We start from the raw sequence: 70,295 nt of genomic DNA, 5'->3' as shown, positions 1-70,295 counted from the left end.
TCCCGGCCTTGCTATCTGATCTCATGCAAGCGGTGGATGTGATATATCTTGACTTTAGCAAAGCTTTTGATACGGTCTCCCACAGGATTCTTGCCAGCAAGTTAAAGAAGTATGGATTGGATGAATGGACTATAAGGTGGATAGAAAGCTGGCTAGATCATCGGGCTCAACAGGTAGTGATTAACAGCTCGATGTCTAGTTGACAGCCAGTATCAAGCGGAGTGCCCCAGGGGTTGGTCCTGGGGCCAGTTTTGTTCCAACATCTTTATCAATGTTCTGGATGATGGGATTAATTGCACCCTCAGCAAGTTTGCAGATGACACTAAACTGGGGGAGAGGTAGATACGCTGTAGGGTAGGGATAGGGTCCAGAGTGACCTAGACAAATTGGAAGATTGGACCAAAATAAATCTGGTGAGGTTCAACAAGGACAAGTGCAGAGTCCTGCACTTAGGAAGGAAGAATCCCATGCACCGCTACAGACTGGGAACCAACTGGCTACGGAGCAGTTCTGCAGAAAAGGACCTGGGGATTACAGTGGACGAGAAGCTGGATATGAGTCAGCAGTTAGCACTCGTTTCCAAGAAGGCCAACAGCATATTGGGCTGTATTAGTAGAATCATTGCCAGCAGATGGAGGGAAGTGATTTTTCCCTTCTATTCGGCACTGGTGACGCCAAATCTGGAGTAATGTGTCCAGTTTTGGTCCCACAACTACAGAAGAGATGTGGACAAATTGGAGAAAGTCCAGCAGAGAGCAGTGAAATGATTAGGGGACTGGAGCACATGACTTACAAGGTGAGGCTGAGGGAACTGGGGTTATTTAGTCTGCAGAAGAGAAGAGTGAGGGGGGATTTGACAGCACCCTTCAACTACCTGAGGGGGGTTCCAAAGAGGATGGAGCTCAGCTGTTCTCAGCGGTGGCAGATGACAGAACAAGAAGCAATGGTCTCAAGTTGCAGTGGGGGAGGTTTAGGTTGGATATTAGGAAACACTTTTTCACTAGGCGGGTGGCGAAGCACTGGAATGGGTTCCCTAGGGAGGTGGTGGAATCTCCATCCTTAGAGGTTTTTAAGGCCCGGCTTGACAAAGCCCTGGCTGGGATGATTTAGTTGGGGATTGGTCCTGCTTTGAGCAGGGGGTTGGACTAGATAATCTCCTGAGGTCCCTTCCAACCCTGAGATTCAATTATTCTAAGCCACGCAGCATCTGCTACCCAGAGCAGGGTGGAATGGGCGGAGCTGCTGAACAGCACACAGCCAGGAACCATGATGCTTTAGGACAGGAAGTGAAGAATACTAGATCTAGTTGAAATGACGGGGCGGTTTAGAAGGGAGAACACAGAGACCGCATCGAATGATTGTACCCCACAGTAAGGCGGGCGCAGAATGAACATTTTCCCTTTGGATTCTTTCCAATTGATTTCTCCCCAACCTCTGGTTTAGAAGAGCAGCTACTAAGGCAAGTGTGCTCGAGGATGGGCTTGGAATTCATGTGTAAATCCCTGACAGCCAGCGCTTTATTCACAGGAAGAAAGCAGGAAAATGCAGCTATTGAATCATAAGTGACAATGGAAACAGTAATAAATCCTAATACTGGGACACGGGATACACGGGCTCCATCCCCTCCTCTGCCACAAACTTCCTGTGGGACCTTGGGCCAGTCACTTAGCCGGTCTGGGCGCCAGTATTCTCATCTGTACGATGGGGATAGCAGCCCTGCCCTGCCCCACAGTGTGTTGTGAGAATAGGTACATTAAAGATCAGGAGGGACGTTGAGATTTATTGATGGAAAGCAAACTACAAAAGCCAGGGGTAGTTGTTAGTACTTGGAGATATAAGGCCTTCCATAAGAGGGCCTCCAGGAGGGCACTTCGCCTGCTGAGCGGATTTAGCCTCAGCTCCCTCCCGTGTGAGGCAGGTTGTTGGTGTTACCCTATTTTACAGCTAGGGAAACCGAGGCACAGAGAATTTAAAGCCAAAAGTCAATGGGAGCTGGGAGCTCAATCCAACTGGACTCCAAACCATGGAGGCCCCCGAAGTCAGTGCCTGCATGTGACTTCCCCAAGACCACCCAGGGAGTCTGCAATGCAGCTGGGAAAAGAACCCAGGAGTCCTAAATCCCAGGTTTCTCCTCTGTAAACCCCCATCACTCCCCAGGACCTCAATCTTTTTGTCTTGTAAAAAACTCCTAGAGTAGCCGCCTTCCCTCTGGAAGGTGTCTTACAGCCACCGAGGTGCAAATATTTATCCATACTTGGAATTGCAAACTGAAGGCTCACTAAGTGTTCCCAGACACTTGAAGGCAGTTGTTTCAAAGACCTGCTCTGTGGACACCTGGCTGGAATTAATCAGCAGATGCAAATGCTGAGGGTGACTGAAGCCCTTATTAGCCCTTCGCCCGTGAATGTCAAGGTCACTGCAATATTTCACTGAGGCACCTTTTTAAAAGGTTTCTGTTATCAGTGGCTGGGAATCCCTGAGTGAGGAATATTTCCCATGGATAAGGACATCAGCTGGTGGGAGAGAGGCTCCTCTGACATACTGAAGACTTGCTGTGCCCTGATTACTCATCATGATACATCGTAGTAACGAGCATAATATAAAACACTATGGCCCCGTGACACGGAGTGTGGGGAAGTCAGGGCCCTGCACCCCTCTTCCTGAGATTCACTGTGACTCTCAGCTGGCCAGTAAAACAGGTTTATTAGATGACAGGAACACGGTCCCAAGCGGAGCATGTAGATACAACCAGAACCCCTCAATCAAGTCCTTCTGGGGGGGTTCAGGGAGCTTAGAGCCCAGCTTGGGGTTCCCTGCGTTGCACCACCCAGCCCAAGACTGAAAACAAAACCTCCTCCAGCAACTCTCTCCCCCGGCCCCACAACTCCTCCTCTCCTTTGTTCACTCTTCCCAGGCAGAAAGTGTCACTTCTCCCAACCCCCCTTCTGGCTCAGGATACAGCTCAGGTAGCTTCCTTCAAGGGAAGTCCCCCATCCCCAATATATCTCTCCTGTAATATTCCCAGGTCAAATCCGCCCTGCTTCCTGCTCCGGCACTCCCCAGTGCAGGAAAGCCCTTGTGCACGTGCGCAGAGCTACGCGTTACAAGAGACCGCGAGGCTTTCCCACGAGATGAAGCCCTGACACAGCCGTTTTCCTGGCTTGACGTCCAGAGGCAATAATCACACACTCAAAGCACAAATTTTCCTGTGCGACTCATTCAATCCCTAACTAGTCGGGGATAAAAGGGATTAAAACAATGACCTTAGCAGCCGTGTGGCTCAGCAGAGCGCTGTAACGGGCCGTTAAGAATTATACTCTGGACATTTGTGGCAGCAGCATGGAGGCCTAGATCCTCAAAGGTATTAGGCGCCTGCAGCAGCTCAATGAACAAACGTCTCCTGCAGCCTTCTAGGTGCAGTGGGGGAGGTCTAGGTTGGATATTAGGAAAAACTTTTTCACAAGGAGGGTGGTGACGCACTGGAATGGGTTCCCTAGGGAGGTGGTGGAATTGCCTTCCTCAGAGATTTTTAAGGCCTGGCTTGACAAAGCCCTGGCTGGGATGATTTAGTTGGGGTTGGTCCTGCTTTGAGCAGGGGGTTGGACTAGATACCTCCTGAGGTCCCTTCCAACCCTGAGATTCTATGATTCTATGATCCTAGCTCAGAGGTGGGCAAACTACGGCCCGCAGGCCACATTCGGCCCGCGGGACTGTCCTGCCTGGCCCTTAAGCTCCCAGCTGGGGAGGCTCACCTCCAGCTCCTCCCCTCCTGTCCCCGCTTCCCCGCAGCCTCAGCTCACCGTGCTGCCAGCGCTCTGGGCTGTGGGGCTGCGAGCTCCTGCTGGGCAGCGCAGCGGCCTGTCTGGCTCCAGCCGGGTGGCGGGGCTGCCAGTCCTGGTGCTCTGAGCAGCATGGTAAGGAGGCAGGGAGCAGGGGGGTTGGATAAGGGGCAGAGGGTTCCAAGGGGGCAGTCAGGGGACAGGGAGCAGGGGGCGATTGGATGGGGCAGAGGTTCAGGGGTGTGCGATCAGGGGATGGGGAACGGGGGGGTTGGATAGGTGTGGGAGTTCTGGGGGCCGGTCAGGGGGTGTGGATAGGGGTCGGCACAGTCCGGGGACAGGACGCAGAGGGGGTTGTATAGGCATGGGAGGCCCGGGGGGCTTGTCAGGAGGCGGGGGTGTGGGTAGGGGTTGGGGCAGTCAGAGGATGGGGGTTGGATAGGGGTGGGGTCCTGGGGTGGGGTGGTTAGGGGTGGGGAGTCCCGGGAGGGTGGTCAGGGGACCAGGAGCGGGGGGGGGGAGGGTTGGATGGGTCGGGCGTTCTGAGAGGGGCAGTCAGGGGGCGGGAAGAGGGAGGGGGCGGAAAGGGGGCGAGGGCCAGGCTGTTTAGGGAGGCACAGCTTTCCCTGCCCAGCCTTCCATACAGTTTTGGAACCCTGATGTGGCCCTCAGGCCAAAAGGTTTGCCCACCCCTGTCCTAGAGAGAAGGGATGGCCTGGAAGCCGAGAGAACCTACTGTAGGAAATCTGGAGGCTGATCAAGCAGTGTGGCACGATGGGCTTGCAGGAAGCAGGAGTTCTGCCCAGCCAGGGCAGAAGGTGGTGACGTAGCCTTCCAGGACCAGTAAAAGGTTAGTAAAATGGCAGTGAGGTCTGGAGCCTTCTTAGAAGACATGTCCAGAGACAGGAGGGGGCTGGATAGACCTCAGCCTCAGCAAACGTTCTGGGTGAATCTTTGGAAGGAGTGGAGTAAGACTCCTCAAAGGGTGCCTGGGGGTTGAGAAGCACCACTGGAGGGGAGAATGGTGCCACCCCTGGAGGGAGGAAAACTGTCCCCCCATTTAACCCTTTGGAAAGAAGACTAACAGCTGGAGAGGCAGCCATTGCTGGGGAAGTTCCCAGGGTCTGTTACAAGCCAAGCCAGGGAAACACAGACACGTAGGAATTCCTGAACTTCTAACTAGTGAATAATGGTGTCGTGCGATGGCTGCAGTGCCCCAAAGAAGCTGATTTTTGTGTCAACTTTGATAAGATCAATGCTGCCCCCTTGTTCAGATTCCCATCCGCTGCCCAGAATCGATTACATTACCTTCTCAGATTTGACTTACGTAAAGAGTGTTGGCAGGTGCCATTCGCACAGCCCTCGATAGCAGACACGGCATTTAAAACGCCAGTGGGACTGTCGCTTCCTAGTCGTGCCATTGGGCCTTGAGGGGCACCGGCTCCATCCCAACACATGGGCATCGTTCAGAGTAGTGGAGGAGATGCAGCTGCATATTTCAATGATATCCTTGGACAACTCCTTTGGAGCAGCTGATAGACTTCTAGTGAAAAATCCACGCAGCAGGGCTTACCGGCACCGCTCGGAAGCGGGTCTGGGCAAAGCGGGAGATAGAAGACATTGGATTCTCATTGGAAAGAGGAACAATTAGATCACAAAATGGTAATAGGGACCAAGACTTAAGACCATGCCACGGAGAGGGGCAGCACTATTGGGTCTAAGAGGCTGCTTCTTCCACATTTTTCTTCAATTGCAGCATCTCTGACCAATCTGTCTAGAAAGACCAGGTAGACTTATACTTTGGATGTCTCCCCCCAGATCTGAATTCACTCCCCCAGCCTGCACTTCAGAGCCCAGGGTCTTATGGAAAGTGTTAAGCAACATTAAGTATAGTCACTGCTAGCAATTATGTCTGGTATTTATTTATTGTTAATTATTATTAATTCATCACATAGGAACCATTATTGATTAGGAATAAAAGCTGCCACTAAACCTTCCAAAACCCCTTCCCTTTAACACTCTAACCGGTATCCTTGTGCAAGGATGTCACCTAAACATACGGCTCATCGTTTCAGGGCTATCAGAGACTGGATTATGAATTATGCTTCTACTGGGTTTCTCTCAGGGGTTGGGAGAAAAATAAGTGACCTCTACAGGAACATAAGAACGGCCATACTGAGTCAGACCAAAGGTCCATCCAGCCCAGTATCTGTCTACCGACAGTGGTCAATGCCAGGTGTCCCAGAGGGAGTGAACCTAACAAGCAATGATCAAGTGATCTCTCTCCTGCCGTCCACCACCACACTCTGACAAACAGAGACTAGGGACACCATTCCTTACCTAACCTGGCTAATAGCCATTAATGGACTTAACCTCCATGAATGTATCCAGTTCTCTTTTAAACCCTGTTATAGTCCTGGCCTTCACAACCTCCTCAGGCAAGGAGTTCCACAGGTTGAGTGTGCACTGTGTGAAGATCCAGCTGAGCATGTGTAGACAGCCACGGAGTATAATCATGCCCTGTGTTCTCCCTTGGAAACCCCGTCTTGCAGCCCTCAGCTGTTTGGCTGAGAAGAAGCAGGCAGGACATCTTTTCAGAATCCGCTGTTCCTTATATGGCTAGAGAGATCATTTGAGAGTTACTAATTCTATGTTATGTACTTATCTGGTCCCTGTTACCATAGGACCTAAGCACCTCATAACCTTTAATGTACTTACCCTTACACCACCCTGGTGAGGTATTACTATTCCCATTTTACAGATTGGTCACTGAGGATCTCACAGAAAGTCTACAGTGGAGCATCGAACTGAACCGAGGTCTCCTAACTCTGAAGCTAACGCCCTAACCATGGAATCCTCTTTCCCCCTCAGATCACTCCTCTTCCCTCTTTTCCTCCCCCAGGGCTATGCCTGCTCCCTGCACAGTAATACCTGGGCCAGGGACTGGAGACCAAGGCAAGAGAAGGGGTAGAAGGCAGCATATGGAGAAAGGAGGGGACGAGAGTAGAGGAAGTGGAAAGGGATGGAGAACTGGAAGGGGCCTCGGTGAAGGGCTGGGGTGACATGCACTGTTTGGGGTCTGATCTCCTGTGCCCCTTGGTTGTTACTGCCCGTCCCTGAGGTGGTGGCAGGTTGCTATGGAGACCTCTGCCCTCTGTCACCTTTCTCCCAGGGTCCGGCATGGTCACACCTACCATCCCCCTCAGCTAGGGAGACCTGCCAGGAGCTGTCTTGCTAGCTAAACCTCTGGGTCTCTCCCTCCAGCTCCACTCCTCAGCCGGATGCAGGGAGACTAAGTCAAAGGCAAAGACAGAGGAAACCCCACTAGATCTGGGGAGGGTAAAATCCTAGGAATCTCCCATTACTGCAACAGGAACCAGATCTCATGATGGCCAGATCCCATGATGCTTTGCAGCACACAGCCACTTCTGCCCAAAACCTACCATCCCCACTCAGCCAAGGCCAGAGGAGAAATCCACAACGTCTGCGCTTTGGAAAGACATGGCCAATGCAGCCCCATCCCTCTTGCTGCATATTTTCTTACTCAGGGAAAAACAAACAGGCAGCAATCAGGGGACGGACAGGGGCTGCTGCTAATCACCCGACCGGAGGGAGCGGCTGGGGCTAGCCCGGTTGTTTATGAGAAATAACCAGCCATGTGACACAGGTTGGGCCATGCAGGGTCATGAGCGATTTAGCTTGGTATAAACAACAGAGCCCAGGCCAGGGCTGTAATCTCTCCCAGATGCCTTTGCTCCTTTGCCATGTGCCGATCGGAAGGATCCGAAGCTTATCAGGGGAAAAGCCGTCTCCGCCCAGCCTCCTCCCCTGGAATTTCTGAACCCACCAGGGCTTACTCACCTAACGGCTCAGATCGGGAGGGACACAGAGCCCCTTCGATGGGGGCACCTGGCTCCTTAGTGCCCTGTCTCATCATTTACACCAGTGCACAATAAGTGAAAAAGAGGCACAAGTCATGGCCGTTGGGCTCTAGTAGCACTTTAAACCCTGTTTGCACTGGTGCAATTGACAACACAAAGCGCAGGGCAACAGGGAACTGGGACTCAGAAGGCAGGACAGTGGGTAAATAGGGCCTGGGGGGGGTTCATCCTGTTCCCTGCTTACCCCACCCTGTCAGGCAGGTTCCTCCCCCCAGCTCTGGGCATTCTAGACTGACACACTGGTCTGCGGACGGCAGATGCTGCGCCGGGAGTGTTTACACTGGATTCATCAGCATCTCAGTCCTGGAGACCGGGGGTATCCCTCAGGATGCCTCGTATGAGTCGGAGCAGGGAGAGGAATTAGATCTAAAGCCGGACACAGCCTCCTGGTTTCTGCTGAGCTAGTCTTGGCACAGGCCTGTCCCTGCACGCGGTGTGGGAGCTATGCCGTGGGCTTCCACGGGGGCAGGATTGGCTCACGAACCAGTTGGAACCAGTTTTCTTCAGCGATCAACCCAGCCTGGCCCACCCGCTCCATGCAGAGCTCCAGCTTCCCTGCTTTTTCCAGTCTAAATGGTTTTCCTGGGCCAGACCCTCCCCCCAGAGGCACTCACCCAGCTCCAGTAGGTTGGGGGGCGGGGGTCTCACACTGAGATTTCGCCACCTGCAGCAATTGTTAAGACAAAACTCTTGGCCCATCACCTGGGTATCAAACTGGAGCGATGCCTCCATCAAAAATCCTCAGCCATGGTCCATGTGGCAACAGGCAGAGCGCAAGGTCTTTGGGGAATCGTTTCGGGGGCCCAGCTGCACCCCAGCACCAGGAGGAATTCAGGATCAGCACATTTTGGGTGTGTCTACACTAGAGATTCACCTCAGATGCCAAGGCCCAAAGGGACCTAGTGGGACCGGCTGCATAGCACAGCTCCACAATCAAGGCCGGCTCCAGGCACCAGCCAACCAAGCACATGCTTGGGGCGGCACCTTGGGGCGGGGCAGCACTCAGGGGTTTTGTTTGTTTTAGGTTCAGCCGGGCGGCACTCGGAGGGAGGTGGTGTTCGGTGGCGCAGCACTCGGGGTGGGGGGAGGTCAGCAGCGCAGCGCTCGCGGGGGGGGGTGTTATGGTGGGGCAGCACTCTTTTTTTTTTTTTTTGCTTGGGGCTGCAAAAAAGTTAAAGCCGGCCCTGGCCACAATAATTCTCTCTCGCCTCGGCCCAGGACAAGACCGTGCGGCCGCTCTGCAAACGTGCCATTGCGGGCCATGGGCTGCCTTCCTCCAGCACCCCCCCATGGGGAAGCCCATTCAAGTTCCCCTGGGGAGGCGCGTGACTGAGACCCCTTGGGAAGGTCCCTGCACATCAACCCCCCAGGGCTGTCTCCAGTCAGAGCATTGAGCAAGCTTTGGGATTCGTTTCCAGTTTGAACCTCAGTTTTACAATGGAGGGGAGTCCCCGTACTGGGCAAAGGCCCCATTGGCTAGGCTCGTCGGCCTTTAAAAGAACCATCAGGATTTCAGGAGAAAAACACCGGCCTCTCCCTCGGGCCTCTGTTTATGCCACAGTATAAATAGCTCCTGCGACTCTCTCCAACTTTCCACTTCTCGGCCTTCCCAAGAAGCTGTTGAGTGGGAGGCTTCTGCGAATGGCCCGGGATCACGCGGGCCGGGTTGTGGGGGGCACGGTGCGGGTGTTGAGAAATCACAGGCTTTTCACGAGGGAGAGAGAGAGAGAGTCAGGGCTGTGGTGTCCCCCGGCTCCCTCATCCCACACGCATTCCGCATGGTTCCGCTGCATTTCTCTCCCTAAGCCTCTGTGGAGTGGTTTTTAATATCCATGAGAGGTGAGGGGGCCCATCAGAACGCTACTGGGTCTAGGCCATGCATTCCTCGGAAGAAGCTCCTGCCTACCCGACAACTCCCTCCAGCTCTTTCCCTGGTGCCTCACAGTGTGCCATTGATTAGACTCGGAGCTACTTCGGCCCAGCCTGATTGCTTGTTGTTTCTAATCAGGGAACCAGAGGCTACAGGAAATGCTCTGGAAAGAACCCCACACACGCACACACCACCCCTTCTTTGTTCTCAGCGCCCCACCCAGCTGGCTGATGTGGGTATTGGCGTAACCCAGGCGGTGCAGCTCCCGCTCTGGGCTGATGCGCGGAGGGGAAGATTTGCTCATTAGCTCATGCATTTGGCACTGGAGTTCCCCAGCTCAGTCCCTGGGAGGGCGGCCGTCCCGTGGGGGTGTAAGGAGGATAGGGGTGAAGGGGGAAAGGCAGAAATAGGGAGGGGAAGGAAGAGGATGGGGCTCGCAGACGCCTGCTCCTGGGCTGGCTGCGGGTGAGTGGAAGGATGTCAAGTGGAACCGGTGCTACAGAACAAAGGATCAGAGTGTAAAGACAGTGACTGGCTCCATTCCCACACCCACAGTCAGCACCTACCCCAGCTGCCTCGGGTGCCTTTGAAGATCCCAGCCTCTATGAACAAACGATCACCCCTGTGCCATGGCAGCTGTGAGAGCCCGAGGCTCCCAGAAATAGGGAACTAGGCCTGAGACCCCACCACCACGTTTCATACCAGTGCCCAAGCAGGCTGCAGCTGGTAATGGCTTTCAGTTCCCACCCTCCCCGGGCTGGAAACAGCAGCGCTGTCCACTTAAAAACCTCACCCAGCCCCTCAGGAAAGAAACCTCCCAAGACGAAGGGGAAGAGACTGCCTCGAGACGGGTACAGGGCTTCCCACATGTTTATTCTGTGGTTTCAAGAGCTGCCAAGGGCAAGCGGGGATGTGTGGAGGCAGGCATATATTAATTACATGCCCAGCGGCACCACTCCTGTTTGTTTACTGGCATCTATCATCATAACACATCCCGGACGTTACTTTGCCAGCACCGATCTCCTACCAGCCCCTTATTAGTCAGCGCCAGCAACTGTTTGTGTCTAGTTACATTGCGTTACCGACACTGAGCCACACTGTTTGACCCTCTCGGGTTTGTCTGGCCCTCGCTGCACATTGCTGGGGATCTGTGAACAAACATTCCCCATCCACACACGCTCTTGGGTAAAACATGCTCCACTCACTTTTTTACTGGGGTATTTCACCCTGCTCCTTATTATCATAGAATCATAGAAGATTAGGGTTGGAAGGGACCTCAGGAGGTATCTAGTCCAACCCCCTGCTCAAAGCAGGACCAATCCCCAACTAAACCATCCCAGCCAGGGCTTTCTCAAGTCGGGCCTTAGAAACCTCTAAGGAAGGAGATTCCACCACCTCCCTAGGGAACCCATTCCAGTGCTTCACCACCCTCCTAGTGAAATAGTATTTCCTAATATCCAACCTAGACCTCCTCCACTGCAACTTGAGACCATTGCTCCTTGTTCTGTCACCTGCATCAAATGCAATCTCGGTACGGAAAACAATATCCCCAAGCCAGCTTCCTAAACAAGAGTGTGTTGGAAGAGGAGAGGGGGGAAAAAAATGGCTAAACACGGGCCAAATCTTCCCAGATTCAACCCCACACAACAGTCACAATTTACATACATGTAGCTTCATGAGGGGAATTCAGAGCCACAACAAATCCATCTTCTACCAGCAGCATTCGGTTTGGGCCCATCCCTTCCGAAAAGGCTGCCATGTTCGGGAGATCCGCTCCAGCCCCTGGTGTGAGAAATTGGAGGGAAGCGGTTTCCCCAGCCCACGAAAATTTGAGATCGAGATTTGTCTTCGTCCAAAAATCAAGCCCCAAAAATGAAATCTTGAAAATGTTCACGAAGCGGGAATGGCGGGGGAAAATCGAAAAAAAAGATTTCTGTTGAGGTCAATTGAAACATTCCGTTTGGATAATTCCAAAGTGTTTCATTTTGATCTTTATCTTTTTTTTAAAACTGTCAGTTGCTTTTTATACTTTTTTTTAAACTATAATTATCTTAAATTACAAGGCAAAAAAAAAAAAGCCATCGCGAACCAGAAAACTGGAATTTTGTGTTTGAAAAATGTCAAAAGATGGGCTAGTTCGAACATTTGTTTTCATATCAAATAACTTGTCAAAACCCGCTCTCCTCCTCCAGCCCCCACGCAGGTTTGGTTTCAATATGTCTGCAGTTTCCGACAAAGAAAAACTCTTGTATTGAAAAGTTCCCAGCTTGCTCTACTCAGGGTAATTCTCCCATCTCCCCTTTTCTAGCAGCTGCCACACTCAGTGCAGCAATGCAGGGAGACAACGGGGGAGCTGTTTCTTCTGCAGCCGTTTCCATCAAGCCGTCCGTCAGGCGACAGGGGTTAAGTGCAGTGTTGCTAACTCGTAAGACTTGTGATAATATCCCGAAGGGGCAGAGGGCTCGATTAGGTTCTTGTTATGTTTTTTGCCTACCAGGTGAAAAACGTAACATCTCCTATTTTGGAATGCATGGACCTGGTAGGGTTCACAGCGTTGCCAATCACTGTGATGTTTGCCACGAGTCTCATGATAGCTGGTGTTTTTAACACCCCAGGGCCGCCCGGCGGGGGGGGGGGGGGGGCAAGAGGGGCAATTTGCCCCGGGCCCCACAGGGGTCCCCACGAGAGTTTTTCAGGGCCCCTGGAGCAGGGTCCTTCACTTGCTCTGGCCAACTCTCGCGGGGCCCAGGCCCCCGGAGCTTCTTCCGCTCTGGGTCGTCGTCGGCAATTCGGCGGCGGAGGGTCCTTCTGCTCCGGGACCCCCCGCTGAAGTGACCCAAAGACCTGCGGCAGGGGGGTCCTTCTGCCCCAGGACCCGCCACCGAAGTGCCAGGTCTTTGGCGGCAATTCGGTGGCGGGGGCCCCCTGCCACCGAAGACCCCAGGCCCCCTGAATCCTCTGGGCGGCCCTGTAACACCCCAGCTCCTGGAGTCACGTTAATACGCAAGAATCTCAGCTTGCACGTTGAATGAAGTATCTATCCCTTGTAGTCACAGAGAAGGGCTTGAAAACATGGCCAGAGTGCACCTTCAGACACCACAACCGAGCCTAGCTCATGATTTTGGGGCACGCTTGTCTTCCTCTCCTCCTTGCTTACTCCGGGCTAATCAGACCAAAGGCCCCTGTTGAACTGGTTGGAAAAAAAATGCCCTTTGTTTTTTGGGGGGGAAATTTTGAAAAATGTTTGAGGCTTTTTGTGGGGTGGGAGGGAGGTTCCCCAAATTTTCCTGTGAACGTTTGATTTGGAGGGCGTCCAGTTGCTGGGCCACCTTCCCCGCAAAGGCCACGAAGAAGGGGAGCTGTTTGGGCCCGGAGGACAGACGTGCACCCCTTACATTCAGAACTATCCCCTCCCCGAACTTTAGGGTGCTGTTCCAAACCCCATTCATTTGGGGGGGCCCCCAGTTGTTAGAAGAGCCATTTAAAATAACCTGAAAATCACCAGGACCCACCACCCACTGAAGGGTGTGTCCACACTACAGCCAAACACCTGCGGCTGGCCCACGTCAGCTGAATGAGGGTCACGGGGCTAGCGCAGATATTTGGGCTCAGGCTGGAGGCCAGGCTCTGGGATCGTCCCCCATTGCCGGGACTCAGAGCCTCGGCTCCAGACATCTACACTGCAATAGTATAGCCCGCACCTCAAGCCTGAGTCAGCTGATGGGTGTTTTCTTGCAGTGTAGACATACCTTTAGAGAATCAGCCGAGGGATGGTTCATAGATTCTAGGACTGGAAGGGACCAGAGATGGAGAGTCCACAACCTCCCTAGGCAATTTATTCCAGTGTTTAACCACCCTGACAATTAGGAACTTTTTCTAATGATGTTTGCAGCGTTGGCAGCTGTGATCTCCTGGTGCAGCATGACCCCTTCAGGCAGATTCATGGATAAGCAATTTTGGCCAAGAGGAAATTTTTTTTTTTTTTTTAAAAAGGGTCCTTTTCCAAAATGGTTTTGAATTAGGGCACACTGACCTCTGTTGGCTCAGTGCAAAACCTTGCGAGACTCTGTGGATTCGTCAGCATTTCCAAATCCTATTGTGAGTCCACCATTGACAAATGGAATTGCTTTAGAACATGCAAAAAGTCAATAAAAGCTATGAGTTATATCTCCACCATAAGGACTAAATGTGGCATCTCTGTCCAGGACAGAACAGAGGCAACGTCTTTAAGAGAGTCATTGAGAATACTGAGTATTCAGTATTGCTCCTCAGAATATCCAACTGCTCGTACAGAACAGAATTCTGACCTCTCTCAAAAGCAATTGAAGGAGACTAAATAAACTAGCCCTTAATCGGACATGGAGAGAACTCGTTAGAGAGATCGGTTTTAGTAATCTGTGCAAAAAAAAAATCTATACACTCCATTACCAGCGTATCTGAGCACCTCACAATCTTTAAGGCTGTTACCTTCACAAACTCCCTGGGAGATGGGCAGTGCCACAGAGGGGAAACTGAGGCACAGAGACTAGGGACCAGATTTTTTTTTTAAAGGTTTTGCTTCTTCCAGTAACAAGTCCAATGCAGAGGTTGCTGATCACCATCTTCCACGGCCATGACAGAGTAGTAAAACTTCCACGCTCCTTTAGAGACCAGTCCCTCTGACCATATTTCCAATATAACTGCCTCTCTCTCTTCCTCTGCCTGGTTCACCTGCGATCTTGCCTGATAGTAGGAGCACTGGGAGCAAGTTGCTCTGCGATCAGTGAGCTTTGTGTCCCCAAAAAGATGCTATTTAGGCTCCTAAATAATATTAATTCCTATAAGTAGTGTTATCCTATATAGTGGTTTTTACCAGCATTTCGCAAGATGCTCCACAACACGCCTTGGAAGCAAGGATGCACTAATAGCTCCATTTGACTAAGGCACAGGCAGGCTGAGTGACTTGCCCAGGATCATACAGGAAGTCTGTGGCAGAGCAGGAAATGGTACCTAGGGAATGGTCTTCCAAGTCCCAGGCTAGCACCTGAACCGGGCTTTTTGCTTGGTGACCAAAATGGGGTGTGTGTAGAGCTCTCTGAAATGCAGGATTTCCTCTGTGTGTGTGTGTGTGTGTGTGTGTGTGTTTCCATTTTGTGGGAAATTTTACTCTTTCAAAGTTTCCTGCAAAGCGGAAAATCCCCCCCAAAATTTGCTTCCGAACCAGCGATGTGTCCAAAACAAGCTATGCTGAGTGAATGGTGGGGGGGCTTGGAAGCCAGGAGAGCCCCACTTTGAGCCAATGTTCGAGGCTCCCTTCTGCCTCAGTTAATAGCCAGCACCGCCAGGTTTTTCAGGCTCCAGGCTGAGTGCCGGAGAGCCTGGAAGCTCTGGCATAACTGTGTGACCTTGGGCACGTCATGTAGGCCTGTCTACACACATGAGTTATACTGCTTTAACTCTACTAGTATAGCTAAAGCAGTACAATCCCTCAGTGTGGACGCAGTTACACTGGTATAAAGGTGCTTACGCCAGTTGTGAACTGGTGGATTCTCACCAGCCCCAGGGAGTTCAGCAGATGGTCGCTAATTAGGTATCTTGGCCCTGTGGCTAAGCCCTAGATCCCACCACACCGAGTGCCACCATGCTGAGCTGACCACCTCAGAAGAAATTCGGAAGCCGGTGAGAATGTGGGAGTACTTACAAGAGGGATGCATCAGTGTCACAGGGTGAGACTGGCCCTTTTAATGGGGCGAGGCCAGAGTGCCTGCGACTCACCAGCTCACTCCAACTGGGCTTAAAAGCAGACACCTGGGCTGTAGAGGGGACAGAGGGAGAATTCAGATGGGGAGACAGTCGAGTCCCAAGAGCAGAGAGAGCTCAGAAGAGCTGGGCTGAGCACGTCAGGGCGGGGACGCCCTCGGAGAAGGACACGGTCAGAGTAGTGGAGCCACATCGGGCTGGTGAAAGCGGCAGGCAGTCGGGGACGGGGTCACCTGCAGACTGCCCCAGGCCAGAGAGGGCTGAAGGCTGGCAGCTGCAGAGGCAGATGCCTGCTGGCTCTCTGGGCCAGAGAGCTGATGCCAGAGAGGGCTGAAGGCTGAGGAATGATGGAGGGGTGAGTGCTAGAGCCATACCTGGGAAGGAGAGAGGGTAGAGAAGTACCTCAGCTGCAAGAGCAGGAGGAAGACACCAGAGCCATATATGAGAGCCAGAGGCGTAGGGAGAGATGCTGGAGCCTTCCTTGGTGTTAGGCTTTGAAAGAGTGACTGTACTGGTTGGACTGTGCTGGGGAAATCTGGACTACAGTTGGGGGGACTTATAGGATAACCCCACAAAGAGCTAGTTATGCTTGGAAACTTGCTGGAGGTACTGGGGACTCCAGAACAAGAGGGGAAACTGAGGCAGGCGCATGGTAGAGAAGGCATCCAGGTGATCAGCCCTGGCAAGTGTTGTCCAAAATTGGGCCAGCTAGTAAGTTTAGGGAGGACTAATGACCCACCAGAGTTTGGCAGAAAGCAGCACGTTTATTATACTGAGCACTAAGCTAAGCTAAGGGAGGCAGGGGGTGTCACACTCACTTGCATACTCATGCTCCCAGGACAGGCACGGCACCGGAGATGTCAGGATCCTTGAAGGTAAGTGTCCCCCGACCCCCAGCACAGCAATGGACGGTGCGATGAAGGTAAGTCATCCCGAGGCACAACGGACTGCAACGCGGCAGTTCAGGCGAAGGGCCTTCACGGGAGGTACAAGCTTGTGAGTGCACTGCCGAGCACAGGGCCCCTTCCCCTTTTAGAGACCTGCTCCTGGTGGCCTGCGACTAGAGATGACTTGGCCACATCTGGTTGGTCACACTCCACCTCAGGTGGTGTCCATGCAGTGCCCATGCATTGGGCGTGTGAGTGCTGCCTAATTAGAGTCCCAGACACCTTGTCTACCTGGAAGCTCTTCTGATCTTCCAGCTGTTCAAGCAGCCCATTCATCCCACAAGCATTCCAGGAGGGAGGGGTGGGGGAAAGCACCTTCACACGTATTCAGAGAGGGAGAGGAGACAAAGCGAGGTGGGGGGGAGCGTAACAGACCTTTTGAGCATACAGGTTATACATAGAGTTATACAGAGCATACAGATCACTGCTGCTCCTACAACAGCAAGTGACCAAGAGAGGGAAATCAAGGCAGGGCCACCCTGGGGCCTTACAATCAATCAGCATCTACACCCAAAGCCTTTAGTCCCATTTCCACATAAGTTTTCTTACTTCTCAGGCAAGTCCAAAACTTCCCAGAGAGCCTGTGCCCAACTTTTCCCAGACCCAGTACCTTTCCCCCCCAGGTGATCACCTGGCCTCCTGCCCCTCTCTGGTGCTGTTGTCCTCCAGCCTTCTTGATTATTAATATCACTACCTCCTCCCTAGCTGGAATGATCAGGGTCTGGCTTATATAGAGCCCAGACTCCTCCCACTCCCAGCAGCCTCTGAGAAGATTGGTTAATGGGAGTCAGCTGCTTCGGGGGGAGGGGAGGGGTCTCTCCCATGTGACAGTTCACGCTGTCATACCAGTATAACTTATTCCTCTAAAGAAAGCAGAACAAGCTATACCAGTATAAGGCGCTCTTATACCAGTATAACTGCATCCACATTAGTGGTTGTAGTGGTATATCAGGAAAAAAATCACAGCCTTCATTGACATCATTGTATCAATATAAAATCAGTGCTTCTGTACAATGAGAATAGCACTGCCCTACCTCCCAGGGTGTTGTGAGACTAAAGATTGTGAGATGCTCAGGTACTACGGTGATGGAGGCCAGATAAGTACCTGAGACAGAGAGACAGAAATTAACAAAACCTGGGTCACCAATTCTCAGCTATATTAAAGCCCTGATCCTGCAAACACAGGTGCGTGTATGGAACATTACTCACAGGAGGAGTCTCATCAAGGTCAATGGGGCTAGTCATGTGAGTAAAAGTAAGCACTTGCATAAGTATTTGCAGAATCAGGGCCTGAAATAATGACCAGGTGAAATGAAAAGGCTTAAAAGAAAATTGTAGAAAAAAGCAGATTGTGAAGAACTTCAAAAAGATCTCACAAAACTAAGGGATTGGGCAACAAAATGGCAAATGCAATTTAATGTGGATAAATGTAAAGTAATGCACACTGGAAAAAATAACCCCAACTATACATACAATATGATGGGGGCTAATTTAGCTACAACGAGTCAGGAAAAAGATCTTGGAGTCATTGTGGATAGTTCTCTGAAGATGTCCACGCAGTGTGCAGAGGCGGTCAAAAAAGCAAACAGGATGTTAGGAATCATTAAAAAGGGGATAGAGAATAAGACGGAGAATATATTATTGCACTTGTATAAATCCAAGGTACGCCCACATCTCGAATACTGTGTACAGATGTGGTCTCCTCACCTCAAAAAAGATATACTGGCACTAGAAAAGGTTCAGAAAAGGGCAACTAAAATGATTAGGGGTTTGGAGAGGGTCCCATATGAGGAGAGATTAAAGAGGCTAGGACTCTTCAGCTTGGAAAAGAGGAGACTAAGGGGGGATATGATAGAGGTATATAAAATCATGAGTGATGTGGAGAAAGTGGATAAGGAAAAGTTATTTACTTATTCCCATAATACAAGAACTAGGGGTCACCAAATGAAATTAATAGGCAGCAGGTTTAAAACAAATAAAAGGAAGTTCTTCTTCACACAGCGCATAGTCAACCTGTGGAACTCCTTGCCTGAGGAGGTTGTGAAGGCTAGGACTATAACAGCGTTTAAAAGAGAACTGGATAAATTCATGGTGGTTAAGTCCATAAATGGCTATTAGCCAGGCTGGGTAAGGAATGGTGTCCCTAGCCTCTGTTTGTCAGAGGATGGAGATGGATGGCAGGAGAGAGATCACTTGACCATTGCCTGTTAGGTTCACTCCCTCTGGGGCACCTGGCATTGGCCACTGTCGGTAGACAGATACTGGGCTAGATGGACCTTTGGTCTGACCCGGTACGGCTGTTCTTATGTTCTTAAAATTGCTCAGTTTTTTTTCACACACGACAACATGAAAAGAGAATGAATCCATCGTCTCACCAAAGAAGGGATTTAAAATATTTTGGCACAGCAAACAAGGTGGGAGTGATTACATCCAGGATCGCATATTTTTAGCAAATGACCAGAGTGATAAGAAGCCTGAGCAAGAAGCACCCAGAGACAATAGTTATGGGAGCAAGAGCCAGTAGGTGGCATTCATAAGCTTTGCATGAGGCTTCGATTGCCACAAAACTGCAAAAGAGGAAAATGTTTCTTGTGCAAAAACAAAACAGAGGAAAACACCGAAATGTTCCTCTCCGCTGGATATTCCCACATCCACTTTGATCAGCAATATCTGAGCTGTCATGTTCTAAAGTGACCCTTCGCTCATTGTCCCAGCTTGGTCTTGGGAAAGTGTAGCGACTAGGAACTGGGTAGTATGCCTTTAAATAGTGTGGGAGCTTCCTTGTCTTCTCCTGCAGAAGCCACCAAAACCTAACAGGGGCAAGGGTGCGTATGTGTAACGGGGGCGTGTATGTTTGTATATACTGCAGTTCGTGTTCGTAGTGGGAACCCAGCTCGGCCGTAGTTAAGATTTATGCTTAATGTTGTGTAAAGAGCAAAGACACATCAGATGAACTCCTGCTTCTCAAGGGACCAACCAGCCCCTCCTGCTCCTTCCTCACTTCGCTCTTCAAGACATGCTCCTCCTGCAAAGCCATTCAATCGTGATCGCTGGCAGGATTCCTGCCCCAAAGCCTCCGCCTCATCCTGGCAACTCTCCATCAGCAGAAGGGCAGCTGGAAGCCCGCAATCCAGCAGAACCGACGTGGACTCCAGGGCTGTGCATGACGGGGTTGGCACCAAACCAGTGCAAAGAAAAGGAGGGGAATGGGTGTGACTAAGTAATGTGGAGCCCTGCCCAACCCGTCTTTGGCATGTCACCCCAACAACCCTTCCAAATGTGCAAGGATGGGGCTGGGGGACCGGATTTGCTCAGTAGGTCCATCAGAGTATTATATCATCTAGCTAGAGCATTGAGTAAGGAACGAGGGGCAGAATGGATGATCTCAAAGACTACAAAGCTTTACTTGATGTGCTGGATGCAAGTAGCTGGGAGCCAGTCCATTAGCTGCGGGGAAGGGACCATCTTCTTGTCCTGTGCCTTTGCAGCCCCTGGCACAAGGGGACCTGGTCCGTGACCGGGACTCCTAGGCCCTACGGTGAGACAAATCATCAATAATAATAATAATTCATCAGCGGACGCGTGCGCCTCAGCAGTAACACCTGGCATTCAAAACAGCATTTTCCTGGAAGCCTGAGGAAAGTTTCCAAAAACCTGGCTGAAGCAGAAGCAGGGATTTTCATAGGCGCCCAAGGGAATCGGGCACTTGCTTCCCATTGCCAGTGGGGTTTGGACAGCCTAGACCCACCCCTTTGTAACCCCCCCAGCCTAAATCTTCAGCTGGTGCCGTTTCCACTTGCCATCTGCTCTGGGCTGCATCTGCACAGACCTGCCTTCCATCCTCCCCCTTCCACAGAGCCGATTCTTTTCAGCTCCCCCAAAGCCCTCTGGGGGTCTGCACTTCCCCCGTGGCCCTCCTAGCCACCCCCACTCCAGCTCCCCGCAGCAGGGCGAGCCCCCCTGTTCCAGGTGCAGAGAGATGCTGGGGGGAAGAGGGCGCATTGTTAGGCTGGGGACAGAGAACCTGGCTTGGACCACTCCGCCTATGCCTTTCCTTAGCCAATGATGCTCTATATTAAACAGCTCTTCCCCCTCCCTTCTCTTCCTGGGCCGCATCCTGCCAGGGGCTGAGGATGCTCAGGATGCCAGGGGAGACATTTGCTGTCCTCTATCCAATCAGAGGCGACGCAGCACTGAAAAGGGGGTGCTTTATGCTGCTAGCTCTCCACCCCCCCCCCACACTCCCGTCCCTCCCTTCCCAGCACACAAAAGCACTGCAATTAGCTGTCTTAAGGGAGCAGGGGCTTAGCCAGCTGTGAGCTGCAAATAATCGACTACCTCCGAGGCAGGCAGCGGTGGCCCCGGCCGTGTTAAGAGAATACAAATAACTGCCATCCATTTCCAAAGCAAATTGCCAGCTCCCGCACTGAAGGCCGGCGCTGATGCAGCTCCTCGTTCCCCGGCTGCCACAGCCTTGCCCAGCGGTATTTTTATTCCAATCCTGGACGTCCTAAGGAGCCCCCTGCTACAGAAGGAGGAATGCCCAACTGGAATACAGGAGAGAGCTTCTTTGTTCGTCAGTAGCAAGAAGAGACCCTCAGAGGGTAAGTACAAGACGCCATCCGTTCTGCTGGGGAAAAGGTTGATGATGGAGACACTGGGTCCAGCTTCTGGGGTGTTTTTTCCTCCGTCATGCTTTGAAGGGATTGTGGAAGGGGGATTAGTGCTCTGGGATCTGCATCAGCGCTGGGGCATGGCTGGTTCCTACATGCTAGGAAATCATCCCTCAGCACCAATATGCTCCTTTCCCAGGCAGCGCATCCGGCAATGCACCAGGATAAAGACAAATATGTAATGCAGGAAGCGCGGCACAGAGGGAGGGAGGGTGGGGAGAACGCAGTAACCCTTCGCCACACAGCTCTCTGACAGCCTCCCCCGGGGCTGGCTCCTACCTCCGACAATGTCCACAGTAAATCCGAACACCGGATTTCCTCGGTGATCCATCGAGTTTTACCACCTTAAAGCAGCAGGCAGACAGAACCGCGTCTCCTGCTTATCCATCATCATGGAGGCCCTCTTTAGAAAGGCCCTCAGAACCGCACTGGCTCTCACAAACAGCATCGAGTGGGCCGGAGGAGCAACACTGGCTTTAGTGGGGTCACTCAGGCTTGACGCTGATGTAACTGAGGCTGGGAGCTGGCCTGTTGTATTAAGAATGCGTTACGATTTGGCCAACCCCTAAATCCACAGACATCTCATGCACATTGGATCCATTGGATTCAGCCTGAACATGCATGTGCCTTCCATGCTGACCGCGCTTATGTACAGGTGTGTCATGTCGGTCTCAGGGCTGCCCAGTGGATTGAGGGGGCCTGGGGCAAAGCAATTTTGGGGGCCCCTTTCATAAAAAAGAGTTGCAATACTATAGAATACTGTATTCTTGTGGGGGCCCCTGTGGGACCCGGGGCAAATTGCCCCACTTGCCCCCACCCCTCCCCGGGCAGCCCTGGTCGGTTATTCAGCTCTGACAGTGGGCCTGCTCCTGCTCCCTTTAAATTCAGCTGCTATTGAGATCATTGGGAACAGAGGAGTATATGGGGCCTTGCTAAAGGATCTGACAACATGCAGTCCTGATCCTGAATCCTTGCACGCCCTAAATTCCTGCTGACTTCATTTCGAGCTTTAGGTGTGCAAGGAATATAGGGTCAGGCCCTAGATCCGATGGGCATGATTCTCCTTGACCGGCAGCGTAAAGAGGTCACCAAGCGAGAGTCAGCCACAGTCACGGTCACTCTGAGACCCCTTAGCACTGCCAGAGGCCTGAATGTAAATGAGAACCTGGCCCTGTTGGTCCTGATTCGGCCTTCCCTTGCACTAGTGACTGCACTGAAGTGAATGGAGTTACATCATGGAAGCGGGCGCAGAGCCAAGCCCCATACGCAGACATGTCCCTATATGGTGTTTTTATAAAAATGGGACCCCAGACAAGTGATGAATGGCACAAGGCTAACACGTGTATCTCCTGAGCGAAGGAGAGCCAGAGTCTTCCTCACAGAAGTCCCTCCTCATAGACCCCTCTCTTCCTCTCTCAGTGCGGGGGGGCATTTAGCGGGGTGGCAATACAGAACATCGCCCAGAAATTCCTCTGTGCAACAGAAGAGATTAACATCCACAGGAGACAGAAACGCAGAAACAGGTGTCACTGCCACATAACCTGAAAGTGATCTTGTATTGTTATCCTTTAAACCCGTATTGAATGTCCATTGGCCAGCGTGTTGGTTAACGTCAATATTAGTAGTACGGCAGAATCAAAATCTGAAAGGTGAGCCTGCACGCCACAGAACGGAGCGTGTTGGGTCCCTGCGGATCGCTGCAATGGCTCTGCTCAGAACTAGCATCTCAAAGGGTGAGCAATAGGCCGTTTGCTGCGGTCGCATTTTATACGGAGCCTATGCTCCGGGACCAGCTGATTTGTTTTTATCCAGGGGTGTCAGTAGCCCCAAAACACCATGCCCAGGGGCTCACTAGCTCATGCTTTTATAAAGCCACTGGGTTTTATGTAGAAAGTCTAGAGAGTCACGTCAGATCTGAAGACTCACCCTCACCCCCGACCCACATCTGGAGCTAAATTTTCCAAATAGCTTCTGATGTTGGAACAGACCAGAATCAAAACCCTGGACTCCCACGCTCCTGAGAGTGGGCTGCAGATCCTGAAGGCTGTAGCTTGACGCTCGGCATTCAGCTTGTTACCCAGCTGTGTCTCCTGTTCCAGACCGAGCCCCTCGGCAGGTGAAACCCAGTGCGGCCAGAGTCTCCCCCCGAGCGCGATGGGCACCACCGAAGCCACGCTGCGGATGGAGAACGTGGAGGTGAAGGAGGAGTGGCAGGACGAGGACTTCCCCAGGTCTGTTCTGGTAACGCTGCAGCTAAAGGCCAGGGAAAATGGTACTGGGGAGCAATAGGACACCAGGGTCTGACAAAGCTCAGGCAAGCCCTCATTCAGAGAGCAGGGATTTTGCAAGGATGGCTCACGGCCCTTTTTAAAATGTTTGCATGGCAATAACCTCGCACCACACTCACACCTCCTTGGGCACTCAGATACCAGAGTGAGAGGCCTGGTGATCATGTGATACTTAGCCAGGTGGACATGCCTCCTTCTCTCGTCTAAGATGCAGGGAGTAGCTCCTGAAAGAAAGCAATTCTGCAAGTACTTACTCAAGCGAGCAGCCCAGTAGTCAATGGAACTACTTTAGTGAGTAACTGCTACACAACGCCGTTATGAGTTGCATAATCAGGTCCTAACTGCTTCCCCACCGGGCTGTCAGCCAGCCACGCAGAGAAAGACAGAGTTGCATCCACTCCGAGTCGCGCCCGATCTGAATTTTTGCCCCCGGCCCCTAGCACAGACCCCATCTCTCCCAGCTCCAGGCTTCAGCCTGTACCCAGCACCTGGCTACACCCGTGCGTATCCCTCGGGACACGGCGTGCAGCTGGCGCCGATGAATGGGGGGGAGCGGCGCTGCCTGAATGCTGTGAGGACGCCTTTCAAGCAGCGAGCCGCTCTTCCCAGCTGCAGCGGAATTGCCACTGCCGGGGCTACAGCCACCCTGTGTTCGTAGGACAGTGGGCCCGCTGTGTAATTCGGCCTGTTAAGTCTGGTGCCTTGGCAAGGCCAACCACTGTAGTCAGAGGTCTCCTGTCCTCCTTGTTGTTGGATGATTCGCTTGGCTCTGTTCATGCAAGTCCCAGCTGCAGGGCTCATCCAAGCACCTCTGTCTGCAGCCCACGGTACCCCGCTAGGTTTTGTTCACTCGGCGTCCCCCTCAAGCACAAGTACGAGACTCAGACAGGCCTTTGTGTTGCTAGAAGATGGGAACGGCCCTCGCTTATTCCAGGGAGGAGCAAAATGGCAACGCTGGCCCTGAGCCGGGGATCTGCCGCAAGACTGGACAGCAGTCGTGACTCCCCCAGAAGCATCTAGAGGAACTAAGATCACAACTGAGCTCACACCCCAGGCCCCCCATTGTGCTTGGTGCTGTACAAACACAGTGGCCAACAGGCCCGCGTCTCCTGAGTCCCGGTCCAGTGCACTAGCCACTAGGTCACACTGCTATGTCTATGCAGGAGCCGCAAAGCCCCATTTTCTTCAGTTGCAGCAAATTCGCTATCTTATCATAATAACGTAGCATTTCTCGTGGGTTCCCCCCCTCCGTCTCAAGGAGGGTCGATAGCCTTTATTCCCATTTTGCAGAATAGGAAACGGAAGCACAAGGAGTTGAGGTGACGTACCCAAGGCCACGCAGCAAATCAGTGGCGGCGTTGTGAACTGAGCCCAGGTGTCTTGAATACCAGGCCCCCCTGGCCTAGCGCTAGACCACACTCCAGCCTACTGCATAGGGATTAAACAGGGAAAGAGGTTAACCTTTAATGTAAATCAAACCTAACCAAGAACTGTCACTTGACCCAGGAGCCCCTGCTGGACTGGCAGAATTTAGCTGGCGTTGGAGAATTTATTTAAAGGTATTTTCCCACTCAGATCACAAAGACTGTCCCTTCCGGCTTGCCTCTGAGCCCATATCTCTCTGCTGGATGATGTGCTGAGCAACTGTATTTGCTTAGCTGCCATCAGCCCCTCTGGCTCCGAAGGTGCAGGCTGGCCCTACAAAGATCCCCGCTGGGTGAAGTGAATTCAGCGCCTGGCCAAGGGCAGAATGTGAACGTTCCCCAGAGCCAGCCGGGTCCTGGGGTGACTTTCCTGTTCCCTGGTAGCAAAGGGGTGGTACCCACCGCTGCACAACTGGGCTGAGCTCTGTCACCCAGGCTGAGAATGCCCTAAGTGGCACCAGCAAGGAGAGACTCCTCCCCCTCGTCCCTAGAGCTCCCTGAAGGTTTAAGCTCCGGTATGTCTCAGCTGTTTGTGTGACTCCGGTCCTGCAGTGATGCTGTAGTGATGCGAGAGGGTGGATGCAGGAGCATGCTCACTGTGTCGCTAGCATCCATCTAATCACAGCAGAGGGGCAGGCTGTTCGCCGCCTGAGAGCAGGTGCCTCATAGGGTGAAACTGGCCAGCAGATGATCAGTGTGGAGCAAAATGGTGGCCCGTGACCCTTAGAAAAGCTGCTTTATTCAGGAAACTCTGGAAAAGGGAAAGATTCCTAAGCTAGCTGTGTGGGAAGGAAAATCCAAGGGCAGACTTACCCTAGGAAGTGGGAGACAGCTGTCTAAGCATCCTTTGGAAAGGTAAGGAAGACCCCGCACCTCTGACTTTTAGACAGATTCTATTGCTAGATGAAAAGGATCTGAAATCCCGCGTCAGCGTCATAAACCCCTGAGCCCCACGGCAGCGGGTGTTTTGATACACCCGAGCCAGATGGCTTTTTTGACAGTGCGTTACCCGACTGTGTCAGGCATCAGAGGGTCAGACCAGTCACAGAACCAACCAGGGCAAGAGAGAGAGAGAGAGACAGTGTGTGTGTGTCTGTGTGTGTCCCCGTCCACGTCTGTGTGTGTCCGTCCGTCCGTCGGCTCTTTTGCACTGATCTAGAAACATTCTTATTTCTTACCAGTTTGTGTGCCGGGCACTGGGCTGGGATTTAGAGGCAGGGCCAATGTGCCTTTAATCAGAACTCGTGCACTCATTAATATCCAACAACCTGGCTGCAAGGGGATTATCCCTTCCTCTGAATATTTATACAGTTTCATTTGATGGTTGTGGTGGCGTGTCAGTGCAGAAGGCAATCGCCTTAGTTTTGTAAGGCATGTGCAGCCTATCCCCCTTGCACGGGGTTGCTCTGAGACTGGCCTGTTCTGGGGGGGCTCCGTCCCTGAACTCGCAAATCTTCCCACCGCAGCCCCTAGCAAGCCCTGGGTAGTGGAACGCAAGTTCTAGTTCGGGTAATTAGGCACCAGGCAGAAGGAACGCAGCCTGGCGTTTTGCACAGCGTGCTGGACGTCAGAATAACAGGCATCATTCACGCGCCAGCGAGAGCCTACGGAGCTCAGCTGGGCAGACTACAAGTGGATGTGGGCGAGACGTGTTGCTTAACATATGCAAAGTGAGGGCCAGAATCTGATCTCATTTACTCCCGGGTAGATCCACGGGCCTCCTTGAAACGATGCAGGACTTGCACCCGTGTGACTGAGTGCAGAATCTGGCCCTTGCATCTGAAAGCAAAGCTTTCTGTTACGTTGGCATGGCTGAAACCTCCTGCTAGCAGCGACCATCTTGCAGACAAGGGAGGTTTACGGCCCAGCCGAAAGTCAGACGCTGCCTCTGGAGCTGTGACCCGGGGCTGCGGTATTGCTCAGTGAGCGAGCGCCCTGGCCTTTTGCTCCCCGAGACATGGCTGTAAATTCTTGAGTAGGGAAACGATACAGTGTGCCAGGGTCCTATTTGTGGGTATTACAAAACCACTGCAGCTTTTTTGGGGGGGATCGTCAGTTTCTGCACAAGGGAGGTCCAGGATAGAAATGGGAGAGGCTTGAGCCAGAGCATAGCATGGAGGTGCCAACTTCTCCTGAGTTTTAAGGCCACGGACTCCCTTTGCCCCAATCACCGAACCTCGGCATCGGTTTCTCCACCCATATAAAGGCCACAATAATACTGGAAGGGTTCGTTAGTTAATAGCTGCAAGGTGCCTTGACAAGGGTGGCAGGTATAATAGGCCAGGGGAGGCTGTGCCACCAGACCCCCGGTTGTGGGGTTTTGGGGGGAGTTTTTGATTTATTATACCCCAGGCTGGTTCGGGGGCGACTGAGGAGGTGGTATGTGCTATTCAGCTTCCTGGGTTCCTCAGTTATCTCTCTGGATTGTGTAGCAAATCCTGCCTCCTCAGCTGCCCCGGAACCTGTCTGGGGCATAGCAAAAGCTTCTTCCAGATCCTTTTCCCCGGGCAGCTTGGGGTCTGGAGAGGGGCAACATGGCACGGCTGCAGCTGGCCCAGGATTCTTCTGAGCAGGTGGGGCTCGGGTCTCCTCCAGCCGAGGGGGTGGAACTCAGGGCTCCTCCAGGCATGGGGGGCATATGGGGCATGGGGCTCTGGCTGCGGGGAGGGGCAGGCAGAAGGGACGGAGCCAGGTTAGCCTCCCCGAAGGTGGATCCACCCACCACCCATGTGCCTGGAAGAGAACGAATAAAAGGCAGTCACTGGGGTATGTTGCAGATTAGGGCTGGGGTGCGGCTCGCAGAGTTGTGGGTAGAAAAATTGCAAAGTGCCGCCTATGCCACGGGCCAAATTTTTCCCCCACCTTCCTTGGGCAGAAGTATGAAGTCAGGCCCCAGGGTGGGTGCTGACGTGCCCAGAGTCTGTGCACTTTACACTTCTTGGCAGGACACAGGAAGGTTGGAGGCTCCTTCAGGGAAGGCCAAGGTGGGTGAATGCAGCAGCCAAATCCACCTGCTCTGAGCGGCGAGTGCAGCCCATCGAGTGGCTGAGCTCCAAGGCGTCTGCGGGGCGTTGTCGTTAGTCCGTTTCCCCTTGCGGCTGTCAAGGGGCCCACACAGGGCCATGCGGACACAGCCGGGGAAGGGTTAAATCCAAACCAGAAACTTCAAATGAGAACCCAGGAGAACACGTCAACGCACATTGCAATGCGTAAAAGTTGACAACAGCCCGGCTGCTGCGGCGCTAAGCCCACAACCTACCATGCTGGTCCCACTGTTTCCTTCTGCTGTGTCTTGTCTTATACTTCGACTGGAAGCTCCTTGGGGCCTGGACCATCTGTTTGTCCTGTGTTTGCCGAGCACAATGGGGCCCTGCCCCATGACTGGGTCTCCTATGCGAATACTTTATTATTCATTATTATTATTAGATTCATGGAGGAGCCTCATCTGGGTGGCCAAGGAAACAAGAGTGTAAGGTACCTTGCAATAGTGAGAATGACTAAACAAGACTCCACCAAGCAGGGGAGGGAACAGGTCGTCCAGGTTCACCTAGACTCACCTGTCCGTCAACATCCCATCTTTAAGGTTGGCAAAGGGGAGCTGTCGGCGGAGGGTTAACACAGCAGCCATCAAATAGTTCAGAGAATCCTTCTGCAGGAGCTAAGCGTTCCTCAGCCCTTAGTTCCTGAAGGAGCCTCCTCCATTAATAGATGTGACATGGACGGACACTGTAGATGATGAATGAGGGTTTCCTACTAGGTATGTTCCTCACGTGCATCGCAGGGTTAATTCACACGCTGCTGGGGGGCAGTAATTTAGTAGCTGAAACATCAAACTTGGAATCTATAGATTCCCCAGTGCCACAAACTCAAATAGGTTTGGCACAAGCCTTCAGCCTTCACAGGACATGAACGTGGGTTTCATGCAGTTTAATAAGGGAGAGTGAGGACGTCTTCTGGCACTTTGTGGGGGTAAAAGAGAGTTTGCCCTGTTGCCCTTGGCTCAACTGTCCACTCTCCTTGCTGAGTGGCAGCAGTGTGTCTGGCTGCTGCCTCGCACCCCAGAACTGGCTGCATTTCAGTGGGGATGTGATGTGATGTGTGTGTGTGTGTAAGTATGTGTGTTCATATAGATAGTTCCTAAAGCACCTTGGAATGCAAAATGCTATAAAAATAAATGGCAGTTGATTAGGTTGTGCCCAGTCTATTCCAGATGGGATGGACCCAACTCAACTATTGCGTCTGGTTGAAATGCTCTCCAGTGCAGCAACAACGCTATCGATCTCTCACTCCGTTGTGGGTGGCACCGTCTGCCCATGCGTACAAGGTCAGGGATGCGAAGCCAACTGAGCAACAGCTTCGTAGCTCAGGATCAAGTATTAGCTTCTAAAGCTCCTCATCCTCCGAGCTGAAGGCCTCTTCTGACCCTACGTCCCTGCCCGGCAGTTAGAGTTGGCCAAGATAGAGCTATTGTTCTCCATCCTTAGATGAACCAGTTTCGGACTCGATCTTTCTCAATCCAGAGACTCTCTTCCCTGGGGTCCTTCACTGCCTGCTTATTCTGGATACATGGCAGATCCTATCTTCTTTGGCTGGTCTCTTCTTGTGGCTTGCTCCAGAGCTTTTTGCACCTACAACCCATTTTCCCCTCTACTCCTTTGCATCCGTTGGGAATTGATCTCTTTTGCTAGGGAGTTGGGCGGGAGGAAGCATTGACTTGGGGATAACTGGTCCTGTCCTATTTGGTATTAGGGTGGGGAATGTCTTCCTGATGGATTTTTAAATGATGTTGTACCTTGACTTTGATAAATACGATGGGCCCAATATACTTAAAGATAGTCATTATGAAGCCAGGGAGCTGGGATGAACGGACTTTAATAGTGGCATCTCCTGCTAATTGTGCTCTCTTTGCCTCCTGGACCCTTTGCTCTGGCTGGCTTGCAGACCCCTCCCAGAAGAGACAGGAATGGACTCCCTGGGCAGCCCCGCAGATGAGAACACATCCTGTAAGTATCAGCCTTGCCTCGCTGGGCTTCGAAGAGGGTATTTTGCTGAGCCCCGTGGGCGGCAGGCCGTGGTTAGAGAAGAGAGAGAACAAATTCCCTTCAAGTCTCGGCAAAAAATCTTGCCTGGGGGACGAAACCAAGAGCCATTTGAGTGTGTTGCAGAGTCACAACAAGCGGGGGAAATGGGCATTTTCGCAGTGCTGAGCACTCCCATGGACTCCTATTGGAATTGGGGGTGTTCAGCCCCTCCGAATTATGTCCCATTGCTCTCAGCTTCCTTGAGTGGGATGCCCCATGGCCTCCCTCCAGCTGGCAGCCGGCCTGCAGCCTCAGTGAGTTGCTGCAAAGCAGTCGGAAGAGTTTGAAAAGCCAGATGCTCATTGAGAAGCTGAGCAATTGCTGCCGTCCTTCACTTTGCTCAGAACAGAGTTCAGACCGGAACGCTCATCGCAATTATCTGATCGAGCTTTGCCGAGCACCTGGACTCCGGGAGAATAGAGCAGATACAACGGCTCCACCCGCTCCACGAACGGAGCCAGAATATTATTTAGCACTTGTTTAACAGGGAGAGAATAAGAACCCTAAGGATCAATCCTCGTTAATATCTATTCTTTGCATTGCTGGGGCAGCTCAGAGCCTGGTCCTGGGCCAGGACTGGGTGCTATACGTTATGCTAGGTGCTGCACAAACACGGCACAAAAAGACGGTTGCATTAGTGGCCCCAAACATCTTTGTTCCGTCACTTTATTTTATCTGGTTCGTTTATCCGTGAAGGAAAAGTTGTTCTGTTCACCCTCATACTTTGAGCTCTGAAGCTGTCGTTGTGGTTGGCTATTGAGGGTAGACGTCCCCTAAGATAAGAGAAGCGTGTTTAGCATCATAGCCAGGACTTGAGAGAACAAGTGACCGGGCTAAGGCCCTACCTGGAAGTCAGTGGCAGAGCCAGAATGAGCACTCAGGAATTCCTTCGTCACAGCCATATATTTAATTCACTGTCCCATGCTGCCTCCTCTGGGATGTCAGCAAACCACCATCACCGACCAGCCATAGCAAGGGTTCCAGAGACCAAATCATGCAAACAATTATCAGGCTCTTAACTAGGCTCAAAGACGGGTTCTAGCATCATTAGGCCCCAAATTGGTCTATTCCGATGGTTATTTATATTTTAATAGAGTTTTCAGCCACAGTTTCCTGCTTGGTATAGCTAGGGCCTCCGTGCCTCAGTTTCCCCATCTGTAAGATGGTAATAATGACTCTGACCTGTCTCGTGGGGGCTCGTGAAGATCAGTTAGTTAGCACTATGTTCATGCTAAGTGTTATTAACTGAACAGAGACTCTGGACCCAGAGGAAGTTCATTCTCAGTAACCTGCCTGGCTCGGCGAGGAATGACTTTGAGAGCACTTCAAAAGTAGAGCTGTATTTTGTAGTGTGCAGGGACCTCGTTAGAACAGAGAGCTGTGAGTCAGGGCACCTGCCTTCTACTCCTGACTCTTGCCACTGACTCACTCTCTTGGCTCGGACACGTGCTTAACATTTATGTGCCTCAGTTTACCCCCCCTTTAAAATGGGGATAAACGACTCACTGTACAGGAGTGTAAGGCTGCTGCACAGATGCAAGGATCGGGCAAAGCAAAGTCTTGCTGCGAGGGTGGACGATCAGGACAAGCCGACGCTTACTTTCCTCTTTCCTTGCAGCTCCCCCTAACACGTTGAACTTTAACGGGGCTCATCGGAAGCGCAAGACGCTCATAGCCCCTGAAATCAACATTTCCCTGGACCAAAGTGAGGGTTCCATCCTGTCCGATGACTTCCTGGACACGCCCGATGACCTGGACATCAACGTGGATGACATCGAAACCCCGGATGAGACGGACTCCCTGGAGTTCCTGGGCAACGGGAATGAACTGGAATGGGAAGGTAAAAGGCCAACGTGGGGTGGATTTCGCTAGGACTTGGGGCTGGTCTTGGATTAACTTCAGCTCTCTTTCTTTTGACTCTGCTGTTCCCCAGCTGTGACACGTAGCTCCGTTGTATATCGTTTGCCCTGAGTACGTTCAAGGCTGACAGTATGACACAGCCTCAGCTGTAGTCAATTGTCAGTGCTCTGGTGAAGTCAATGGAGCTACCAGGATGTTCAACTGAATTACACCATCGTCGCTATTACTGAGCGGTTCAGCTATGGTCACCTCTTGGAGCAGATCCTGTGCACCGCTTAGGACTAAAGCAAGAATTGCCTCTCCCGTTGTGGGCTCCAGGCTTAGCTGCTTCAGTTAGCCATCATTAACGGTGTCTAGAAATTTTATCTCTGCATCCCATCCTGAGGTGACAGGTTCTCAGTTTGTGGGTGTTGCGGTCTCTTATTGTCCTGCGTGGAGAGCACACTGAGACTCCAGCTTGTATTCTTAAGGCATGCATTCTGAATCTGGATGTCATCTGAACTGCATTGCTATGGGGAGGGGGGGATTTTTCACACCTGGAGAGGCACAGCTATGCCGATGTAAGTTTTCAGGGTAAATCATAGAATCTCAGGGTTGGAAGGGACCTCAGGAGATCATCTAATCCAACTCCCTGCTCAAAGCAGGACCAATCCCCAGACAAATTTCTACCCCAGTTCCCTAAGTGGCCCCCTCAAGGATTGAACTCACAACCCTGGGTTTAGCAGGCCAATGCTCAAACCACTGAGCTACCCCTCCCTGTCCCCTGACCAGCCCTTTGTTACAGCGCAGCCTAGATAAGCACCTTAGACTTCTGTCCAGTCTCAAGAAGAAGCTCACCAGAGCTTTCACTTTCCTTCTTCCAGATGATACACCTGTGGCCACAGCCAAGAACATGCCCGGGAACAGCGCCGACCTCTTTGGGGACGGGGTGGTGGAGGACGGCAGCGCTACCAATGGGAGACTGTGGAGGACGGTTATCATTGGGGAGCAGGAACACCGCATTGATCTGCAGATGATCAAACCCTACATGAAAGTGGTGACACATGGAGGTGAGGTTAAGGAAGACCACGGTGCCTCAGAAATGCACTGGCCTGTCGGCCTTCCTTATAAAATGTTGCTTCTTGGGATGGTAGGGCTGGAAGAGATGTAGCAACCGCATGGGCGGCGGGTGAACCACAGGCTCAGGGAGGCTAGCTCTGGCCTGACCCTTGTGGCCGAGGCCCCACCCTTCCTCTCCCCCTTCCCCTGCAGGAGCCCAGAGCCCCCAACCCCGGAGTGCTGGGCGGGCAGGCAAGCGTGTGCATCGCCTCCAGCTGCCTGGAGTCCCTGGCCACAGGCCGGCCCCCAGAGCTGCAGAGCTCTGGGAAGCAGGAGGGAGCCTGCGGGGGTAGGGTGGGCAGGGCCACACACGGCCACACAGCCTCCCCCGGCCTTTGATACCCGCCGCCCATGAGCAACTGGTTGTCTTGGCCATCAGTAAGGAGAGCCGGTTCCCCACATCGTACACGGTAGCTATCCCACTCAGCACGGCAACATTCATGTCACTAAAGCTGGTTGGGATTATTTTGATTAAACTTTTTTCCGATGACACGTTGCAGGAAAGGGCCCGTTTCAATGCACTGCCTGTTTGGAAAAATGTTTGGGGAAAAAAAGTTTTGAAATTGTCAAACCATCCTGTTTTGACCTTTTCAAAGCAAAAAGTTTCCCTCGTTTGGTCCAAAACGACTATTTGTTTCAAAAATTAAGTTAATTCGTAGTTCATGTAAAACAAATTTTTAAAAGGTCGAAACCAAATGTTTTGATTGACCTGAACTGGAGGTCTTGTTGATTTTTCATTTGCAAAAATTTTCAAGATTTTGATTTTTCATCCTAGGACAGGATAAAATATCAAAAATCTTCCAGGGATGGGAAAACCATTTTCTACCCAGCTCTGTATGTCACCTAGCTACATAATAGAAAACATACAGGAACTGACGGCAGCAAGAGATCTCGGGTCTGGTCCTTCTCAGAGGTGCAGGACACCTTCAACTTACACTGAAGTCCTCTGCAGCTGCAGGATCTAAGCAGCTCTGAAAACCAGACCCTGGTGTCTCAGGTTGGATACCCAAATACTAAGGCACCAGACGTCATGGCCGCTTTTGAAAATTCGTGGCTAGCAATGAGTCAATGGTACAACCAGGAATAGCGTTCCTTGTCCTGTGCTTTGTCATCAGACCATATTTCCCCCAAATACAAAGACGGGTCTATATCCAAAGACTGAACAATGAGTTGACCATTCCGAATATGGGGCCTGACAGAGCACGTTAAGATCAACTGGGAGGCTGTTGCTGTTCATCCCCTGGGTAAAATTTTCCTGGACTGGCTCATAAGTTGGGCTCTCTCAGTCAATGGCCTCTACCTCTGGAACTCAATTCCCTAGGGAATTTGCCAAAATCCTCATCTGCACAGCTTTGTGGCACTCTGCAAGCCGTGGTTATTCACAAAGAAGCCCTGAGCTGCTACAGCAACAGGAGCTTTATAAACGAATACAACAAAGCGAATGTTGCGTTTCATCTCTCCCGGGCCGTGATCCTGCCTAGTTCCTCCTGCATGGAGCTCAGTGGGAGTTCTGTGCAGGGTCAGGACACCTCTCTGTGGATGGGGTGGTGTCCCACAACACAGCATAAGCACAGGCCTGGCTGCAGAAGCCCTTTGTTGTTTTCCGTTTTGACCTCCTGCCTCTGTCTCACTCAAGTGGCCATGCTGTCCGTCTCTTTCTCTATTAGGGTACTACGGAGAAGGTCTCAATGCTATCATTGTCTTTGCTGCCTGCTATCTCCCAGACAGCAATCTAGCTGACTACCATTACATCATGGAGAACCTCTTCTTGTAAGTTACTATGCCAAGCTGCATGATGGAGGGGAGGCAGGAAGTGTCCCAGGTCCCTGGGTAACCTCAGTATCTGTGCCACTCACTGGGACTTTACATGGAGCACCTCAACTGGGAAACGAGGCAAGGTGGAATCCATGCCAGTTGTACAGGGTGCTGCTGTGTATCTGGCTGAATACTACTGGATGACCTGATGTCCACAGTGTCTTCCTACATGCCCAATGGTCCAAATTCTGACCCAACACAGATACTTCAAAGCGGCTTCATATATAGCATTAAGGTGCGCCCGTATGTTGGCCAGCAATAAATGCATGCCCAGAGTAGAAATTATCCATCTGAGGCTACTGCTGTGCAAAGGAACTTATGGACATAAACATATGGACCACCGTTCCTGATCTCTAGGCCCCACCTAAGCACACTCCTCCATGGCTCCTGCAAAGGTGCCTCATGGTGGATTTGAAACATCTTCTCCAAGTCTCAAAACCCACAAGGATAGATGGGTCAGATTTTCAGTTACAATGTTCCTTTGAACCTTCTTGTGGCCAAATACAGCGACCTGGGTCACAATACAGAGTCAGAATAGATTGGAAAATGATCAGCCTGGTGGGGCTGGGAGAGAGGGTATATACAAATAAACACAGAAACCCCGCTGTATGTATTGAAGCTTCAATCCCTGCAATCCCACTCCATTGCTGCTTTGGATTCCCACCCGATAGGTACGTGATCAGTAGCTTGGAGCTGCTGGTGGCCGAGGACTACATGATCGTGTACCTGAATGGAGCCACACCACGTCGGAGGATGCCGGGCCTGGGCTGGCTGAAGAAATGCTACCAGATGATAGACAGAAGGTGAGGAACGCCCTCTGTGGGCAGGTTATTTCCATGATTGTCCGCTGCACTATACACCCAGCTTAAGGCACCACCAAAACAATACAAAGGAACCTTAGTGTAAATGAGACTCCGCCCCAAAGCTGAACGCTGATTTTGGCTCTTCGGCGCCCACGTAAGGTATGTTAGGACTGGATGCATACAGAGGACTGAGACGCCACCTCTAGGGGGTGGGACTTAAAGTGCAGATGAAGCAGCAGCAGACACACTGCTGAGCACGACAAGTCCCGGGGGCATGGATCCATCCCGCTGAGCAAAAAGGGGACAAAGTCAGCAGGATTGTTTCTCACCTGGTATCATTCCACACTCCCAGGAGGCACCAGGGACTCTTTCAAAGCGATGCACTGGGAAAGCCAGCCTGCCCCACGTTGTGGACCCCAGAACAAATACATATAAACTGGTCATCAACAAGTTTAGGCTCGAAATTAGGCGACGGTTTCTAACCATCAGAGGAGTGAAGTTCTGGAGCAGCCTCCCAAGAGGGGCAGTGGGGGCAAAAAACCTACCTGGCTTCAAGCCTGAGCTTGACAAGTTTACGGAGGGGATGGGATGAAGGCACGGCCTACAATGGCGTGTGGCCCATCGGTGACGGCCAGTAGCAAAAATCCCCCAAAAGCCAGAGATGGGACACTAGAGAGGGAGGCTCTGAGTTACTACAGAGAATTCTTTCCAGGTATCTGCCTGGTGCATCTCGCCCACATGCTCAGGGTCTAACCGATCACCATATTTGGGGTTGGGAAGGAATTTCCCCCCAGGCCAGATTGGCAGAGATTCTGGGCAGTTTTCACCTCCCTCTGCAGCACGGGGGCACCGATCATTTGCAGGTTTAAACTAGCGTCAGTGGTTAATTCTCTGCACCTTGAAGTCTTTAAACCATGATTTGAGGACTTCAGTAACTCAGCCAGAGATTAGGGGTGGGAGAGGCTCTGTGGCCTGTGAGGTGTAGGAGGTCAGACTAGATGATCATGATGGTCCCTTCTGACTTTAGTACGAGTATCTGATGGGTCACTATAAAAAGTAATTTCCCCCTACTGTTACTCACACCTTCTCAGTTGTTTGAAATGGGCCACCCTGCTTACATTGGCCTCATTACCACTACAAAAGTGATTGTTCCTCCCTTGGTATTCTACTGTTGAGAATAGCCCACTTCCACTTTAATTGAATTGTCTCGTTAGCACTGCCCCCCCACTTGCTAAGGCAACTCCCATCTTTTTATGCACTCTGTATATATACCTGCCTACTGGTTTTTTTCCACTCCATGCATCTGATGAAGTGGGTTTTAGTCCACGAAAGCTTATGCCCAAATACATTTGTTAGTCTCTAAGGTGCCACAAGGATTCCTCGCTGTTTTTGCTGATACAGACTAACACGGCTGCTACTCTGAAACTCAGTAAGAATAGACATTACCATTTTAAACCTAACCAGTGTCTCATAAGTGACTTGCCACAAGATGTCAGACCATGTTAGTATTAGAGCTGAGTGGGTCTAATATTTATTTAACTTTCTTTCTTGATATAGGAATTCGATACAATGCTCCCGTCAGATACTTCTAAGTTATTATCTACAAAAACACTAAAGTTTTCCGTTGCCTAAGTAGACCCTGGAATCCCGGTTAAAGTTGTGTGTGTCGTGTCCCCCAATCTGAAATGGCGCCCCCTGGGGGCAGGCACGGTATTTGTGATCCCCCCACACACACCACACACAGCCCTGTTTGCCTCACTGGAACCGCCCCACTCCAAATATAGAAGTCAAACTGCATCTGTGCTCACCTGAGAGGTGGCAGATCCCTCCTCCTTCTCCTCCTCCAGTGAAGGGGCACTGGAAACAGGGGTCTCCCACATCTCAGCTGAGTATGCTACCCACTGGGTTCAAAGTTATAAGGGAGCCCCCCACCCCACCCCACTGGCTTGTGGTTTAGAATCCCAGGCGGAAGGAGCCTATCTCCATGAGAGGGGCAGGGCAGGACACCTCCCTCTAGCTAGCTTGGGTAAGGAGCCTCCTGGAGCGCTGGCTTTTGTGATTTCCATTCTGAGGCACCTCGCTCTCCCCATTCATTGTATAGGGAGCCCAGGCCCCGACCTCGGGCTCTGTGAATCCCAGCGATTTCCTAGGCACCTAAACGTTAGAGGACACTGAGCACTGCCAGCCTAAGACCCTTCGGGTGACTAGCCCATTGCTGCTTTAGGACTAGAACAGATTTTCTCTTCCAAGGGACATGGCGGGGGCCAGGGCGGGTGCAAGGATGTTTCGTGGCCTAGGCGAAACTTCCACCTTGCGCCCCCCCCCCGAGCCCTGTGGCAGCTCTCTACCCCCCTCTCCCCCTGTGGCAGTTCTCCCCAGCCCGGGGAGCCGTGCGGCAGCTCCCCGCCCCAGCTCACCTCTGCTCCGCCTCCTCCCCGAGCACGCCGTCACCGCGCCGCTTCTCCCGCCTCCCAGGCTTGTGGCACCAATCAGCTGTTTGGCGCCGCAAGCTGGGAGAGAAGCAGAGGGGGGCGGCAGGCTCAGGGGAGGAGGCGGAGCAGAGGTGAGCTGGGGGGGGCAGTTCCCCTGTGTGCCGCCCCCCCCCCCCTTGCTGCAGGCGGCCCTCCCCGCGCCCTGCGCCCCACGTCCCTCCGCCTAAATGCCGACGACGACCGGGGTGGCCGAAGATCCGGCCGCCGTGGTCGTCGCCGAAGGACCCGAAATGCCGCCCCCAAATGCTCATGCCCTAGGCGACTGCCTAGGTCGCCTAATGGGTTGCACTGGCCCTGGTGGGGGCCCTATTATCATCAGAGTGTCTCAAACAAGGCGTAGGTGAAGTGCTGAGGAATACACTGTAGGAACATTCCTACCACAGCTAAAGGCGGCGGGACTCTGCCCTAGCAGGTCTGCCCCTTCTCTAACGTATGTGATCCTGTGGGCCCAATTCTGCCCCGACACCGGAGTAAACCCCTGAAATCCACGGAGTCCCCCAGCAAGGCCTTTGCGTCTAACCTCTCACCTCCGGCCTTTCCGCAGGCTCCGGAAAAACCTGAAAGCTTTGATAATCGTGCACCCTTCGTGGTTCATCCGGACAGTGCTGGCTATATCCAGGCCCTTCATCAGGTGAACAAAGAACTCTCCCGCATCCCAGTGGGTTTTGGAAAGGCAATTTGACCTTGTGCCAATCTCTACATGTTAGAGAGCAGGGTGGGGGCTACACGAGGGGCAGATTACCCCACCTGGGTCTAGTGCAGGGTTCTCCCCCCTTCCTCTGAAGCACCTGGCACTGGCCACAGTCAGAGAGAGGATACTGAGCTCAATGGACCTTCGCTCTGATTGAGCCTGGCAAGCCCTGTGTTCCTGATACCCTACTGAGGCAGCCAGAAATGGAGACTGGGTTTTTGTGGCCGGAAATTTGCTCACTGGGAGAGGGGAAAGGTGTCCCGATGGTGCTGGGGTGTGTGGGGGGGGTATTTTTATCAAGTTCTTATAACAACTAAAGGAACGGCTGGGCCAGCTCCTGACATGGGCCGGGTGGGTGCTCTAGCATGGAGGACTCTAAACCAAATTCTCTCCCCCCCAGGAGTTAGTCTCAGACCCGGTGCAAGAGCTCTGGTTCTTTGAGAAGTCCCAGATGCCTTAGCCCCAGCCTCTCCCAGTAGGGGGCAGTGTAGAGACTGGTGTAACAACTCATAGGAGAGGCACTCGCCCCCCAGCCATCCTCTCCCAGCAAAAGTTACTCTCAAAAGGGTGGAATAAAGTTGGGAGCAGGAGAACCCCACTCTAGATGTCTGAACTGTTCGCAGCCTCTGGCTAAAGGGAAGCCTTCGTTTTGGGTCACATCCCAGTTGCATTGAAATCAACAGCAAAACGCCCATAGACTTCAATAGGATCTGGCTGTATGTCCCACACAGTCACTGTTCTATGCCGGGGGAAAGTCAGAATAAGCTCTTCAAGGGTGCATGTTCTCTCCCTCTGTCAGTGTGAAGTTTATCAACAAGATCCAGTACGTTCACAGTCTGGAAGAACTGGAGCAGATTATCCCCATGGAGCACGTCCAGATTCCTGACTGCCTCCTACAGTGAGTATCGCAGGGACCTCTTACTTGAAAACCTGGCAACTCTGGGGGCCGCAGTCCATTAGCGCCTCACCATGTGCACCTTTTCCCCGTGCTTCAGAGAGGAAGGATGGTCCCGCTCAGGAGGCCTGGCTGTCGTCTAGTCCCAGCTCAACTCATTGCTTGGCCTTGGGCAAGTCCTACCCGCTCTGTGCCTCAAGCAGGAAATGCAAGAGCGAGAACACATTAATTCGGTGTAATCTGGAGCCACTGCTTGCCCCAGGCTCTTTCGCCTTTCGAGTGAGCCCTGCGCTTTCCTGGCGGCGACATTTAAGGAAATCTCTCTTGTTCGTTGCAGGTACGAAGAAGAGAGAATCAAAGCCAGGAGAGAAAGGTAAAAAAAAATCAACTTTGGGGGGAACGGGGCTCCTCTTGTCCTAAAGATTTCTCCTATGGGAGTTACAGCCAGTAAACTGTGTGTTCCTCATAACCCAAGCAACCCATTTGGTCTGTATTTGACTTTTCCTGATATATCATTCACACGATGCAAACCCCAGGCTTCCCCATAGGTTTGAACTCAACCTGTTAACTTGTGTGAAACCTGCCAACTGCCTAGTCCCCACTAGGATTTTACCTCTGGTTAGCTAACTTGAGTTAACAACGTACGTTTTCCCTAGTGAAGATGCCCCCTGTGGTAATTTCAACCCTCACCTTCCATCCAGAGGAAGAACCTGTCCCCCAGCTAACACCTCAACACTGCACAAAAACAGTCCCCCAGAATAAACCTGCAGTGGAACTCCTGAGCCCGAGTCTCGGTTAGGCAAAACGGGCTTGTCTACACAAGGAGTTGTTCCTGCTTAACTGTCCCTGCCTAATTCCGTGTGTGGACGCTCTTATTCTGGAGTTAATCAGGAACCACTTCCCGTCCACACAAGTTCTAAAGCCTCTTTAAGGCTGTTTTGCCTCACCACAGTGCTGTAAAGTGGCAGGAAATGTAATTTACGCTCTCATTAAGGCCAGACAGGGGTAAACGGGCCTTACTATAAATGAGAATTGGGCCCATTATATCCTAATTTGTTTTATTTCCATGTTTTAAGCCACCCCATCTGATAAAAAAATAATCCTGAATTAGGATCTATTGCCACAACTAATGCCAATGGCATACATTACATTACAGTACCCTGTGCTAAAAGCAGAGGGGGATAAGAGAAGGAAGCCAAGCTAGCATGCCTCTGGTGAGGTTTATTACAACAAAATGCCTCATCATGCCTGGGACTCACTACCATAGACAGAACAAATCAAATGTTAATAGGGTGACCAGACAGCAAGTGTGAAAAATCAGGACAGGGGGTGGAGGGTAATAGGAGCCTGGATAAGAAAAAGACCCCAAAATCGGGACTGTCCCTAGAAAATCGGGACATCTGGTTGCCCTAAATATTAACAACCTGGGCGGAGGAACTCTTGCCACAGGCCCGGCCATGGTGACCATTCCAGACCAAAAGCACGACAACCTGCGTCAGAATGATGCCCCGCACTTGCAAACTCTTACGCAGGAGAAAGCTCTGGCATGCAAAATACGCCCAGTGGGTAACTGTATCCATGTGAGCAGAGCCGTCCTTACCCATACGCAAAGTACGCAGCTGCATCGCGCACCGGGCAATTTGGGGCACCACATTTCCTGGTGCCCTGCACAGCTGCGTGCTGCTCCAGCCCCTGCTCTGCCTCTTCCCCAGGGCCCCCGCCCCTGCTCTGTCCCAGCTCCAGCCCCACTCCCCTGAGCTCTGCAGCATGGCCGGGCCTGCATTCAGCGGCGGCGGGAAGTGCGGACCCGGCCCCAGCTGCGCTGCTGGTGAGTGGTTCCTCCTTGCCCCCCAAGCCAGCCCCCCCACACAGAGGCCTGAAGCCCGCCCCTCTCCCCGCGGAGGCCTGAGGACAGCCCCCCCACTCCCTGCTGCAGAGGCCTGGGACCCCACACACGCAGCGGGGGCTGCGGGGGCCCCAGAATAGCGAGTGACAGCCCTGCACATGATCATCTCATAAACAAATGAGAGAAATATAACCTAGACCACCCTACTATAGGGCTGATGCACAACTGATTGGAAACCTGTACTCAGAGAGAAGTTATCAGTGGTTCGCAGTCTAGCTGGAAGGGCGGCCCTGGGGAAAATAAACATTTAAAACCCTTCCGCATCTCAGCCCAAACCCAGTTTTGAGAAAACTTCTTTTCAAGTCACTTTTACAAGGTATCACTGGGCTCTCAGCCTCAGCTAGTGCTAAAAGGCACTAAAGCTCATTAAAAGGGTTGGACAAATCTTTTCCGTCAAAACTGGTTTTGGATTGAAAACTAGGGGTTTTTAAAAAGCAGAACAAAAAACCACGGAGAATGTCTGCTTTCCTTCAAAATGTGTTGTGGTTTTTTTTTAACTGAAAGGCTGAAAATAGTCTGCCAAAACCTGAACATGGTTTGGGGTTTCAGAAGTGTGTGGCCAAATATTTGCTGCTTGCTGTGTTTGATTGTTTAAAATGGCTTTTAAAAAAAATCCAAAACTTTTGAACCACCTCAGCTTGTGACCAAACGCCTGAACCCATCCGGTCAGAGATTTTTCCAGGTTTCTGATACTCTGCTGGCCTCCTTGACTCATATCTGTCTCCATAACTTTGGGTTCATTTAGGTTAGAACATAAGAACATAAGAATGGCCATACTGGGTCAGACCAAAGGTCCATCCAGCCCAGTATCCTGTCTACCGACAGTGGCCAATGCCAAGTGCCCCAGAGGGAGTAAACCTAACAGGTAATGATCAAGTGATCTCTCTCCTGCCATCCATCTCCACCCTCTGAGAAATGGAGGCTAGGGCCACCATTCCTTACCCATCCTGGCTAATAGTCATTAATGGATTTTACCTCCATGCATTTATCTGTTTCCTAGAGACTGACTCCATGGGGTCCCTCACAAACTGGAGACAGTTACTGTGGGTTTGTCTTTAGTATTGCTTATGTACGTACTCCACAAACTGAGCATTTAAGCTTGTTCCAGAATCCTTGCCTGTTCTAGCCTCAAGTTATTAGAAGTAATCAGTGTGGTATTCCTTTAAATTGCTTGAGCTGATCAAACAAAAAAAAACCGCAAGAATCTCTAACGCTCAAAAACTGCCACGAATGTAAAATTAGAGCAGCCAGCAGTCTCAAAGGGCTAGTCCTGGGAGACAAGGTGACTCACTCGAGTAACAGCTGCAAGATCAGGACCATAATGAGCAATAGAGGTACACAGCGCTGTACATCTTCAGAACACGATACCCTACCATAAAGGCGAAATTGATCTGTAATAAGCGAGAGAAAATGGAAAGGTCTGGATCTCGGTATTTTAATAGAATTGTAGATTTAAGGCCAGAAGGAACCACTACGATCATCTAGCTTGATCTCCGACATAACACTGGTCGAAGAACCCCTCTTATTAACTTCTGCATCAGGCCAAATCACATTAGGTGGAGACACGGCATCTCGTTCAGAAAGATGTCCAGTCTTGATTTAGAAGCTGCATGTGCTGGAGAATCCAGTGCGTCCCTTTCACATTGGCTGCTCCCAGTCGGTAGATTTTAAATACGTTTTATCGTTACAGGGCAGAGGAGAAACAAGACATGGCAGAGAAAGAAAGGTAAATACCCTGCACTTGTCGGCAAGCTGCATGCAATAGCTGCACCTCAGCTCCTGCCTTGTTCATTGTTCTCAGTTCTGTTCCATTGAAAAGATGGTGTAAGTGGTTGAAAATATTGTGATAAAAGCTAGCGGGGAAAATCTAGCTAGCAAATCAGCAAGATCTCCAGAAAGAAAAGGAAGGGAACAGACTTGGCCGTGGGACTTAGCTGGTGCATACTTCAAGAAGATTCTAACCCTACTAAAGACCAGTCTGCTCTTAGTATAACCAACAATCCTATTGTGTAGCAGCTCACAAAGTCAGTTGCTGCCATCAAACCCCACACCCCAATGCATGTGATTGCTCAACTGTGTATTCATGGGCCACAGTGAAAAGACAGCATGTTACAATGCAAATCCCTCCTGAGTCACTGAAGCCCTGAAGCTCTGGCCTGGATAATCCTGGGACTCACCCGGGGACTCGCATATCAAAGGATGGGAAACCAGGGGCAGAGAGTGTTGTGCTTGGGAACCAAGAGAAGATTTGGGGTTGCCAACTTTCTAATTTCTGAAAACTGGACCCTAAAGCAGGAGTGTCAGAACCTCTCCCCTCCCCCCCCCCCACCCGCTGCTCCGCCTCTTCCTATGAGGCCCCGCCCCTGCTCTCTCCTCTCCACCCCTCCCCTGTCACTCACTGCTCTCCCCCTTCCTCATCACTGGATCCTCTCCACCTCCCTCCCCCCACCAGCTGGCCTCCCTCTGCTCTGGGGCCGGGTCAGGAGCTGCAGCCCCTGACACAGATCCTGCCTGCCCATGAGATGCAGGTAGGAGGCGGTCCTGGCCGAGCAGGGACTAGCATGGGTTAATGATCTGGTGCCTCCTCCCTCCCCAAGCGGTAACCAGACTTTTGGTGTCTGCAATTGGACCATCCAGTTGAAACCCGGCCACCTGGCAATCCTAAGAAGATTTAGTGAGAAAGGAAACGAGAGACTTTTGGAATCCATGCTGTCCCTGCAGGGAAATTGATTCTACCTTGCTCTTAGCCCAAAGGCAATGAATAAAGGGAGAACTTTATAGACCTTTATTGCATCATAGCCGTTCTGCCCCCATTTGGGGTAAGATTTAATTCCTTACATCAGCCTGAGACTTTGCCTTTGCCAGTTTCTCCCTCCCATTTACACCAGGAAAAACCCCACCCACGGGTGTAGGTCAACATCTTTATAGACATAAACGTAGCAACAATCTTCTGGAAACAGAAATTTGCAGAGGGGTGCAGCTGACGGGCAGCTCTCTGAAGTGCCACCCCCTGAAACTATCAGATGGCCCTTTGGGGAATGACCTTAAAACACAGCTGGGTGATTCCCAGGCATTTTGGAATTGTCCAAGTTAGCGAATTCTCTAAGCCTAGCACCAGGCCTCACTGTAGCACCTCCCCCGGGTCCCAACTCGGATGAGCCCAACTCCCGTTCTAGAGATTGAAATATTTACAGAGAAATATTTACATCTGTGACTATATAAAGAATACATAGATCAGCTTGATCTTGCTCCGTTATTGGTTTTCACCTGTCTGAATGGATTCCTGGCAGTGCTCTTCAACTTCAAAGAGCTGGAAGCACACTGTGGTCAGGGAATGGAGCCAGAGAACCACAGTGTCACACGGAGTGGTCTCCTGACCCTGTGTAGCAATGTTTGTCTCTGAGGTTGCGTCACTGCAAAGGACAGGGCCAAATTCTGCTGCCAGGTAAAGCTGGGCATCTCCTTGGAACTCCTGGGTAGAGCTAGAAACAGAATATGACCCTCCAGCATCATCGCAAAGCAATGACAAATGTCAGACCGCAGTGTCACGACCTCATGCCATGATTAGTTGACAGCTTGGGCTCCGACTCTATTTAAACACAGAGTCTTTCCTTTCTACTCCTGAAGAGGAAGGTGGGTCTTCCTGCTAGTCCCTCCCCAGGGTAAGATCAAACCTGGGTGACTCCACCGGAGCTGCCCGTGTCACTCCAAAGAACCCCATGAGACTCTAGGACCGTTAGCTGAGGATGACAGGTGTGTAGTGCAGATTTGCGTATTCACTGCAATGTTTCTCTCCCAAGCAGGCCTGCGCTGCCGCCGAGGGAGGATCAGGAAACCAGGTTGGAATGAAACCTATTTCTAATTCAGAATTTAAAATTTGTTTTCATTCTTTCCGCCATGCAGTGACACTTCTTGACATTCCTACCAGCAAATGCTGCAACTATATTACTTATAGGGACATAGGAGTTCCCAGATTGGATCTGATCCCAGGTCCATCTAGCCCAGTGTCCTGTCTCTGATGGTGGCCAGTGCCAAATGCTTTCCAGGAAGGTGCAAGAACCCTGCTGCAGACACTGTGGGCTAATCTGCCCTCCGCATAAGGCTCACCCGGAGTGTAATGGTTAGAGATTGGCTTAATCCCTGAAGGACAAGGTTTAAAATCCCTGCCAATGTTTTCGTTGCCCTTAATTACGCCATTCGTTGGAATACAAAGATCTTGGCTCTGGTCTGGGTCTATCTGAATTAGCAGAGCTGTCCTCTTGGGATTAAGCTGATGTTCATCAAGCATGACTAGGACCAGGTCTACACTCAAAAGTAGACCCAGCTATGTCGCCCAGGGATGTGAGAAGTCCACGCCCCTGAGCGATGTAGTTAAGCCGACCTAACCCCCAGTGTAGACAGTGCTAGGTCACCGGGAGAGTTCTTCTGTCAGCCTAGCAACCGCCTCGGGGGCAGGTGGATTCACGACGACGGTGGGAGAACCCCTCCCATCGCTGTAACAAGTGTTTGCACTGAAGTGCTACAGTGTAGACACGCCCTGACTGGCATTCCTTAATGCTCCCACTATCCCCAAGCACAGAAACACCTGCGGGAGACACAAGCATCTTGCTGACGGAGTTTAATAGCAGAGAAACACGTGACCCATTAGGAAGGGTTGGACGGGGTGTAGTGTTAGCGAGTCCTTGAGCTGCTGGATGGAGACACTGGGCTTCGAATGATCTCACGCTGCAGGAAAGTATGTATTATGAGATGCAAAAAGTGATGAGCCAGGGAACTTTTTATCGTCTCCTGCCCTGCTACCAGAGACCGAGGCTGGGCCAGTCAGCGGTCCCCAAGCAGTGGCCTGCATTGATGATGTTTAAGTACTGGCCATCAGAAGTTACTGTAACCAGTTAGAAATGTTCATTAACATCAAGGATCATACAACTGGTGGAAGGAAACAAACATCAACCCCCTAAAGGTCTACTGGACAACACGCATAACGTTTAAAAAGTGGAACAGCTGTAATGTACAGCACATAAGGAACCTATAGATCACAGTGTAGTAAATACCTAGCGTTCTTAAGGGCCGCATTAAATGTGACCCTGCCGCTCTTACTCATATGAGTAGACCATAGCCATCAATGGACTTCAGGCAGGAATAAGCACTACTTTGGGGCACATAAAACTTTCCAGTTTTGGACCCTCAGTCCTTATTCAGGCAAAATGCCCACTGAAGTGAATAGGAGTTTTGGGAAAGGAATGCCTTCATGAGGTGGCCTGACACGTATTTGGCATGCAGAATTTTATGGAGGGTTAAACTCCCGCGTATCCATATTCTTTGGGATGCTTAGCTATTTGGCTTTCAAGGCATAAGTTTTCTTACAATTTGCCCTCTAAAATGTCCCTGTCTTTCTCTCCCCTCCTAGCATGTCATGAATAGAAATAATGAGGAATGAATGGAAGCGGAGGACGATGCAGCCTGGCAGTCACCCACTGTAAATGCCCTTCCTGGTACAAGATCTAGTCATCTTCTCATTCCAACTCCTGTAAGATCAAGGAACCTGCCTTCCCCCTGTCTCAGAGATGCAAAGTCCTTTAAAGCTTCTGGAAACATTTTATTTAAGGAAAGAATAATCCAAGAATAGCACTTTCTAAGACAGGCTCCTGTTTCTACGATGGCTTGTGGCAAGAGATAAATAGTGCAAACGTATACAATATTTCGTCTTAGCACGTGAGCATCACCCCATAGTCCATCACAGCCATCAGCCCAAAAGAAGAGGTCTATTTTTTTTAAATGTATAAACCCCTTCTCCAACTTGCTGCTGGCCAGCACTTGTGCGATTTTGCTTTCAGTTGCACATCAGTCTCCTCCACATAGCGATTCCGATGGCCATGGCCCTACGTTAACTAACGCAGGAACTGGGAAGAGCGAGTTTTCCCTCCGTTACAGATACGGTGTAAGTTTCTTCCAGTAGATGCTGAGTGTCCACCAAGCCTTTGGCCAACACATTTCCCCCATCCCTGGCTCCCGCACCTCCTACATCCTTGCTGGTTCAGCTTGCTAGCTAGCTCATGGTGAAACTTTTCTATGAATGAGTGCGATGATGTTTAATTTGTCCTATCCCTCTTCATAAGGCTCTCACAGATAAAAGACTATACTCTGAAAGAAGGATCCTCTATCTCGGATGCCACCTTAGGCAGAATCCTCCTATAAGCATTTTCTCACAGCATAGCACAAAGGAAGACCTATTCTTATGAAGGGACCTTATGGACTGGGAAGTTTTTCACACCTCTTCTTTATGTAGATGACACTGGACAATCATCCACTCTTTATACCTCCTATTGCAAAAACAAGCTGCTAAAGGTTCTACATTCTCTTCCTGGGTGGTGAGAGTCTTGTCTGAGCAAAGGGCGGATTGTAGCATGACCAGCACAAACCCAGGTTGGGAATCTTGCAAATATGAAGACGAGGAATTGCATGGACATGCAGGAGCTCAGCTCTGAAGCGATGCAGACGTGGTATCAGGACTTTAAACACGTGGTTTGGGGGCTCACGAGGCTTTTTCAGCAGAGGAGAGAAGAATTTGAACAAGCAGAAAATCGGGCAACGTGATTTGTAAACCCCTGTCTTAACCCAGGGTCAGCCTATGCAAACAATCTCACACATGCACAAGGTAAAACCCCTTACGGATGAGTTCTGCAGCTGAAGAATTACCTGAGAATCTCAGTGGTCAAGAGACATTTTATAACTGGTGTCCCTGGTGGATCTTGTGTACAGAGCCCCAACGGTCCAGCTATTCATTCCCATTTGAAATTAATACCACTTCACTCTGCGGTAAAACCCCACAGGTGGGCAATACTGGCAAAGCAAGATTTTCTGAACAGAGGAATCGGCTTTCTGTAAAATGCAGAGCATTGCTTTTTATTCTTTCCCACCATTAACAATGGCAGAGGAGCAGAGAATATGCTGGCTAACCATATACTTGCCAATGTTCTTATCTTCTCGTGTTCTGCATGTTTCTCCTATATTGTGGGCGGAAGGTTTTCAATGGGATGCATGACTCTTCAACCATGGATTTATTTACTGGGCAGACACATGCATGGAAGGAGAGGAGACCTGCAGTGATATCATGAACCACAGGAGCAGAAGAACTTGATGCTTTCTCTTGCGGGCATGTTAAAAAGAAGTAACCGTTCATTTGCCAAGTGTTCATAAAGCCACCTGGCTTCCAGGAAATTTCACTCTTAGCCAATCGCTGGCTGTAGAGGTAGGATTTCTGTGCTACAAGCAAAAGAAAGCAGCACTTCAATTTTTTTGGAGTTTGAGTTTTACACTAAATAAGTCAAAAAAAGAACATTTTGTACTAAACATTCCAAAAAACTCGGCAGTCACTTAGTTTCAAGGCAAGAAGCTGTAGTCAGAATATGTGAGGGTTAATCTGGTCCACAAACAGACTGATCCAAAACCCATTGGAGTGCATAGAAAACTCCCCCTGACCTCAAAGAACTTTGGAACACACTCAGAATAAATCATTACAGCTCTTACTGCAGTATGGAATATGTGAATTCCCCTTTGCCATCAGAAATTCACGGGCCTAGCCTTTCGCTTTCATTCTGAGAACACTCTCCTGCATTTCAATGGAAGTCAAGAATGCAATAAACTGTATGATATTGCAGGGTGGAAGGGAGTTGTAAAGTCATATCATGGGCAGTTTGGTAGAACATTACAGAGATCTTTGAAATCCAACCCCAGAAACCTCTACCACATCTGTAGTATCTCAACACTTCAGCAAAAATGTTCACAACATCCCAGTCAGTGGACTAACACTGTTCTGGCACACATGCTGCTGGGGGAAAAAAAGATTTATCTTCAATCTTGGGACCTTGAGAACTAAAACTTTGATCGTGAATAGTAACCACAATAGGTGAACTTTTTTAAACACCATCATTCGCAGCGTTAGCAGAGAAACCACAGAAAAGATGGACCTAGAGATTGAAGTATTAGTACCTTATGAGGTAGGTCCTCCACAATGGGGTTGAGGTTTGAGGATATTAAAATATACATCATCTATTTCATTGCACATACAGGGAAGGTAATTCATTGAAATGAGGAACGTCAATTTGAATTTCATAAAATGAGCTAATTTTTTTTAAAGTACACTTTCTGGTAGAGCACTCTTTAAACAGGATAGCCTAGATTTTTTTAAAAAAATCTTTTGAGAGATTTTCTGCCTCCCAGCTGATGTCTTTATAAGGATCTTTTCAATATCAGGAGAAAAAGTGAAACAGATGATACACACACTGCTGTCGAATGCACAAAGTAAATTCTAAAAAGAGACAAAAAAGTATCAACCACTTCTTTCAGTTGTGGTGATTTTAGGTATTACTTGTAACCATAGTAGCTACAAAAGTTTGAGATGGAAATGTGCCCTTCAAATTGGCGGTATCCCTTTAACAAGATATGCAGCCACATATCTAAGACTGGTATTGACTGCCTTGTGCGATTTTAAAATGTTTTTATACATCAATATAATACAAGATCTCTAGACTGTAAAAATACTTAACACAAAATGGCTGCATTCATTTTTAAAAGAGCATTATGAGCTGGATTCGCTCAGACTCAGTGAATTTCAAAGAGGGTTGAATTTGGTCTGCCAAAAGAGAATCAGAATGGTAGACAAAGTTTCAGAAAGTGCAGGGATCTGGTATAACCGCATAGGCCTGGAGTCCTCAACCAGTTGTTTAAAAACTACAACAAAATACACTTTATGACAGTAATAACACTTCACGAAGTGCCGTCATACTGGACAGCTGTACTTCTTAGGTAGTTGAAGGCATTTAACATACCTGCAGGGGCGGCTCCAGGCACCAGCATGCCAAGCATGTGCCTGGGGCGGCAAGCCACAGGGGGCGCTCTGCCGGTCGCCCTGAGGGCGGCAGGCAGGTTGCCTTCAGCGGCATGTCTGCGGAGGGTCCACTGGTCCCGTGGCTTTGGCGGACCTCCCGCAGGCATGCTGCCGAATCCGTGGGACTGGGGACCTCCCGCAGGCAAGCCGCCAAAGGCTGCCTGCCTGCCATGCTTGGGGCGGCAAAATACCTAGAGCCCCCCCTGCATATCTGGGCCTCACAGCAGAACTAAGATATGCAGAGATCTGCTAGAAATGCACAAATTGTCACATGGTACCATATAATTCCATGTCAGAAATCTGGTGGCATCACTCAAGCTCCACTCTTGAGGTTAATGATGTCATTAGAAGCCTTTGGTGGATTTCTTTCCATGCATCTCACTGAAGCTCCACTATTACTCGAGGCTGGAGAAATACAATCGATGTTAATAACAATATTACTTTCCAAGGCAAAATGGATCTGCCATTCCCAAAGGTTACGCCCGGATGTGATGCTGCTATACAGAATACCAACTGAAAAGAGTATTGGAGGTAGGGCAAGAGATTTCCTTGCCATTGACTTAAAGAGGCCTGACAGTGATGACTTTAATGCCTTGTCTATACTATAAAGGGTTTAATGGGTTAGCTAAGTTGGTACAGTTTTACTAGCAAAAAACTCTAGTGTTGCTGCAGGTTTGAATCAGTTCTCCAAACAAACTCAGCCAGGCCAGCAGAAGCAACAATTGGCGGGATAACTGCATCTACTTTAGGGCTTTTGCTGGTATAAAAATGTAAAAAGATCACAATTACTATACCAGAAAAGTTTCTAGTGTAGACCTGGTCTTATTCCTGCCGTATTCCTCTGAAGATGAGTTATTTTGACTTATGAATGCTCTGTATGATATCAAATAACAGGTGTCATCAAACACATTTTCCTGGGTGAGGCAACTCCTGGACTCTACCACTTATGTGATTTAGTTCAAATATTGAGTCTATCCAGAGCAACATTTCTGAGAGAGGGAAAGTTTATCTTATCTCTGTGCCAGCAGCTCCAAGAACAACAACAAGGTATTCCACTCGCAGCTACTAGTGGTTGAATTCTACCATCCAGGTCACAGAAAACCAGAAACTAAAAAAAATCAGATTCTGGTCTTTATATCGAGATAGTTAAAGAGCAGAGTTTAAAACATCCTAATTCAATTTTTAATGTATTCATGCATACTCCCTAAGAGCCGGCTCCAAGGTCCATTAAAGTCAATGGGAATCTTTCCTTGACTTCAGTAAACTTTGGATATGGGCCACGGTGAAGGAAACCTTTTCGTATGTTCATTTAAGAGCTTCAGTGATTTCTCTCCAATCTACTTGTTGTTCCACTGTATTTTACTGACCACCCAACTAAATCAGTAGAATGAGGTAGACAGGATCAATCCTTCTGAACTGCAGATATTTTTTCCAGGGTTAAGCAGCAGTCAACAGGGTTATGCAATCAAACTCCTGTGTGCTGGCATTGTTAGAATGTGTCCAAATTCAGGACTGTCCAATAGTTTTTGTTTTCGTCCCACAAGGCACAGGAAATGAAATGGACAGTCTGTGATCTAATCAAGTTAGAAAATGAATTCAATTTCTTCTCTATAGTCCCGTGTAAATCTGAGTGTCCGTTTAGAGCATACCTCATGGCAGTTTTTTCCATCTACTTTTTCCAAAGACTCTTTACTTACAGATGTGTCTACATGTTGGTAGAGAAAAACAATATTCCTAAGTGTTAAAAGTTCTTAAAAGCAACACTCCTCTATTTCACCTTCCTGGCTAGAAAAAAAGAAGAGTTAATGCAAGAATGGTTGTTTTAAGCTGATATTGGATTGGTAGCAGGAGAAATACACAGGCAAGATTGCTTTAAAAATGCAGACACTTTTTCTTTTGTATTTCCATACTTACTGGCAATCAAAAATAGAGCATGCTACTGTTAAAGTGAATTTTGAAGCCACCGTAAGAGAGGGTTATAATCAATCTCAGTTTTCTTCGTTTGCAGCGGGCCCTCCAAAACATACCTACGTGTAAAAACGTGTGAACTGTCATTTTTCTAAAGTGTTTGTATTTAGGTGATTTATGCTAGAAGACCTAGATGATTGTTAACTATGTATTATTATTTCTTGCTTTGTATTATGCCATACAAATCTGTGGATATTTAATTAAAATCAGAATGACCCTTAAAGGAAAATACCTCTCCTACATTTTGTGTGCATCTAATTTCACTGCTACATATTTTGTTTACAAAGTGGCCTTAAATGTAAAACCAGGAGAAAAATCTCAGTTTCTTTGGATTAAGGACCATTTCCTCCTAGAAAACAAGTCACAAAGTGCCAGATTTCTAATGCTGAGGCTGCAAAGTGAAGCTCTCAAAATGCTCTTACTGAAAAGATAGCAACTTTCCTTTACTACATCAATATGATTTTTACAAGTGTCTCTCTACATTTTGCTTCAGAAGAGACTTGTGGAAAAACTGTCCTATTAGCTTTGTATCACCCACTCTGTGCAGAACCATACTCTGCCACAAAAACTGAAATTTGAGAAGACCTGTTCTTTGTAGATTTCATTTGCAGTCTAATTGGCATACGTGCTTCACTGTTCAATCACAAGAGGTTCTGTTATAAACCAACATATAGCTAAGATGTCAGGATCCTAACTTGAATGCTAAAAACATTTTTAAATTAGATATTTGCATGAATATAAAATATAAATTAATATCATCGTAAACCAAGCATTGTTGGATGTATGTTGTGAAAAATTTACCATAACATTTAATATGCATATAAACTAGTAGGGCTACAATTGGGTTGCACAAGAGCAGAAATTGAGAGCAGAATTTGAGCAGAATTGAACCCATTATTTTTTCAATATTGATTTACAGAGCATCTATCACTATAGCGGCTATATATAACAACTAACGTTCTGATAATTTGTCTGATCCCATCTCTGATTTTAAATTATATTTCTATCAAAAGCACTGGTACGAGCAGATGAAATACCGTGCTTAGAAAGCGGTATTTTAAAACTTAAGGCAAGTTGGAGTTGGAAGTAATAGTGTATGAACTTCTCATTTGGTCTATTTCCAGAGACTTAACAACAGTATGCTGACTGAAGTAATGCTGTGTAACATGCTGTCTGAGACAAAAACACTGCCTGTAACTAGGATATGAATGACTTCTCAAATATGTCAAGTGGTCCTTCAGATTGTTATTAACCTCACTGTTTTGCCATCAGAAGAATTTGGGTCAGTGGTGACAAAAAAGGAGGCCGGGAATCCTGCCTAAGGTATGCTAATCACACATCCTGACAGCTAGGAATGCGACCAGCGCAACAGATAAAGTTTGCACGCTCCTCACATTATGACTACACAGCGCAACTGAAATAGGATCAACTGCTACTCTACTGAAGAAACAATCAGAAGGCAAAATGACCTTTCGTGGGAGAAAACACATCGTTTGCGTAGTCTTTGCTGTATTTTTCCATAAATGACAATGATTTCTTCTATGTAGCAGATTGCTTTAACAAGTTTATATTCTTATTTAGCATTTGTTAAGCACTGACACCAGAAATAAAATGACGACCATCTCTGGGACAAAAAAACGTAGTCTGAAAACCGGCATGCAGAGGATGAGATTCACTGGAAAGCTCAGAAACCCTGTGGGGATATTGAAATGTACTGGGATTTAGGGGGGAATTAGGTTGCTCATTTCACTTAACCTGGGCAATCCTCCATGTGTATTCTGTAGCTAAAGGGATTGTGAAACAGATCACTTTGCTAATATTTTCCTTAAGTGCACACTTGCAGGCCATCACTCCCTTCCTACATGAAAAGATCACACACACAGGCTGGGTGTACACATAGGTCAACATAGCTATAGCACTCCAGGATGTGAAAAATTCACACCCCGGAGTGCCGTGGTTAATCTAACCTAATCCACAGAATAGGCATGGCTAGGTTGATGGAAGAATTCTTCCATCAACCTAGCTGCCACCATTTGGGAAGATGGATGACCTGCATCAACAGAAAAACCCCACCCATTTATGTATGAAGCATCTATGCTATGGCACAACAGCAGCATAACTTCAGCACGGTAGCTATGTCATTGTAGTGCCCATAATGTACACATGCCCTCAGTTACTGTAAAAGACCAAATCTTAATAAGGCCACTAATGGAAATTAAGTCCAAGTCATTAAGCTCCTTCCGGTCATGTGTCCATCTTGACCCCGGAAGTAATACCCCACGGAGGGTGGGTTTTAGGGTGACAGGTGGGTGGGACCTGACAGGTCATTGACAGGGGCAGTGATTGATGGTAGGCCCCTTATACTACTAAACTCTGCCATAATCAGCACTTGGCAAAGCACTGTAGGAAATAATCCTGCCAGGCTCTGGGATAGAGTAGATGACTTAAAAGTAATCTTAGACTGATTCGATTTTTATGAGTAAATGTCAGTAAACATAAATTTCACCATAAATACTCAAACGGGCAAAAAATATTTCCATTGAGGATGATTGAAATGTAGAGACAAGCAAGATAAGAAAAATGCTACGGCTATTTACTTAGTATATTTTGACATGTGACATTGACTCCCCCTTCCCCCCAATTTCATGTAACCTTGAAATTTTAAACTGATAAAAATTGGGAAAAATGCTTAAAAATAAACATATTATCCATCAAAATTATAACAAAATAAAAATCAAATTCTGCCAATCCTACCTATAAGATTGTGTCTATCACTAAGGTCCACATGGGGTAGATGAAAGTCCTTCCTCTCCTCCTCAATCAAAAGTCACTTATTGTGGTATTGCCTTCTGCTTGTTTAGAGAGAACATCTAGTTGAACATATAAAATGGTGGAGGCATTAATGAGACATGTACAAGAATGGCACATCCTATTATAACAAGTTAAAATCTGCCACTTTAACCCAAATTTACTCGGGGGGGGGCAATATTTCTCAGTTTAGTTTCATTAAAAGGCAAGCAAGTCCACAGACGTCTATAACTTTAAGCAAGAAAAATACCCCTCCAGACCATCAGACAAATCATAAAGCATGATAAAAAACAAAGCTTTGCCCCCCCCAAAAAATATAATCCACTACTATGGAAATCATTTCAATTCTCAAGCCTTAAAGTGACACTTTAACATTTCCCATAATCTTCCAGGAGTTTTGAAACCCTTTCTACCCAAATTCCCACAAGACAAGAGCTACGTTCCACTCCAGCCACCACCACAGAAAATTCACCTTCCCCGCGCCCCTGTTTTATGTCAATATTGTTCATTTTAAAATTAAGGTAGCCTGTGAATCAAGCAATATGTTTGATGATGTACATTATTATCAGATAGATGTCATGATAAATATGCATGGGGCGTTAGGCTGAAAACAAGACAAGATCCCTGCCCCAAAGAGCTTACAATTATACACCATTAATACCATGAGTAAAGGAAATTTCAACACTAGGGGAGATTAATGAAGTGACAAAGCAAATGGAGAGAGGGAAAGTCTTCGACGGAGCATTTTATATTTATTTTTGGTGTGTCACATACAGGAACTTCGGGCTTTGATCGTTAGCTTCTTGGGGTATTTGAGACTTTGTGGATTTGTCTTTTAGTCCTACTATAGGCAAGAGCAGCCAGGGGCCCTGGGAATCTCCACTCTCGTGATAGAACACCAACGAAAGAAGTGAGTTTTGAGAAGGGAGCCAAAGGAGGAGAACAAGGTAACACTTTGCTGTTACAAAATTCATTGTTGGGTTATTTTCTTTTTTAGTTCCTTGGAAAAAGCATCAAGTCCTATGTAAAATGATTTGCTTTCACATACAATTCAAACCAGCTCCAAATTTTTAACTATCAAAATATTTTAACCCTCTTAACTATTTGTAAACATTCTTAATACGCAAGTAATATAAAGAGAGGTAACGTATTCCTTATCTGTTTGGGGAGGGTTGGTGGGAGGTATTTGTATGAATAAAGTATCAGTAAAGAGACTATTTCCACCCAGGGAAGGAAAAGGAAGTTTCAGATGATCCAACAAATAATGATACATTGAGAAATGCCATTAGTGATGTTTTTAATTAAAACTTTACATACATGTGTTATGTTTGAAATACGACTATGCAAACACCAGATTACACAAACTAATACAATACATTGGTATTTTTATCTCTGGCAGGCAGGGCCGCCCAGAGGATTCAGGGGGCCTGGGGCAAAGCGGGGGAGCTGCAGCACTTGTACTCACCCGGTCTGGGTCTTCGTGGCATTTTGGCGGCGGGGAGCCCTTCAGTCACTCCGCGTCTTCAGCAGGACTGAAGGGCCCCCTGCCGTCGAAATGCCGCCGAAGACCCGGACTGCCACCGGGCCAGGGCTTGCGGGGCCCCTGTGGGGCCCGGGGCAAATTGCCCCACTTGCCCCCCCCCCGGTGTCCCTGCTGGCAGAGCGTCCCAGCCCAGGGGTGCAGGGCAGCAGAGAGGTGCAGTGAGGGTGGGAAAAGCTACATTCCCCAAGATCCGATCTTAGGCCAAATCCTCAGCAGGTCATAGCTCCTACTCCACTGAAATGGAGCTATGATGGTTCACCCCAGCTGAGGATCGGCCCCCTTGACTCCTCACTGCAAATATTGTGCTGTGCTTAGAGTGATGGGAATACGTTGGGAAACACCAATCCAGGCTTACGGGTGACATATGCAAACCACTCAAACCATGCATTTTTTTTTGCGACTGTCCATAGACATATATTGTTGGGATGGGCAGACTTCCTATTCTTAATGGGTCCAATTCTGAGTGTGTTTGTATTGCCCAGCGATTCTCTGGAAGATGCAGTACACAAAATACTATGCAACCAGATGCTACAATGATCCGGGCCGTGTAAAAGCTCAGCAAGAATCCTTCTCTTCCCTCTTCTCCAAGTTGCAGTATTAATTACAACCCTGCCAAATTCTTGGGGAAGGCACACACCTAGTTGGATTTTAGGGCATTGTTTATTAGGTGGCCATCTTGGTCTGGATAAGAACAAGGTGACCTCCATGCAAAAGGCGGGAAAGTGAAAAGAGCGGGAATCAGTTGTTGCTAAGTAACCGGTTTCTATATAAACAAATGAAGGGAGAGGCCAGGGGCTCTTGTCTAATTTTGGGGGCTCGGGTGTCTAAAAGCTGTCTCTCTGTGGGGTGGTACAGCTCCCACATTGGTTACTGGCCTGCAGTAGCCACTCACTGAACCAAGTTGTCAGCTTGGGTTTCTTAGTTATTTGCTTTTGGGAAGCAGACGTGCACTCTCAGACTAGATCCGGTTAGTTAGATCTGACACTCACCCACAGACGACGCAAAGAGGGGCAGGGTGGGTCTGAGAGAGGGTTACTTACCTGTCTTGGTCCCCTGTGATCCACCATTGGTGTCCATCGCTGATCTCACCAGTCCGGATTCTGCAGCCTCGCCAACGGCAGTACCTGAAGGAGGTAGAAAAACATCTTTGCTTATATTCCAAATCTCCAGTGTCCTTAATCCATCCCCCCCACCTTCCTTCCTTCTCCCTTAGTAAATAGAGTGTTGTGAGTTCATCTCCGTGTGGTGGTTTCTTTTATTCCAGCTCTGATACGTGGGCTTAAGTGGGGACCCAGCAGGAGGGATACTGTAAGGCTCCCCGAAGTCTTCTGGTCAGATATGCTCCCTAAAAATCCTTACAGCAGGGCACCTGGGAACCCTTTCCATGACCATTAATGCAACCTCAGTGCTGCAGGAGTGTCTGAGCCCCCTGCATTCTCCTTCAGCTTGGCTTGCAGCCTGACAAGCCACTGGCTAAGCCCCCACCTCAGAACTACCCACATGTACAGTAACCCCAAGAGCACCGTGCAAAATGTGGCTCTCTGGGACTGCAAAACAGTGAAGCAGAAAGGGACAGAACTCGCCCACCGTGTCGTTTAAATAAAAATCAACGGCACAGGCGTTTACAATGGTGCATACGAAACCTTGCACAGTAAGGAATCTTTTGGTAAGTTTTTGTCTATCCGCTGATTCTATAAACGCACAACAGAAAAGATACACTGTGGTTGGGGAATTCAAACCCACAAGTTCCATCTCTGTTCAAAACAGAGGAGGTTTAAGTGTATTTTATGCACTATTAGCATCATATTGATCTGGAGAAAAAAGATCATTCAAAATTATCTCCAGGTTAACACCAGCTTTTTAATTAGCCTTCACTTCAAAAGGTCCCCAGTTCCTTATACCCGCAAAAGCAGCTGAGTCTCAGTATTTCATTTTAGGACAAAGAAAGCAGGGCCTTTGGAAAGAATAAAGGTTTGGGGGCAGGTTCTCCAATCTTTGCTCACACCGAGTGGTATTCAAGTGTGTAGTCCAGCTCAGGTCAACTCCCATGAGTAAGTGCTACTCAATGGGAGTCAATTTTGCAGAAGCAGGCGCTTAGGAAGGCAGCTCATGTCATTGTTCAGGCGTTTGTGTCAACGTGGAAGAAATAAGCCCAAACAGGGGTCGGTTACGCCAACATGGCCATCCCAAAAAAGCCTCAAGGGGTGGGAGCCCAGCATCATTTCACCGCCTCCCCCTGCATTCTTCTTTGACATGTTCCTCTAAAAATCATCGGCGGAATCCTGAGTTCTTGTGCTTTCGCTGTGAGACACTTAGAAACACAGGAGGAAGGCATAGAAGTTGTGTGTGTCACTTCAGGGAAAAGACAAGGCTTTTCCTTTTGCCATTCCCCACCTCCCGCCCCTATCCCAGAAGTCCCCGTGGAAATGTCAAAAGGGGGGACAGTCCCAGCTGGCCCATTACTAATTTAGGCAAAGGAAAGGTTTGCCAAGAAGGTATTTATAACCCAGCTAGCACGGGGTAGTAAAGAGCTCTGAGAGGGGTGGAAAACAGGTGCCGCTGCTGTGCGCATGACCCAGCAGGACTGGCTAAGACCAGCTTCTAAAGTATTGCATCTCCTGATAGCCATAGTGCTTTTCCATCACCCCGTGGGGCCCGGAAAGGCTGAGGGAGGGGGGGAGGTCGTTGCAGTAGCGGGGTATAAATTAAAGGCGCCCACGGCTTTTTGCCTCAATGAAATAGTCAAGCGACTTGCAAGGCAGAGCTGAGAGTGAGAGGCTGCAGACAGCCACTCATTTAGGGAGAGAAAGGATCAGGCATTAGCTCTGCGTCCTTTCTGCTCGTGGATCCAAGTTTCTTCCCTCCCCCTTGCTGCGGAGGACACAGCTCCAGGAAGATGAAATACATCATAGGTATAGGGGGGTAAGTCGCTAGGTGATACTGCATTTATTGCCTGCTTTTTATTTTAGTTGCGCGCAGCATGCCCTGGGGCGTGAAGATGACATGTACTTTTATGTGGTAATAAGGCAGGGATTTAAATAAGGCAAAATCTAGCACTAATGTCTCCTAACTCTAGATCATGCTTCTTATATTGCATACGGAGCGCTCCGCGGGCTGGGATTTATATAGTAATAAAGGAAGGGAGCTGAAGCCAGAAAAGCTTTATCTTTATACGTGATTTCTGAGTAGGTTTAAACAGCTAAGAAAATGAAAGAGCCTTTCAAGGCAGAGTGAGGTTTTAAGTGCTCCATTGCAAAACACAGGGGTGGGCAGTTAAGTTGATGGAAAAGCTTCCTAAAATGGATCCAAAAAGGAGGGTCTTTTTTTTCTTCCCCTCCAAATGCATGAGACTGGGAAGCAGAGCTGCATAAACCTCCAGAATTGGGTGACTGCAGGGGACAGATCCTCTGCGGGTGCCAGTTGTCATGGGCCATTCAACTGACACCAGTGGACGATCCGATTTATAGGGGTCTGGAAAAGCACGCGAGGGTGAAAGCTTTGGAATGAAATGTTTGAAGTTGGCACATTCAGCCCTGATGACTCCCGCCCTCCTCTGGGGAGGAAAATCCCTCCGCTTGGGGATGCAGTTGTAGGGGGGACGTGGGAGTTTGAATCCAGATCTGCCCCAAGACTCATTCATAGGACAGCAAAGGCAGACTCCCTGCTTTGGGGTTATTTTTAAGGCAGCTGTTTAAAACATTTCCCTCTTGTGGCAGATTTTTTTTTAAAGTCTCAAGGATCTTGGCTGTATCAACTGATGTATCCTAAATCCCACAGATAGCAGGGTAACAGGGCTAAAGCAATGCCAATCAAACGACATTTGGAATCTATTTTTAAAATGGCTTGTTCATCAAAGGCTGCCCGCCTGGGCCAGTCCCCAGTGAGTGAATCCCTGAGAAACGTCTGCTCATGTTCCTTGTTCATAATCCCAGGATTTAAAGATGGGGCGATATTTTAAGTGAGCAACTTTGCCCCTTCAGGCTGAAGCCACATGGGTCTCAGAGAGATTTCAGGGCTCCCATTGAAACACACACGGCAGAGATCCTGGGCCCCCAACAGGGGAGCAATTTAACTAGAGGTTTCATAGAACACCCCCCATTTGAGACTGAGAGGAACAATCTGAAGGACACGGGGACTTTCCCTCTGACTAGAGGGTTCCCTCCCTTTGGCTCTGGTTCTTGAGAGGAGGACCCTGGAGATGTTGTGAAGGCCAAGTCTATAACAGAACTAGATAAATTCATGAAGGGCAGGTCCATCAGTGGCTATTAGGACAGGCAGGGATGCTGTCCCTCGCCTCCTTTTGCCAGATCCTGCGGGGGCAAGAAATATTGAAGCAAAAGTGATGGAATTAATGTAAGAAACATCCATTCCTTCCATCAGGGCAAACAGTGTGGAGCCTGCTGGCCTTCAACACATGCCACAAATCAGAATTCTTGATTAAAGATTCTTTTTAATTCATATAACGCAGAAGCAGACAGACCTGGTTGTAATGGAAATACCCTCTGAAGAAGTGCTGCTAGTCAGCCGTACTTGCTCATTGAACTAATGCATCTTCTCCAATGCTGCTTCAAATTTTCTATTTAGTGTGACCAACGGCGGCAAAACCACTTTGACCAACCGGCTTATCAAAGCACTTCCAAACTGTTGTGTTGTCCATCAGGATGATTTTTACAAGGTAAGTATAACTACTCTGCCTATTTAATGGCTTTATAAATAGTTATATATTTAATGTATTTATCTATTTAGTACAATGTCAAGTATGTGCCACAGGGAAGTTCGTTGTGCATTTGTGAGGTTAAGCTGTTTAGGAAGAACATATTTCATGTTTGAATTGTTTTGGACAGACTGAAATATAATTGCCTTTTACTAAATGCTAGCGTGTTAGTTTCAACACAGTGTGTGGAACCCAGCGTGTTAGGCCAACAAGGCTGGAACATAGGCTGTGGAAATGACCATTCGCTATCTCCTTGAGTTTTAATTTCAAATCAAGTGCATCTAACCTTAGATCAGCCCACGGTTTTAAATAAACTTTTTTTTTTTGCTTTTATTTCAGATTATTTTCCCAGTTTGTACCCACCTTGACCCTTTCTTGCTATCATTCTCTTTCCAGTGCTCTCAAATGATCTTTTATGACAAAGCTGGAAGCAGGTCGGCATTTATAATTTAAAACAAAGCCAAACCAATCTATCGTCCTTTAGGCACATCCTCAAAAGTATGCAGGATCCTCCTAACTGTCACTGATTTCAATGGAAGTTAGGAGTCAAAATACCTGTCAGGAGCTGGGCCAGTATTATGTCAGGGGTCCGTCTAATACCATTAGCTCTGTTTTACCTCTGAAGGACCCTGATCCAAAGCCAATGGAAGTCAGTGGAAAGACTCCCACTGGAGGTGGTGGGTATGTTGGATCAAGCCCAGATGATGTCAAAGACCAAGCCACGTTAGAACATGTTCCTGAATTGTGTTTCACACTCTAACAATTTTCAGAATGGTTATACCAGGGGTCGGCAACCTTTCAGAAGTGGTGTGCCAAGTCTTCATTTATTCACTCTAATTTAAGGTTTCACGTGCCAGTAATACATTTTAACGTTTTTAGAAGGTCTCTTTCTAAAAGTTTATAATATATAACTAAACTATTGTTGTATGGAAAGTAAATAAGGTTTTTAAAATGTTTAAGAAGCTTTATTTAAAATTAGATTAAAATGAAGAGCCCCCTGGACCAATGGCCAGGACTCAGGCAGTGTGAGTGCCACTGAAAACCAGCTCGCGTGCCACCTTCGGCACCCGTGCCATAGGTTGCCTACCCCTAGGGTGACCAGATGTCCCGATTTTATAGGGACAGTCCCGATTTGGGGGTCTTTTTCTTATATAGGCTCCTATTACCCCCCACCCTCTGTCCTGATTTTTCACATTTGCTGTCTGGTCACCCTACCTACCCCTGGGTTATACCATAGTTTGATCCCACTGATATAGGGAAGATCAAGCCATGTTATGATGATACAGTTGGAGCAAGCCTATTTTAATAATACGATACCCCCAGCCTCGTAGATTTTCCTGTGCTGACAAATCTGTAAGCCCTGTTTGTCCGACCTTCATAAGCATACACACCCTACTGAATCGAACTAAAAAGATTGTATATACTGCTAAATTGGAAGAATGTCTTCACCCTAACCCACAAAATGCAGCTAGATTAATGCGAATAGGAGTTCAGGGTAAAGGGGGTGGAGTTCTCGCTACCTTTTTCTGTAAGATATACAATGTCACTCTGGCATGTTTCATTTATAAATGGTTTTTGAAAGCAGAGCTAAGATGGAGCAAGATTTACTATGCCGACCTACAGCTTTTATGGGACGTGTTCGTTACACTCATTCCTACTACGCTGAACATGCGATCTAGCAATGGTCACTTAATACGACCTGTGTTTTTTATAGCCAAAGATTCTATTTGTTCATGCAAACCCATGGTCCTAGATCTAACCAGATCTGGCATTTATTAGACTACGTTAAACTTAGAATTCTTTGTCAGCAGCCGCCCCCCGGGGACAAGAGAGCAAACGAACTTTCTGATGCTCTCAGGCTGCGGGAGCCTGTCAAAAGGCCCCGTCAAGTTTCCCCGCCAGAAGGAGGCTGCAGGCGGTCTGTTAAGTGAACTCTTGCTCCGTTGTGTAGTGCGGGGGTTGTGATCGCATCGTAGCTAACTGGTCACCCTGCATTTGCAGCCCTGTTTTATTGCTCGCTATATTTCAGCCACAAGATCAGATAGAAGTCGGGGAAGACGGCTTTAAACAATGGGATGGTAAGAGCGGTGGTCGCTGTAGGAAGCAGTAATGTATATTTTTCCTAAGTATTTCTTTTTCACTCTAACATTAAGATTTAATGGTAAATTTCCATAATTCCATATTACAAGTTTATATTTACACACTTTCGTGCCTCGGTGGTTTGTGGCTTTTGACGTCCCCGCCTTCCTTCCTTCTAACTAGCGCTGGAATCATTGGACATGGATGCAATGGTGAGCACGGTGCATGCGTGGATTGAGGAGCCAAGGAAGTTTGCCCGCTCCCATGGGGTGAACGTTAGGCCTAACTCTAAAGACCCCGTCCCAGAGGAGATCCACATCCTGGTCATTGAAGGCTTCCTGCTTTACAATTACAAGTAAAATGTCTTTTTATTTACAGACAAATGTGTGGCAATGAAAGCCTCCTTGCAATTAATTAACTGATCCTTGCAGTGCCGTACGTAAGAATTTCCCCCACGTTACTGATGGGGAAAGAGACAGACTTAGAAATCATAGAATCTCAGGGTTGGAAGGGACCTCAGGAGGTATCTAGTCCAATCCCCTGCTCAAAGCAGGACAAATCCCCAGACAGTTTTTTTTTTAAAACCCAGTTCCCTAAATGGCCCCCTCAAGGATCAAACTCACAACGCTGGGTTTAGCAGGCCAACGCTCAAACCACTGAGCATTCAAGGCAAGTTTTTAATCAAGAGCCAGAATTTGAATTTGGGAGTGACAGGCACCCAGACTTCTACTTAGACCAGAGTTCCTTACCCACTGATCCTGCAGCGGTCATTAAAACTTCCCTCCTATGTTCTCCTGCCAGCGTGTCTCAGCCTAGACCGGCAATGATCACTGATGGGATCAAGAAGATACTTTATTCTCCAAGCCCATTCAGTGCTTGGCCTCTGTTAGAACATAGGTTTGTTTGTTAGCCTGGGATAGAATTTTGGGTTTGACTTCTTGATACTCGTCTATCTTCTACTAATATGTCTAAACAAAGGACAAAAGACTCCGTGTATGGTGCTTCCAGATGGGTTTGTAAGTACAATGGGAACAGCTAAGAGCAGTTAAAGTGTTACTGGAGAGCGCACTTTAAGATTGTCTCAAGTCATGGTCAAGCAACCAGTCAGGAGGGGCAAAGAGGGATGGGGGGAGTATTAAAAAAAAAAAGACCAAAGAAATGCCTGTCCCTGACTGCAGCACAACCTCACTCCTTACCCCTCCCAAGGGGTACAAAAGAGGTAGGATGAAGACCCCAGACCCAAAACAGAACATGACCCTAATTTGTAAGGGGTGGGACTGTGGGGATGCATTTCAGGCATAATTATACCTGCCGAGGCGGGGGAGAGGGGACACTAGGAAACAAGGCTCGGCGGCGTCACATGCTGGCTGGAAACTAACCCCAATAAACATCGGATTGCCTGCACTTTGGACTTCTGGTCTTCTGCGTTCCGTCTGCGTGACAAGAACCAGGGGAGAGGGTGAAGGGAAAGCCGTCCAATGGCCTCCTGTGAGGTCAATCCTCAGTTAGGAACTGGACTGAGCTCAGCAATTAACTTCACATTTGAGAAAAAACAAAATTTTTCTGCACTCTTCTTGCAGTGAAAAATTAGTTTTGGAGGTGGGGAGTGGTGGACTAGGCTGGAGAAGGAGGGACATGAAAGTCTCCATATAACCTGAATGTAACTTTAGTGAAATACAGTTGACAACTATGAGACTTCCAAGAAGCATTACAGTTGCCTTGCATCAGAATCTTAACTCTCAACAACTGGTTTATTTACTGGATCAGAGGCCATTTGATTTCCACCTAACAGCACCCTCACGGGGAACAAATATTGGGCTCTTCAGTCTAGCAGAGAAGGCATAACACAGTCCAATGGCTAGAAGTTAAACAAATTCAGACTGGAAATAAAGGCATAAATGTTTAACAGTGAGAGTAATTAACTGAAGGTCATCGTGGGTTCTCCCTCAATGGCAATTCTTAAATCAAGTTTGGAAGTCCTTCTAAAAGATCTACGCAAGGAATTATTTTGGGGAAGTTCTCTGGCCTGTGTTACACAGGAGATCAGACAAGATGATCACAATGGTCCCTTCCGGCCTTACCTTCGGTGGGCGGTTTTGCAGGGACAGCATGTACAATGACACCTGCTCGACATTTAAACACTGAGTTTATCAAGCTTCACAGGTAGCGGCAATCTGCTTTCTGAAGCTGAACGTCAAATGTAAATGGGTTGTCTCCACAGACTACATATTAGGAGAGCCTCATTGAAGACTACATCGGTAACTTGCCTGGGGGGCCCAAGGCCTGTACAGTGCCTGAATGTTGCCCAAATGAGACTTTGGGTCCCATTATGAAATGCTCCATCTTGAAGTGAACAGCCTGTATGTAGGCCAAGATGGAATGCTGCATTCTGGGAGCCTTCATGGGAGGTATCAGAATTCTGTCAGCCAAACTTTGCTCAACCCTGCTGTACAAATCTGATTGGTCTTGCAGTGATCCTCTGGTCTGATCTGACCTCTCCAGGGAGTGTTTTTTTCAGCCTAGTAGGAGCATAATTCAAGTCAAATGTGAAAGAATTACCCGCCTGCATTGTTTTTCCCCCCAGGATCACGGGCTGACTAGCTTTCTTGTGCCAAATCTGGCTGTTCGGGTCCCTTTAGACACCTTACTTCTGTGTAGTACGCAAGAGTGTTTGGAAATTTCAGGCTGATTGAAACATTGTCTGCTGCAGAATTTGAAGCCAAGTCATAGAAGAAATGTAGAAAGCTTTTGTTTGTCACAGCGTGGCCACTAGCATTTGTCTCTCCATCTGAGGAAATAAGTGATCTAGTGTTGCCTTTTTTCCCTTGCTTCCCCAGACCGCTGATCGACTTGTTCAACAAACGCTACTATCTGACAGTTCCCTATGACGAATGCAAGAGGAGGAGGAGGTAAGCTAATTGCTTGAGCTACGTTTAATAATATTTGGCTTTGATATAGGTTCTGCGCACGTATGCAAGACCGCACATTAGCCACGTGACTGTTGTGATTCAATATACGTATTGACATCACTTTCCAACTGAAGTTCCAGTTCCAAACTTTCAAGGCAGTCAGAGGACGAGGACAGCTAATGGGGCATTTTCAAAGACAGCTTTACTTCCAGAAATGTCCAACTCTTATCGTCTCTGGGCACTTAACTCCCTTAGGAAACCTCAGACGTCACCATTTTTGCAAAGCGGGGTGGGGGAGAATGCCTGGAATTGAATTGGTTACGATGGGAAGGCTTCTGTTTTTAAGGGCAGAGTTGAAGTGTTGTGTCTTGATGGCTCTGTAAACCTGAAAGCAACCAACAAAATTTCAACGGGCAACACGCAGCCCTGTCACCAAATAGTCTTGGCATCAGCCTGAAGAATCGCCATTAAAAAAATAAAACAGGCTCCAGTGCTAACCCACTCCCCAGCACACCACCTAGGAAGGAATCTCATTACACATATACTATTGAAGAACCATTAAATACCTGCCTTTGGTCTTTAGCATGGTGCCAGACATAGGTGCCGACTTCCCCTCTGCCCCGTGGGTGCTCGAGCCCCCGTTCCATGGCCCCACCCCTGTACCACCCTTGCTCCACTCCAATTCCGCCCCCTTCCCCCTCTGCCCCACCTCCTCCCCCGAGTGCGCTGCATCCCCGCTCCTCCCCCTGCCTCCCGTAAAGTCCTAAGCACTGCCAAACAGCTGTTAGGCGGCGGACAGGAAGTGCTGGGAGGGAGCGGGGTAGGAGGCGAGGCTGGGGTGGGGGAAGCTTGGCTGCCGGTGGGCATGGAGCACCCGCTAATTTTTCCCCATGGGTACTCCAGCCCCTCTGCACCTACGGAGTCGGCGGTAATCTAACAGATTCTTTTCCATTCTAACACCCACAGTACACGACATTATCCTATACCTGACCCACCCGGTCTTTTCGATGGACACGTGTGGCCCATGTATTTAAAATACAGGAAGGAAATGGAGACCCATGGGGTTGATGCTGGTAAGTTACTCTCGCGGCAAACGGTGCTGCTGATTTAAGGCAGTCAGGACTTCATTCAAGGAGGTTATTCCCTGTCATTCTACTGCCTGCTATTTTGCTTGTGATGAAGCCAAGAACGCTGGCCTGGATTCTGCTCAGCTGAACTTTTGCAGTCTCATTAACTTTAATGAAATTGCTCAGGGGTAGCTAACAGCTTTGATTAGAAAACACCATTCAAAGGCAAAGTGTTATTTAGAACCATGCAGCCCTAGGAACAGGTTATTCCCGGAAGTCTAAACCAAGCTGAGAGGCTCCGTGGAATGAGATTTATTTGGGTTGAAAATGCAGGTGTTTTGGGGCCGGGGGTTATTTTGTGCTGGCCGCCTGCAAGACACGGTTCAAGCGCCTTGGAAATTTGACCCTTACAAATGCCATTCTGACTGCAAACTAATCATTGATTTTTTTCCCCCTCTTTCAGTTTATCTGGATGGATTGAAGTCCAGAGATGACCTGTACAATCAGGTCTTTGAAGAGATTCAGAACATGCTTTTAAATTGTTCATAGAGAAATATGTATCTGCTTCTATGTGCATTGGTTGACCCCACTGAAACAGCACTTGGGTATGACTTTCGTCTTGCTTTTCAAGGTCTGAGGAGAGCTGAAAGACCCCGGCATAGATCAGATGTAGATAGTACTTTAGACATTAGAAGACAGAATCATGTAGGGTTTATTTGTGTAAACCAGTCACAAACTGTCCTTTGGGAAAGATCTTATGTATATAATTGAAAAAAAAAATGAAGAGAAGTTATTTACGACACAGCCACAGGCAGTTTTTTATATTCCACTGGTTTATATATGTAATGGTTTAAGATGCATTTTTATAACAAAACATTCAGAAAACCCCCATCTGGTCTGCCTGTGTTTCTGAGCTGATGTTAAACCTTTGTTTTATTGCCTGTGACACCACCTTTTAAGTTCAAGTTTTTTAAACCATGCTGATCGGAAGGAAATTAGCTGAATGTCAGTCAAACCTCTACATATTATTTTATGCTTGAACCAAATTTGCATTTACCCTAAAATATTGTGGCTTTCAGGAGGCTAGTGCCTCTCCCACCCTGGAGTTCTCCACCATCAGATGCCTCTTAATTATCAACACCTCTGAGAGTATATTGATGTTACCACCACAATCCCCATGCAGTAGATCTACCTTCAATCCTCAGCCCTGTCTCCAAGGAGGAGGAGGAGGCCTCTCACCAGCCAGAAACCTATCTTCCTCTGGGCTCTGCAAGCCTTCCTTTTGTACCCAGTGCCTGTGCTTTTTAACTACCATCTCAGCTGATGGGATAATTAACCCCTTAGCTCATCAGCCCCAAGTCTGATTAGATAATTAATCTTCCTCCCCTCAATCAGGGCTTCTCTGGGGGAATTAGTAAGTGACGGGAAGGCTGGGTCGGCTGCTGGCCCTCAGCACACCAGCACAATGGTCTGTTTCACACTCTACAGTCAATTGCCTTTTGTAAGATAAAGAATTTTAAGTGGGAGCTCCTGGCTCCTCTTCATCTTGTAATCTTAGCATGAAAGTTATTCAGCCTTGAATTCCCCAGTTACTAGGACTGCATCAGCAGCAGAAACGGCCATGCTATGGAGGGTAAAAGTCAGAGGGCAGAATCTGGCCCACCATTGCACTTCGGCACTGCCCATGACTTCGCTGGGACTGCACGGATGTGAGGGAGGGTAGAATCGGCCCAGACTTTAATATTAAACTGAGACGGATCTGAACTGGGAAAAGGTTTTTCGGGTATTTGTCCTGAAAATGCCTCAAGTTCTAATATAGATCCTGATCCTGCAAATGTTTGAAGATCTACTTCAAGCACATGCGCAGTTTGATTGAATTCGGCAGGCCTATCCTCATGCTCAAAGGCTGCGCTAATCAGTCATATACCGGACAAAACCCTCGTCAATACCATTTCAGAATCAAGCAGCTGGAACTGTGATCAAAATAACATGTCATGGAGGGGCGCTCTTACCCACATAATAAATTGTGCACTTGGCAAAAGCTTCCTCTCAAACGGAGTAGAATACCCCAGTCACAATTTCATGAGCTGTAAATGTCCCGAGGAGTTTTGCTTTTTTCCAGTTATTCATCTGGCAAGTGAGTGGTTCTCAAACTATTGTGCGGGTGACCCCTTTCACATACCAAGCCTCTGAGTGCGACCCACCCCCCCATAAATGAAAAACACTTTTTGATACAGTTTACTGTAAGAACGCTGCAAGTCACCTGTGGCTTTTTTTTTAGCCAAGCTATAAATAGCAGCAAAACTGGAGCAGAGCCAAGGATGAGGAGGGGCTAGGTGGCACTCCCTTCCTGCCCCCCCCCACCGGGCCCCACTGCACACACACACCCCAGACTTTCCTACACACACCGCCTGGGGAGACGCACCCCACAGTTTAGGGACCTCTGCTGCAGACCAATCCCGGACCTTGTCCAACACTGTCTAATGTTGGATAGCGAGTGGGTTATGTTAACACCGTTAGCCCATATTCTCCATCCAAATTAATACAACAGGTCATCCCATGAAAGAACTGCTCCGGAGACTGGAGTAATTATTTCCCACAAGCAGAACACAGTAAATCACTTCCAAGAACCGGTTTCCCTCAAGGGCCCAGAATTAGAACCGTGGGCAAGAGAAACATTCCGCAAGCTGTAGCACCGTGTGAGTCTTGCAGAGCCCCGAGACAACCATTGCTGGAGGATTTCCAGGCATCCACTCCTGCGCTGGCTGTGGGGACAAATAGCCACGCAGACGCGCTGGCCCTACAGCACGAGGGAGTGAGACAAATTCAGCCCTGGTGCAACGGCGGGGAAGTCGACCGATCTGCCCCCGTTGCCACCATCTCTGCATTCAGTGTTTTGTTAAATGCCGTGCTCCTAGACGGGGGGGGGGGGGGGAAACAGCCTCAGCAGGCGCTCCTGGGCGCTGACAGAAGGCAGCCTTAAAGGACGTCATCTGCAGCTAAACTGGACGAAGCCCG

The 70,295-nt window shown here is 49.1% G+C and overlaps 2 protein-coding genes and 1 long non-coding RNA gene across 7 annotated transcripts; 2 read left to right on the top strand and 1 right to left on the bottom strand.

The window, feature by feature from the left end:
• Window positions 1-20,582: 20,582 nt before the first annotated feature.
• Window positions 20,583-47,022, top strand: ATCAY (ATCAY kinesin light chain interacting caytaxin). 2 transcript variants are annotated; one of them, XM_039515710.1, is made up of 13 exons: window positions 20,583-20,880; window positions 23,049-23,180; window positions 29,603-29,664; window positions 31,361-31,582; window positions 32,466-32,651; window positions 34,368-34,470; window positions 35,187-35,318; window positions 38,355-38,441; window positions 39,301-39,399; window positions 39,734-39,769; window positions 42,993-43,028; window positions 45,106-45,141; window positions 46,710-47,022. In XM_039515710.1, exons 2-13 carry the CDS (start codon window positions 23,104-23,106, stop codon window positions 46,717-46,719), a joined length of 1,086 nt encoding a protein of 361 aa, XP_039371644.1. In that variant the 5' UTR covers window positions 20,583-20,880; window positions 23,049-23,103; the 3' UTR covers window positions 46,720-47,022. The 2 variants fall into 2 exon arrangements, with proteins under 2 accessions (XP_039371644.1, XP_039371643.1); XM_039515709.1 differs by having other exon boundaries at window positions 45,103-45,141.
• A 254-nt stretch (window positions 47,023-47,276) lies between these two features.
• LOC120391710 lies at window positions 47,277-68,902 on the bottom strand. Of its 2 annotated transcripts, none has more exons than XR_005591443.1 (4): window positions 68,470-68,902; window positions 57,549-57,632; window positions 54,912-55,027; window positions 47,277-48,565 (listed from the first exon to the last, which is right to left on the bottom strand). It is a non-coding gene; the product is annotated as an uncharacterized LOC120391710 (long non-coding RNA). The 2 variants fall into 2 exon arrangements; XR_005591444.1 differs by lacking the exon at window positions 68,470-68,902 and adding an exon at window positions 58,512-58,851.
• Window positions 59,186-68,164, top strand: NMRK2 (nicotinamide riboside kinase 2). Of its 3 annotated transcripts, none has more exons than XM_039515713.1 (7): window positions 59,186-59,442; window positions 61,093-61,183; window positions 63,224-63,300; window positions 63,485-63,656; window positions 66,139-66,210; window positions 67,177-67,283; window positions 67,741-68,164. In XM_039515713.1, exons 2-7 carry the CDS (start codon window positions 61,170-61,172, stop codon window positions 67,824-67,826), a joined length of 528 nt encoding a protein of 175 aa, XP_039371647.1. In that variant the 5' UTR covers window positions 59,186-59,442; window positions 61,093-61,169; the 3' UTR covers window positions 67,827-68,164. The 3 variants fall into 3 exon arrangements, with proteins under 3 accessions (XP_039371647.1, XP_039371646.1, XP_039371645.1); XM_039515712.1 differs by having other exon boundaries at window positions 59,187-59,430; XM_039515711.1 differs by having other exon boundaries at window positions 59,190-59,430; window positions 63,252-63,300.
• Window positions 68,903-70,295: the final 1,393 nt, after the last annotated feature.

Source organism: Mauremys reevesii, linkage group 26, assembly GCF_016161935.1.
Source record: "Mauremys reevesii isolate NIE-2019 linkage group 26, ASM1616193v1, whole genome shotgun sequence".
Classification (NCBI taxonomy): Eukaryota; Metazoa; Chordata; order Testudines; family Geoemydidae; genus Mauremys; species Mauremys reevesii.
Note: the sequence above shows the minus strand (reverse complement) of the source record. Positions and strands in the feature narration are given on the sequence as shown.

Bases quoted from the DNA above. Each gene is read 5' to 3' on its own strand.
- ATCAY (XM_039515709.1), top strand. From the start codon at position 23,104: ATGGGCACCACCGAAGCCACGCTGCGGATGGAGAACGTGGAGGTGAAG. The intron at 29,665-31,360 runs GTAAGTATCAGC...CTTTCCTTGCAG, and splicing joins CGCAGATGAGAACACATCCT to CTCCCCCTAACACGTTGAAC. The intron at 38,442-39,300 runs GTGAACAAAGAA...TCCCTCTGTCAG, and splicing joins ATATCCAGGCCCTTCATCAG to TGTGAAGTTTATCAACAAGA.
- NMRK2 (XM_039515711.1), top strand. From the start codon at position 59,405: ATGAAATACATCATAGGTATAGGGGG. The intron at 63,301-63,484 runs GTAAGAGCGGTG...CCTTCTAACTAG, and splicing joins CGGCTTTAAACAATGGGATG to CGCTGGAATCATTGGACATG. The intron at 66,211-67,176 runs GTAAGCTAATTG...TAACACCCACAG, and splicing joins GAATGCAAGAGGAGGAGGAG to TACACGACATTATCCTATAC.